Source organism: Artibeus jamaicensis, unplaced genomic scaffold, assembly GCF_021234435.1.
Source record: "Artibeus jamaicensis isolate MK-2021 breed Jamaican fruit bat unplaced genomic scaffold, CSHL_Jam_final contig_471, whole genome shotgun sequence".
In the NCBI taxonomy this organism is placed as follows: Eukaryota; Metazoa; Chordata; class Mammalia; order Chiroptera; family Phyllostomidae; genus Artibeus; species Artibeus jamaicensis.
In genome coordinates, this window is record NW_026521850.1 from 2,525,508 (window position 1) to 2,592,039 (window position 66,532).

Below are 66,532 nucleotides of genomic sequence, written 5' to 3' on the forward strand. Positions count from 1 at the left end.
TTCTTGTGTCCTCGGGCCAAGCTGTGGGACCCTCCTGGGCTTCTGACTTTCTTCTGGGCAGGGCTTCCTACTGGCCTGCTGCCCGGTGCTGGAGCCTCCACTGGCAGGGAAGCCCCTCGTGGCCTGACCGTGGCCCAGACCTTGACAGTCCTGTGACCAAGACCAGCTGGGACCCACAGAGCGGAGAACACAGGGTTGTGGGTGAGCCCTGAGGCCTAGACGTGGACACGCAGGCTGGGTGTGCGTGGTGCCATGTGGCGCAGCTCCCCTGTCCAGTGACCCGGGTGTGTCTCCGGCCCCGGCTTGCGTGTCTGCACCCAGCCGCCTGGTCACACGTTGCGATACGTTTGTGTAGACACGGATCGTGTAGCTTGGTAAAAACAGGTTAAAAAAGGCTGCGCCGTGCGAGGTCTCCTCTCTCGGTCACGGTTGGGAGCAGCCTCAGGTGGCGGCGGGCTGTGGGCAGGTCCCCACATGCTCATGCATGGCTCGGCAGGCCGGCCGGGCGGCCGTGTGGGGCGGCTCACAGCTGCGTCTCGCCACGCGTCTCGGGGTTGCAGGAGGACAGCTTGTTGCTGCAGCTGCTCTTGCGGCTCTGGGAGCTGCTGGCCACATGGGCCAGAGGGTCACAGCGGATGAGGTACCTGTGGGCGGGGGGGGGGGGGGGATCCTGGGGTCAACGCCACCCCTGTGCAGGGTAGCCGGCACGTGTGTGGCCACATGCCCGGCGTGGGGGTGCAGGGCGGTGTTCATGCTGCTCAGGATGCGGCACTTACACGATGTCGTGGGGCTCCAGCCTGGTGTCAGGCGGGGGGTTGATGAGGACGTAGGACAGGGTGTTCTGGTGGTCATTCATCTCGTCTGCAAAGAGGTGGGCCCCCGCCAGCAGTCACCACTCAGCCCCCACCCACCTCCTCTCTCCCCAGCCCCCCCCTGGGAAGCCAGGAACCCTGGTCCAGCTGTGGAAGCTCCCCCCAAGTTTCTGGTCCTCCTGCCTGAGCCCCTTGCCTGGGCAACTCCCTGACGGACACCTGTCCCTGGCACTGGGGCCCCGGCCTGCAGAGGCGGGGTCCACCCTGAAGGGCAGGGGCCTTGGCTCCAGCCCACACGCCAGGGAGCGTGCTCAACCTGAACACCCGACATCTCACAGCTGTGGCTGCCCTGAACACGGGCACTGAGTGCACCGCACACACCTGCCACGGGCATAAACCAGTGGGCCCTGCACACGCCACCTGCGCAAATCTGTGGACACCCGTGACACCTGCAGTCAGCTACACACCCACACACAACTGCCTACGTGAATGGTGGACACCCACACCCACACACAACTGCCTACGTGAATGGTGGACACCGCACACACCACACGGATGCACACACCTGCGTACAGCCGCCCACCTACCATCTGCACATGCCTATGGATGCCTGCACACCTGCAAACACACACACCACACACCTCTGTACACCTGCACTCACACTTAGCCCAGCCCTCAGGCTGGTCCCACCCCCAGTGCCCTGTGTCCCTGGCCCGGGCAGGCCAACCCCACTCTGCTCACTCAACCACCTGCTGTGACTTGAGTCCTGTTTCCCAAAACCCACTCCTGTGACTGTCAGCTCAGAGGGACCCCTTTGGCACGTGCAGGGCCTGGGAAGGGGACAGCCTGGCATGCAGCTCCTGGGTCGCTGTGGCGCGTGACCCGCAGGGGTAAGAACAGGTTCGGGAGAAACAGTGGTCGCCTCAGGGCTGTCTCCCCGGCCACCACGCTGCCAGCGTCCTGGGCCCTCTGGCAGGGAGACAGGCTCGTGGCCTCAGTCTGCCCATCTAAGGAAGGGCAGCTCCTGACCAAGGACGGCCACCATGGAGACGGACAGCTCTCTAGAGAGGTCCTGCCCTGGGTGGTCTCTGTCCCCAGCTCCTCCTGGCGGGAGTGTGCAGGCCGGGGCCACTGACAAGGGGACAGAACTCTCTGCAAAGCTGGGCAGCTGCCGTGAGCCGGCCAGGTCAGGGGCTGCAGCTGGATTGGAGCGCTGAGGCCAAATGGGCCGCTGGTGACCTGATGCCACAGCACGGCAGGTGGGGTGCAGTGCGCTTGGGGGCAGGGGCGGGGGGCGGGGCACAGGGGGCCTGGGGCGGCCTCCCAGCTCTGGGGCCCTTTGGCGGGAGCTGCGGCTGCTGGCTCGTGCTGGAGGCTGTGTGGGGAGGCCCCTCCTGGCCCCTCGCACCCCGCATGCATTTCCAGGGGTGGACAGAGCACAGACAGGTGCCTGGAGTGTGCAGAAGCTGGGGACACAGGCAGGGTGGCGGGGAGGCAGCTCCTGGGGACCCTATACCGCGGACCACAGCCATCAGCTCCGGCCACACTGGCAGGTGCGCCCAGTCGGGGCGATGTGAATGGAGAGGCTGGGGTCCAGGCGGAGCCCTCTGCTGAGGGCTGGGAGCTCAGCCGCTCGCTCACACCTGCCTTGCTGGGCCCCCACCCTGGGCCTGCTTCTCCCTGGGCGGACGGGCCATGGCCTCCTGACCGCACGAGACTGGGCCAAGCCAGGCTGCAGGGTGGGGCCATGGGGGGTGGCTGCAGTGCCAGGGGGGTGTGGCCACTTAGGAGGACAGCCAGCTGTGCCCAGGGTGGTGTCAGGGGACTGGCCGGGCCTCACCCTACCTGCCTCCTCTCACCCCAACCCACGTTCCAGGCCTCCTCGGGGGATGCTGGCCCTGGGCGACCACCCTGTCCTCTCACATCTCCCCAGCTTCCTCCTCTATGAGTGGGGGGTGACTGCGGCACCCCGCTCTGAGCGGCAGTCAGAAGGGGTCAGGGCTGGGGCTCTGCAGGGCAGAGGGGCCTCATGACAACCCCCCTGGGGGGCTCCCTGCAGCCCTAGCTAATGGGGTCACCTCCCCCAAGATCACACCTCCCCTCTGGTTTTGCACTTTGGCCGGGGCGCCACTCAATGTCTACACCCTGTGGGGTGCTCGCTAAACGCCACCCCCTGCGTCCTGGTGACCCTGTTCAGGCGGCACCCCCATCGGGAGCACAGCAAGTGGCAGGCAGGGGGCGACAGAGCTGCCATTCGTGGAAGCCGCCAGACACCGCCAGGGGCAGGCTGTGGGTCTTCCAGGGACTGTGTCTCGGAAGGAAAAGCACGAGGAAAGGGGGACGGTGGATGCTGACGCCAGCCTTGCAGCCCCCAGACCATGGGGACACCATTCCTGTCCCACGGCTCCCCCAAACTAATGCCTCCCAGGCCCAGGAGGCCCGGTCACTCGGTGGTCTGAGCTCTTCCGGGGCCACACGGAGCCTCCCCTTAGGAAAGGAAGGGCTCTTGGCAGTGAGGCCTGTGGCCTGGACTCCGCTGGGTTCTCGGGGCAGGACATCGGCCGCCCGCCCGGCTGGGGCGGCCCAGGAAGTCTCAGGGTAGAGCGGGCCGTTCCCAGGCTGCACCACGCCCTGCCACAAGGGAGGACCCTGGTGTGGGGGCTCGGGGTCCCTGGGTGCCTAGGGGACAGCTGCAGGCCAGGCTGGCCCGCCTGCACGGTCAGGGCAGCCGTGATGCAGGGCTTAGCAAGCAGGAGAGGAAGCAAGGGGTAGCCTGGGGGCTGCCACGGGACCAGTGCCAACCATGGCCCTCCAGGCCAGCCCGTCACCAGCAGCCACGGCGGAGGAGGGGCAGCCAAGGTCCCTGCTGCAGCATCTGGAAGCACCGAGGCCCTGCCTGCAGGGACCCTCTCTGGTGTCCTGTCCGCCGGCCCGGCCAGGGTGGGGGGCGCACAGGGCTGCCCGTGGCCAGAGCAGAATTACCTTGCAAATATCCCAGGTTTACCCGATTCATGACATCACTGGCTGTTAAATTTGCTACATCCTCTACAGAACACACAGGAAGAGGGACAGACAGAAACAGAGAGAGAGAGAGAGGTCAGCAAGCAGCACGCGGCCGGCGCAGCAGGGCGGGGGCAGCCAGCTGCAGCGGGGCGAGGACCCCAGCGGCCGGCGCCGGCCGCCTGGGAAGCGGGTGTACACTGAGCGTCCGTTCCTTCTCTCCCAGAGGGGGGTCAGAGGGTCACGGCGGATGAGATACCTGTGGGCGGGGCGGGGGACCCTGGGGTCAACGCCACCCCTGTGCAGGGTAGCCGGCATGTGTGTGGCCACATGCCTGGTGTGGGGGTGCAGGGCGGTGTTCATGCTGCTCAGGGGCTACGGGTGGGATCTTGAGGACTCCGGGGGGGCGGTGAGCTGGAATCTCCACTTGCCCACACTTGCTGTGGGAACAGCAGACACCCGCTGGGAACCTCAGTGTCTGTTCCCCCTGGAAAGGGTGACTGCACCCACCCAGGCAGGGACACCGGAGGGGACAAAGGTAAACTGTGTAGTGGGGTGTGACGGGGACAGGGCTGGGCCGGGCGCTCGTGTGTTACCTGTCCCCCAAACCCTGAGTCCCACATGGGCTCAGGGCTGCACAGCCAATGGACAGTCTGGCCTGAGAGACCCCTGGGCAGCTCCAGGGTGAGCCTGGGGCCAGCCGGTCCCACTTGGAAGGGGGCTCACGGGCTCCAAGCCAGGGGATAGATGGCAGGAAGCATGTGGGGGGAGCGGGAGAGAGCCAGGCCCGAGTGATCGCAGAGGCCCCAAGAGGAACCCAGTGCAGGCCAGAGCCTCGGCACAGCCCAGGGTGTGGGCACGGCGGCGGCGGCAGCAGCAGCGGGCAGCTGGGGCCCTCGGCCCCCCTGGTCAGAGGCCACGTCCAGAGGGAGGGAGGGAGGGAGGGAGGGCTGACCCTCGAGGGCCAGCCCACCACCCAGACCTGTCCTCGGCTAAGCTGACAGACACCCCCCCCAAGCAAGCAAGAGACAGAAGGGGCAGCCTGGGCCTGCCGACGACAGTGACTGTCCCCTTGACGCAGCAGGAGTCGGGTGGCTGTGCCATGGGGACCAGGACTTCCTGAGGCCCACAGCGAAGTCTCCATGCTGTTCCCCCTCCCCTTGCCAGACACACCCCTGAGTGCCGACCGCTGGGAGGGCTGGCGAGGGAGGCTCCTGGGCTCTCCCTGCCCTTCCCTGTTCTCCACGGGCACACAGTGGCCCCTGGGCTCCTGATGACCAGCAGGTCTGGCCCGAGGTGGCCCCTCTGTCCCCAGCCAATGCTCATTGCTGTTTTCGGGGAGCCCAGCCTGGCCCTCCCCAGCCCACAGCCTCCTCCTCCTGCACCCCAGGCTCCGCCAGCTCCAGACAGGGAAACTGAGGTGCCAGAGTAGGGGGTGAGCCCTCCCTTAGGGGGCTTGGCACCAGTCCAGGAGGTCCCGCGTGCTCCCACACCGGAGGGCTCTGAGCAGCCGTGGCTGGTGTCTGCAGGCAGACCGACGGACAGCTGGGAGGTGGGGCCCATGGCGGGCGGTGGTCCGTCCTTACCGTAGCCGGTGGTGGGCAGCCCCAGGTGCTTCATGCGGTTCTTGACCAGCTCTGACAGCTCCTGCCGCTCAGAGCGCCGGTACAGGCTGAGCTGCTGCTGGCTGATCCACTCGGCCGCCGCCTTCCCCGTGTGCTTGGGGCTCTTGCGGCTCAGCTTCCGGGCCCACTGCAGGCTCTTACGCCGCAGCAGAGGGTGCTCGGCTGGGTCGCCGCCAACTGAATGCCGGCCGTGGGTGCTGCCGCTGCCACCACCACCGCTGCCGGTCCCTGCCCTTGCGCCCCAGGGTCCCTTCACTTCCCGCGTGTCCTCATAGTCCTCCACACTCACCGAAATCTGGGACTGGCCGAGGTAGGAGGGGTGAGGGACGGAGGCAGAGCAGCTGGGGGGCCGTTGGCAGAGGTGGGGAGGACAGTCCCTGCCTCCTGAGGGAGGACCCCCGGCCCAGAGACACGAGTGCCTCCCTTCTCCATCCGGAGGCGGGCCCGGCCAAGCCCCCCCTGAGCCCCGGACGCCCAGCTCGGGACCTGGCTGCAGGCCTGTCCTCGATGTGCTGGGGGGTGAGGGCAGCCCCCTCACCTCCAGGCCCTGCATGTCCCGATTTTGCCATGGAGGGTCACATGCCTCTCTGTGCCGCAGTTTCCCTACTTCTTGGGGCAGGAGCCAGAGTGCGGGATGTGGCGGGCTGGGACGCACAGGGCCTGTGCCCGGCCCCATGAGCACGTGGAAGCACGTGGAGAAAACCGCCCCCCACTCAGCACCTTAAGAAGCAGTGGGCTGGGGACATGGAGGTGGGGCCAGAGTGGTGGGGGAGGGCAGGAACCCGCCACCATGGGGCCACAGCATGACCTGCAGATGGCCCATGTGGCTGGGGAGCCTGGGGAGTCTGGGTGTCCCAACCCGGGCCTCAGTGTCCCCATCTGTACAGAGGCCGATGCCTCGAGCCTCTGAGCTGCTCCATGGCCAACACACGCCGGTGCCACCCCGCGCTCTGCACCCCTCCCAGGCTCAGGGTGGGGGTCTGGGCTCAGGCAGGCCTCTGCAGACACCTCGGTGTGAAGTGTGTGGGGTGGGGGCGGCTCACCTGGGCTCGAAGGTCGTGCGGCTGCAAAGGAAACGGGGGCTACTTGGGTGCCTGGGGCGCCTCTGCCTGCCCCCCAACATTGCCCGGAGCCCTTGTGGGGTCAGCGGGCCAGGCCGCCACTGCTCTTCTGGGAGGCCCAGGGGCCCCACCAGATGCCCCATGTGGACCGGACCCCAAATCTACAAATGGGGATGGCCCCTGTCACCCAGGGAAGTGGGGGGCTGCCCCGGAGCCCCGCCCGCCTGCCCGCCCTCCAACCTCCGAGCTGGAGAAGACGTGGCTCTGGGTGCGGTAGATGCCGATGGGGATCTCGGCGCTGGAGGAGCACAGCTTCTGGAAGAGGCGGCCGTAGGTGCCGATCCACAGGTCGTCCTCCGTGATCTTCATCTGGAAGGGTCGGGCGCCCTCAGCTGGGCCGCGCCGGAGGCTTTCGGTCCCCGCCCCAGCACGCCCGGCCCCACCCAGCCCCACTCTTGCTCACAGCACAGAGGTAGCCAGAGCCCGGCGTGGTGTCCAGCCCCAGCAGCAGCCTGGTGATGGAGATCATGTAGTCTTTCACGAAGGACTGCGGGCGGGGGCGGGGAGGAGGCGCAGTGAGGCCGCCCGCCTCCTCCCACAGACGCGCCACCAGGCACCCCCAGCCTCCCGAGCTGGCACGTAAACGCCCCCCGCCCCAGCCCCGCCTGGCCCGGGAAACAACTCAGCCAGCAGATGGGGCTGGGGGCCCGTGCCTGGCCTTGGTCCCTAATTCACCTGGTCAGTTAGGTCAGAAGGGACCCAGGCGTGTCGTCTGGGAGGAGGACTGGGGACATTTGGAGGTGAGTCCCTGCGGTGCTTGGGTCGGGACGGGGCCCAGAGACACCCAGTGTTGGTCCGCCTCCCCGGGGCCCGGGAGGGGGCACTCAGAGAGGGGCACGTCACTCGGACCGGGAACCCACACCAGCTGGGTTCCAATGGAACCCCCCACCCCCCGCGGACCTGGTACAGCAGTGTGTCCAGCATGCTGATGCTAAAGACGCGGCCGGCAGCGAAGGGCAGGCGGAACATGAAGGCCAGGTTGGAGCCGTTCTCCCGCTCCCTCTGTGGAGAGGGGGGCTCAGCCAGGCGGCGCCGCGGCCAGAGGGGCGCGCACGTGGGCAGGCGCGTGGGCCTGTGCACATGTGTGTGGCAATCACGTGGCATGCACTCGTGCACGTGAGCATGTGCACCGGCAGGGCTGAGCACAGGCCTGAGCGCCCAGCCGTGTGTCCCTGCCGACTGCACTGTGGCCTGAGCTGAGGGTGCAGGGCTCTGGTGACAAGTGGGGCCCAGGGGCACAGCCTGGGCAGCCACACGGGGCCCTGTGCTCGGTGGGGTGCTCTGCCGTGGCCACCCTGCCGTTCTGAGTGACCTTAGTGATTTTGTCCTGAACTGGTCCAAGGGGCTGCGGGAGCACTGGGTGGGACAGCAGAGGTGCCCACGAGCAGGGCTCAGCACCCCATGTGCGGACACAGCACCCCTGGCGCTCTGTGAGCACTGAATCTGTGGGCGTGCCGCCCACGGTGTCCAGCTGGGGCCTCCTCTGTGGCAACGCACCCGCTCCCTGGTCTCACCTGGGGCACCCTGAGCAAGGCCTTCACCCTAACACATGCCCCTGCCCTTTGCAGTGGACGGCGCTGCTGGCACTGGCCTGAACTGGGGCCCGGGGAGGGGCTGGGGTCAGTGAACATACCGGGTGACACCTCCAGAGCTGGGGCCTGTGTCCCTGGTGGCTGGTCCCGTGCCCCTGGACTCCACACCAGACCCACTGGAGACCCATCTCTGGTCTCTGAAGCCCCCGGCTGGAGGGGGGCAGGTGCCGGGCTTCCGTGGCCCCTTGGCCCAGTCTCCCCAGGCCCCGCACCTGACAGCTCAGACCGGGCACGCGGAGCATGCTCACCTTCTCCAGTTTGGACAGGGCCAGAGAGTAGCTGTCCTTGGCACGGAACTGCATGAACCGCATGTTGGAAGGGTGGGTGAGCTCCGTGGTGATGCTGAGGCTGGGGAAGAGCCTGTGGGGCAGTCACGGGGGAGGGGTGGTCAGGGGTCCTGGGCCGCAGCTGTGGGCAGGGGCTCAGGGGTCAGAGCAGCGCCCCGCGGCCTGCCCGCGGCGCCCACCGGAACATGGTCTGCACGTTGACGATGGTCTTGGCGTCGGCCATGTAGTCCTCCTCGGCGCTCATGGTGCTCTCCTTGTCCACCACCACCAGGTTGTCCGCGTAGATGATGCCACACTGCAGCAGGCTGTCCAGGCTGGCGGGAGAGCCACGTGGCCAGGGGCCCGGAGCCGCCCCAGGGTGTGACTGGCTCTCAGCCCCTCCCCCCCACCGGCCTCCCTGCACCCGGGGAACAGGAGGGCGAGGGCAGGGACCCCCACTCACAGGTGGGTGGCCTCCAGACACCAGCCTTACTTGTCCACGGAGCCCTCCATGTAGTACACCATGGGGAAGCAGCAGATGGCCTCCAGGAAGTGGGGGTCGGGCCTGTGGGGGCAGCAGGGCCTGTGGGCGACTGTCCTGCTCCGACATCCCCAGCCCGTCCTTGGGGAGCGGGGCAGGGCGGGACAGGGGCCCCGGGGCCAGGGGCACGTCAGACCCGGGGGCGCCTTTAGAGGCCAGGGGGCTATTCTTCGTTTCCCTCAGGGGGACCCGAGGCCCAGGAGGGAAAGTGGGGTCTGGACTTGTCCAGGCCACAGCCTGGGCTCTGGGCTGCCGCGCCTCCGAGGATGCCCCGGGGCTCACAGCCTCGCGGGCACGGGGGACACCAGAAGCCAGGAGGGAGGAAGACAGACAGAGGGGGCGCCTCACTTGTTGTCCAGCAGCAGGACGATGGGGTTCAGCTCCTTGCGGGACCGGTAGTAGGCCCGCAGCGGCACGATGAAGTTGTACAGCCCGTTCCCCGCCGTCTCGGCAGAGACGATGATGAGCTTGTTCTTGAAGCCGTAGGCCTTGGCGTCCTCGAAGCTGTTGTGCTTGCAGCCCTGCGGGGCGGGGGGACGGAGCCCGGGCCCCGGCGGTCAGCCCCTCGCCCCGTGGGGGCCTCCCACGCCGTCAGCCCCCCGTCCTCCCCTGCGCATGCTGCTCCACATCAGCCAGCCCCCACAGCCACATCAGAGAGGGGGGGCAGGGAGGTGTCTGTGTGGACACGAGCTCCCAGCAGACTTGGAAATGAACATGTGTGTGGGGGGCATGTTCCTGTGTGTCCACGTTTTCTAGCTCAGTCCAGCGAGAGGTCCAGACGCAATGACCCCCCAAAGTGTCCTTTCCCTTCCAGGGAGAGGGGGCTCCTTGGAGGAGAGGTTGGTTCCAGGGCTGATGGGCAACAGTGGCCAGGGGTCCACGTGACCCCCGCCGGGCGGGGTCTCCGCACAGCAGGCCGTCACAGGTGAGCACAGGTGGGTGTAGGTGAGCGTGGAGGGCTGTGGGTTAGTGGGCCAGCACCTGACACAGCCCCCCCGCTGGGGTCAGCTCTGGAGGAGCAGTGCGTCACCTAGCCCCACGTCTGTCCCCTCGGTGAGCCACACACCGAGAAGGCAGAGTGGGGGCTTTCTGCAGTGCAGGGGCCTGGCTGAGCCCCAGGGCCGTGTGGCTGAGCTGGCCTCACCAAAGAGGCCTCCAGAAGGACACACGTCACCTCGGGCATCCCCGCCCCGAGTGCACACCCTGTCTTCTCTGAACACATCTGCAAATCCGCCTGTGCCTTGAAAATCACCGAGAGACCCGAGGGAGGGCGAGGAGGCTCTGGATCCAGGGGACAGCTGCACACAGGGTGTGGTGGGGACAGTGTCACCACGCAGGACAGTGAGGGCTACCAGGACAACAGCCCACGTGGAGAATGGCCCGCAGGTCAGACACCTGTGTCCCAGGCTTGGTGAGCGACCTGGTACAAGAGGGACATCTGGGAAAACAGGCCTCTAACATGGAAATAGGCCAGGGGACAGGAGAGCAGCTGGCAAGAGAGCCAGGCCGTGAGTCAGCGTGTGGGTCAAGGACACCTGTCCTCGTCACTGCTCCCTCGAAGTCGTGTCAGAGTGCAGTCACCCGAAGCCGGCCGGGCTGCGACTCACCTTGTCCAGCCGCAGGCAGCAGAAGGGGGCCTTCACGGGCAGCAGGTGGCACAGCGTGGGGGAGCTGCCGATGTAGGGCGAGTTGGGGGGGTAGCCCTTCACGTACCTGGGGTGGGACAAGGAGCCTCAGAGCAGCCGGCGCCCCCAGGACTCCAGGCCACCAGCTTCATGGTGCCCTCTTGCCCAGTGGGAGTGACCACACAGGGGTGCCAGGCCCCAGTCACCCCCTCCCCGATGGCCCCAGCTCTGTCCTCACCCCCAGGCAGGTCTGTCCCCACACACTCCACCCCAGCGGCAAAGGCCAGGTGACGGATGGACACCTGGGCCAGCAGCAGGCCATCGCCCTGTCTGTCTTGCCCAAGGCCAAGTGGGGAAGAGTTGCTGGGGACAGACGGGACAGCGGGAAGGACAGCAGGAAGGACAGTGAGAAGATGTGGCCCAAACCCAGGGCAGGGTGACAGCTCCGGTGGGCCAGCGGCCCCCAGGACGGGAAGGCACATCACTGAGGGCTCCCTCTCTGGAACCTCCACAGGCCACGCTGAAGGCAGCCACCCCGGGGACCATGGTGTCTGGGTACAGGGGTCCCCAGAAGATTGCATCTGCCAAAAAAGGTCTCCCTTGACGCCGTTTGGAAGCCGAGTCAGAGCTCAGGCTGCCACCCATCGGGGCCCAGGGACTCGGCACGCTGGCCCTGCCTCTTCCAGGGCACCTTGCACTCACGGGGACACGTCCCTCCCCAGGTCCGCTCTGTCCCCACAGGCCACACTCACTCCACCACCGACAGCCCCTCGTCCTCCGAGGGCGTCATCTCGTCCTCCGACTGGTCGCTCAGCAGGTCGCAGGGCAGCAGGGCTGAGCTGTCCGCCAGCTCCAGGACAGGCGCGATGCTGGGCCGCCGGCTGCCAGAGCCGTTCTCCGTGGGCAGCGCCAGCTTGCCGCCCTCGCCACCCTGGGCTGATGGGCACTCTGTGTTCTGGAGGTCTATGGCCACCGTCCCTGGAACAGAGCAGTGACTTGGCTGGCAACCCTCCCTGGGGCTCTCCGCGGGGAAGCACTTTTAATGGGAGGTAGACACAGCATGCTCCCAAGACCGGGTCTTGTCCAGCTGCACCACCCCAGGGGAGTCTGGCACCCAAGCCTCAGTTTCTCCCGATGGCCCCGACGTAGGGCGGCCTCATCCCGGCAGGCACTTGGACATGGATGCAGACCGAGTGCCCACAGGAGGCGGGGTGGCCCCCCGGACAGACCAGCACGCTGAGGCCGGCAGAGCTGGGCCACGGGCAAGGTCGTCTGGCCCTCCCACCTAGCCCAGAGCAGGGTCGGTCCCAGGAGCACTGGCGGATGCCGGGCCCAGGCAAGGGCTCACCCACAGAGGCAATGATGCTGTGCACCGGCAAGTGAGAGGAACCCTGGCCACGCCCCGGCCCCACGAGGCCCCGCCGCCGAGTCTCCTCCTGCTTGAAGGTGAAGGCCGAGTTCTCCTCCTTGGTGATGTTGATGTAGAAGCAGGTGTCGGAGGCCGCTAGCGTGTGCCGTGGCCCTGGGTTCAGCAGGATGCTCTTGTTGTCCTCTCGCTTCAGCCCAATGAGGCACACTCCGTACCTGGGGGGAAGGGGCGTGGCTCGGCGGGGGCCCGCCCACGCCACTGGGAGGGCGTGACCCGCCAATACTGTTGGGGGGCGTGGCTCGGAGGTGACCCGCCCACACTGTTGGGAGGGCGTGGCTTGGGGGCCCCACCTACACCATTGGGAGGGCGTGCTCGGCTCGGCGGGGCTCCGCCCAGGGACACACTTACTCTGCTCTGCGGACCGGGTCCTGGGAGACCAGGGTTTGAGGGCCGTTTGGGGTGAGACCCTTGGCAGAGCCCTCCCTTCGGGTATGGGACGCCCCTCTGCACACTTGACCCGATGACCCGAGGTCAGAAAGGGGAAGCCACGTGGTAGGGCAAACTGGGGCTTATGCTCACTCTGACGTCCAACCCCCGAGGCCGCACCCTGACCTGGACCGAGTGGGGGTGGCCGAGCCCATGCCCCCAAGGACACCTACTTCTTGTGCGCGTGGAAGGCGGCGTAGGTGAAGCTCTTGCCCTGGTACTCGCGGAAGAACTTGCTGTCGCCCATGCGCACGTGGTATACCTCGTTGCCCGAGCAGCGCCCGTACATGCGTTGCCACTGCTCCGGGGACTCCTGGCCTTCCCTGGGCGGGCAGGGACATCACCATCGTGGCTGCCCCTCCACCCAGGTCAGCTGCTGACAGGGTGGGGGGAGGCCAGCGGGGCCAGCTCGACCCTGACCCCTCCCTGTCTAGCTGAACCTCAGGGGTGGCCTAAGGGGTCACTTGGCTAGTTTAAAAAGCCATAAACACCAGAGTCTGATTTTTAGGGGGTCACCACTTGGCCACTCAGAGTCCCCAAAACCCACTTCCTGACTGGGCCGAACGTCTCAGCTGGGCCCACACATTTGATTTCCCCCACCTCAACGTCTAGCTCCCTGGACCGGACCCTTGCCCACTGCACGCTCCCCTCTCTGCCACAGGTCTCCTTGTCCCCGCCCCTGCCGCGCCCCCGCCCTCCCAGAGAGGCTCGGGATGCGTGGACACTCACTGGCCGCGGGATGTGTGCACCAGCAGGGTGATGAGGGTGGACGTGGCGGGGCAGATGCAGTTCAGGGCCAGCATGGCGTACTTGCACTCCTCCTCACACACCACGTGGTCTGCGGGCAGGAAGGCCGGCACTGCCCCCACTGCTCACCTCGCTTACCCGTCCCCCAGGTGGCCAGCTCTGCAGATGCACCTGCCCTGCCCTGCCCTGCCCTTGGTTTCTGCCCTCACTGACCCCCGGCCCCCAGGGCAGAACCAGCGTCTCCACCCGCCCCTGGTGAGGGTGCCGAGCCTGCTGCCCCTGGCTGGTGCTGAGGCCCCCCAGCCTGGGAGGAGCGCCCTCACCTGTGTGCCCACGTGGCCCTGATCATACGTACCTGCGAACTTGACGTGAAACTTGTTCTCAGGCTTGAGGATCTGCACGTAGAGGGGGCAGTTGGGGGCAAAGTCCTTCACGGCCCAGGCTCGCAGGATGGTCTGGTGGTCCTGGGGGTGGGGAGGGCGTGGTCAGTGCTGGGGCACAGCAGTGTGGGCTCCGGGCCGGGCCGGCGGCACTCACCGCCGCTGTGCGGTCCACCTCGTTGCGGCTGCTGAGGATGAAGCAGGCCTCCCCATTGTCCATCCTGCAAAGCACAGAGCTGAGCGCCGTCTGGGCCCGGCCTCACCCCCACCCCGGCTGTCGGGGGCTCTGGGCAGAGGCTGGAAGGGGGGCGTCCCCTCGAGCCCCGGCCTTTCTGTGCTAATGACCTGCTGCCAGGGCAGTGTTCACCATGCGGGGTTCGTCCCTTGTCCCCACCGACCCAGTGGGGCCCAGGTGTGGCAGGAAGGGGACACTTGTCGGCAGAGATGCTGGGCCCTGACTGCCGGCCTGTCCCTCCTGGAATGGGCTGCCCAAGGTCTGGGGACCTGTGACCAGTTCCACTCCCCTCTCGTCTGAGGACCCCTGGCAGCCTGTCCCTGTAGGCCCAGGACAGGGGTTCTGGGGACCTGGCCCTCCCCACTGCATCACCCTGGGACCCGCCAGTCTCCGGCTTGTCCCTGCCTGGCAGCCCCTGCCTCTCTCCACCCCTTGGGACTAGAGCTGGGCAGTGGGTCACCAGAGAGGCTGTGTCCCTGGCCACCACCACCTGCAGGCAGAGGGCTTGACTCTTGTCTCCAGTTACACAGGTGAGACTTCAGGTGAGGGTTCCCGGGCCCGCCAAGCCCCAGCACAACCCAGGTTGCACCATGGAGACACATCCGTCTCCGGGAGCGAAACTGACGGGGCTCCCGGGTGTCCCAGAATGTGCGCGGGCACGTTCCGGAAAGTTCCACTTGAGAACTCAGTCTTCTTACCTCAAGTCACCCTGTCAGCCTGTCTTTAAAAGAAACCCACCCACATGCCTGTCGCCCCCTCAGGCACAGCGGTGACGGCCCCACCCTCTCCTAGAACCCGAGGGAGACCAGCCGGGACTCCGGTCCCGGGCCAGGCCGTCTGGCAGCAACGGACTGCCAGGCGGGCAGGGCTCACTTGGCGCGCATGAGGTCCTGGTCCTTGAGCGCGGAGCCCTGTAGGTAGATGACCCTCTGGGACCACAGTGGTATCTGCAGGACCCTCCGGACCTGGATGTCCATCTCCGTAGGGCACAGGATGACCACGTAATAGTCCTGCGGAGCAGGGGGCGGTGAGCCCACCCCTGTCCGAGTTGGGGACCCCAGACATACCCCCTGGTGTGAGGCCCACCCAGCAGGGCGGGCTACCAGCGGGGCCTCACCTGCAGCCGGGGGTGGGCATAGAACTCGTTCAGGAAGTCCATGAGCAGGTCGATCTTGAGGGAGCTGACACACAGGATCACGTGCTTCTCCGTCTGGGCCCGGTGGCGGCTATAGTTGCCCCCAGACTTCTGCCGCTCCATCCACAGGTACACCAGCTCCTCAAACTGTGGGCAGGAGGGAGCAGGTGAGGGCCAGGTGGCCTGGGCTCGGGGCTGCGAGGGCCCCGGTGAGGCATCTGGGATGCCCCGTGCGGCAGAGCTGGGCGCTGGCCCTCCAGGGCCTCTGTGGACGGACCCCTGACTCCGTGTCTGCAGTGGGAGGGGCGCTGTGAGGGGGAGTGGCCCTGGGCCGGAGGGTGGGCCGTGTGGAGGACAGGAGGGCAGAGCACAGGGCTTCCGGGGGAGGGAAGGGTGGCGAGGTGGCCTCGGCGCTCATCGGCTCAGGTGTCCTGTCATCTCTGGCACAAGCAGGCCTTCCTGCCATGAGGGCGGCTGTGCTCTGGACGAGGGGGAAGTGGTAGGACGTGGGAGGGCCGGGGCTAGGGTCCCCCCAACCCTGGGCAAGCTCAGAGTCAGCAGAGGACCCCCAATCTTCCACATCCTGGGAGTTGACCAGCTGGCCCCCTCCCCAGGCCTCCGGTTTTCATACCTAAGCACAGGTGGGGGCTAGGCTAGGTCCCTGCCCCCTTCCATCCCCCCAGTGGCTTAGCCAGCAGATTGGCCTTGGTGACAGGTGACAGGGAAGCAGTGGCTGGCAGCTGTGCCCGCTGTGGTCTGAGCACTGCTGCTGCTGGGGCTGAGGCTCCTGACTCCCAGCCCTCGGGGCACCCATCAGCCCCTCCGGCACCCTGCGCTCGGCGGGTCCCAGGAGGCAGCCCAGCCCCCGTTCCGGGCACTGATGGGTCTGCCAGGCAGGGGCAGCTGCCCCCCGCCCCCCACACACACCGCTTCTGGCCCCACAGGCCTCAGCCCGCTGCCCCAGGGCTCGCCTGCAAGGGGAGCACCACGAGGGCCACGCAGATCATGATGACCACCAGCAGCTGGGACGGCCAGATCTTGGGCGTCACGTCGCCGTAGCCCACGGTGGAGAAGGTGACGATGCAGAAGTAGAAGGACGTCAGGAGGGACAGGTTCTCGCCTGCGCGCTCCAGGTGCTGGATGCCGCAGGTCCTGCAAGCGCAGGCAGTCAGGGGCTGCAGCCCGGCCTCGGCTGCCTTGGAGCTCCTGGGCCTGAGCTCCGCCTGCCCACGGACTGCACGTCACTCAGAGACTCCTTGTATGTCACTGGGCCACCCAGGACACAGGGCTGAGCCCGGGAGCCCAGTCCCCAGCAGCCCCACCCCTGAGCCAGCTGGGCTGGGGTCTCCCGCCCGAGCCAAGGCCCTGTGTAATTCACCAGGAGTGTGGACACCGAGCTGCCTGAGGGTCAGTGGAGGCAGCGTGGCCCCCGGCTGGGAGCCCTGCAGGGCACCGCACCTCTCAAGGCCTCGTCCTCACTCAGGGGTCAGCCCCCATGTGGTTCAAGCTGGACAGCCCTTCCCATGTTCAATGGGAACTGGCTGTGCAGTGAACTGGCAGCTAGGAGGGGGTGGGCCAAATCCACCCTCTGGACGCCCCATCTGGCCCTGCTGAGGTCTGCATGTGTCAGGCATGTGGGGCCTGAGGAAGGGGAGGGAGGAAGTATGTGGCTTTCCAGGACCGTGGAGCTGGCCCATTGGCCCTGCTGGGGGATGGGAGCAGTGACCAGCACCGGCCAGGACGGGAACCCTGGCAGGAGCAGACATGAGCAGACATGAGGTGGCGGCTCCCCGCTGCCCTGTACTCCGGCTGATCCCAGACCTCACTGAGCCTCAGGCCAAAGGGCCCCTGTCTGGCTAGGGGCCGGGCCAGGCCACTATGCTGCTCCCCGGGCACTGTCCAGCAGGCCGGAGCGGGGTCTCCCTGGCCCCAGAGGAGCCGGGGGCTCCAAGCTGCCTTTCTGACCTCTCGGTTGGCTATGGGGCCCCGCCATGCCCGAGGAGGGCCTCCTGGGGGCGGCGGCCTCACCCCGTGAAGAGTAGGCACAGCAGGGTGCAGAAGAGGATCAGGACCTGGTTGAACATGGCCGACTGCGTCCGCAGGATGGCTCGGTGGAAGTCGTTCTGTGGGACCAGGCAGGGGAGGCAGCAGGGCTGGGACCCGCCCCAGAGCCTGGGGCCCGGGGTGGGGAGTGAGGTCAGGGGCCCAGGGGTGGAAAGCGCCCCCCCCAGGCCACAGTCCAGCTCAGAGTGCTGCACCGCCCTGCACAGTGAGTAAGGGGGACAGCCAGGGGCCCACGGGGCAGGGGAGAAGTCCCCACTGCCTGTTGACATCTCTGTGACAGGCACCTGCTCAGACTCTCCACAGAGGGTCTGCTGGGGCCCTAGTCTGTGGGGGCCCAGGACACATGGTCCTGGTTTGTGCCCCCCACCCGGCACCTCCCCTCATCCTTTTAGGGTTGGGAAGGGTGGGTTTCTTCAGGGTGACGGAGGTGCTGTGTTTTGGGGGCGGCGAGCGTGGGGGTGAGGGGTGGGGGTGCAGGGGCCCGGCAGCGCCAGGCGGGAGGATGGGGCTCACGATCATGTTCTCCAGCGAGTGCTTGGCCAGCCAGCAGTTCAGGAACACGGGGATGAACAGGTTCCGCAGGGGTGCCCAGAAAATCTGCGGGGGAGATGGGTCAGAGGCGGGGGGGACCAGGGCAGCCCGCTCCTCGGCCGGCGCTCACCCACCGTGATGATGAAGGGCAGCGTGTTGATCATCTCCAAGACGAAGGACACTCGGAAGATCTGCTCCCAGATGTTGCCCTGGGAGAGCCCAGCGGGCCCGGGTGGGGAGAGAGACCAGCTGGAGGTCAGGAGTGAACCGGAGGCCAGGGGCGCGTGGGGGTCAGAGGGAAGGGTGGGCAGGGTCAGAGGGGAGGACCGGCGGGCACTCACTTTGTAGCTGAGGTAGATGAGGAGCATGGTCTCCAGGAAGCTGATTATGGCCACGATGACCTGGGGGTGGGCAGGGACCTTAGAGGGGGCAGGGGGAGGGCCAGGGGGGCAGGGGGAGGCAGTGCCCCACCCACTCACCTGGATCGCCCACAGGGCCATCTTCCTCTCCACCCACAGGATCGGCGCCCTGGGGAGAGAGGGAGGTGAGCCCGGGCTCCCAGACAGGGGCCTCCAGGGCGGCGCCCGAGCTGCCCAGCGGGAGGCAGGGCTGCAGGCTCTGAGCTCCCAGGCGGCCCCTGAGGCCTCTCCCTCTGGCCCTGGGGACGGAGCTCCTACAGGTCCCTGAGGGGCGGCGCTGACCTCAGTTCCTGGCAGGGCTACTGTGGGGGTTGTCAGGACAGAAGGACCAGAGCCGTTCTGAAGGCTTGGGAGGGGGCGAGGGAGGGGCAGGAGGCGGAGGACGTGCCTGAGTGACAGGGAGACTCGCACCACTGGTCATGGCCAAGCCCCTGAGACATGTCCTTTCCTCTGGATCAGGGTCCCCAGTCCCTCGGGGTCACACTTCCACCTGACTGAGCGGGGCACCGCTCTCCTCGCTCTACGGTAGGCTCCTCGAATATCCGGCCCCGCCCTCCCCTCTCCACCACCTGCCAGCTCCTAAGTTGCCCATGGACTCGGGGTGCTCTGCAGGGACGCCCCGTGCTGCCCGCCACCGCTGGCCCAGAGTCAGCTCAACGTGTCCTCAGGGAGCTCACAGGCTCACCAGCTGAGGCTGGGCACCCATCCTGGCCCTCTGCCCCTCCCACTCCCACGCCCAGCCCCAGGCCCCCCAGAGAGCTGGCCGTGACCCTGGACTCACCAGTTGATCTCGGAGGCCGACTCATTGAAGGTGTACTTCTGCTTCGGGCAGCCCCAACTGCGGGGACAGAGCTGGCTTGGCCACGGCCCTCCCAGCACCACCCCCAGGGGGACTCTGCCCGGGGCTGCTGAGGGCTCAGGGGGGTTGGGGTGCCCCCTCTTCACCCAGGGCCAATGCCTTGAATCTTGGAAGGGAGTCTGAGGCAGCCGGGAGGGTCTGCAACGGGGCGGGCAGGTGAAACGTGGAGGACACCCCCCGCCCCCGGGAGGTGGGAGGTGCCCGGGAGAGAACTGGGATTCCACCCGCTCTCCCAGCAGCCTGCTGGGCGGACAGACCGCTGGGGGCGGAGGCGCTGGTGCCAAGGGGGCCTCCCTGAGCCACTCCGAGGATGGGCCTCCCCACCCAGGTGCTCGCTCAGGGGCAGGGGCACAGCGGACATGCTAGCTCTGTCCCAGCTCTAACCTACACTGGGCACTGACCAAGGGGGCAGGCGGCTCCCACCCTTTTCTCCCAGTGAGCTGAGCCTTACTGTGGCCACAGTGGATGGCCGCCCACCACCCACCACCCACCCTACTGCATCCGCCAGCCCCTCACCAGCCATCCACCCCCCGCCACCATGTGCCAGGGGCTGTGCAGTGACAACCGGACCCTGCAGCGATGTTGGACCGGGTACCCAGGGGCCTCTGGGAGTCGGGGAAGTGGAATGAACCCAGCAGAGTGGGATGAGTCAGTGTGAGCCCCCAGTTTTCCTCCCAAAACCGACTTGGCAGGACCTGCCCGCCCCACTGGGATGAAGACCCTGGTTCTCAGTGGAGGGCGAAAGGCCTCCTTCCCAGCTCCGCCCCGGGAGCCCAGGGGCCGGGCCCCCCTCCAGGGAAGAGCGCGCCCTGAGGAGCCGGCCGCAGAGGCGGCCCCCAGGTGACAGCGATGACCAGGCCACACGCCCTGACCGAGGGCCCTCGGCACCAGCGCTCACCCCTCCTGGAGGGCAGCGAGGGCCTCAGACATGGGAGAGAATGCTCTCCGTGTGAGCTCCAGACCAGCAGGGACTGAGCGGCCGAGGAGACCGTAAGAGGGAAAAAGGTGACCTGCCTCGCCCAGAGAAACGGCAGAGGGCCAGGCGTGTCCCCAGTAAGAACTGACGCCCGGACAGGAGGAAGTCCCGGCAATGGGGAGCATGACAGTGGACGTGAGGGACTCGGTGGAAGAGCTGAAGATAAAGCCAAGGAGACCCCCAGCAAGGGCGAAAGACGGAAGATCGGAGGGGACAGGAAACGCACAGGGCCATCCCCGAATCCCACGCCCGAATTTCAGGTTGTCCAGAGTGCCCGGGGACAGAGAGGCGACCTCCACAGACTTCATTCACGACAGGCTGGCCCTGCGTGGGCCCAGCTCAGTGCGCCCAGAACCGCGGAGGTGACCAGCGGAGCACACAGGGAGGGTCCACCCGCAACCAGGGAAGAGGCGGGCTTCCCGCCCGGATCCAGGTGGAAACTCGTTTCTGAACCACAGCTGTGGCAGCCGGGGGACGAGGCTGCAGGAGGGAAGGGGGCCTGAGGAGCACCTTCTATGGTGGGCGGGGGCGGCTACTCCGCCCACCTGCCCCTGGAAGTCTGGCAGCGTGTGCCCCGGGCAACGAAGGAGAGACGGAGGAGGAGGAGGAGGAGGAGCCGAGGGCCCGGGACGCCCAGGGGAGCCGGGCGGGAGGGCAGGGCCGGACCTGTGGCCTCTCTGTCTGCACCAGGCATCCATGGACAAGGGTGCCCTTTGCCCTGTGCAGAGCCGCTGGCCAGCGGGGACCCAGGATGTGGCTCCCTGGGGTGGGTACTGGGACAGGGACAGGAGTCCCGAGGGGATGTGACAGTGGCAGGGCCCCAGCAGAGGCCCGGCCCTACGGGTCACCCACCATCCGATGCCCAGCGCCGGGTCATCGAGCAGAACACGCACAATATATAGCAGGCAGGTGAGCAGCTTCAGGGAGAAGTTGAACAGCCGGATCCTCAGGCCTGCGGGGGGCCGAGTGGGGGTGTCAGGGTTCCTGGGCCACCTGGGGTCTCCAGCCAACAGCTCCCGGTGCCCTGGACACCCTGGGCGGGGCAGCCCCCGCAGGGCGTTCCCAAGCTGCTCCCTCCCCAACCCACGGGCTGGGATTCAGGGGCATGACCTCCACACCCCACCCTGCTCTCAAGGAAGGGTCTGACTACCCACGATCCCACTGGGAAGGCAGTGGACAGAGCCCGAACCGGAGGGGAGGGGAGGGCTATGCCGAGGGGCCAGGGAGTCCCCGGGGTGAGGGCAGAAGGGCAGGCAGGGCCACAGGAAGGAGGCCATGGCCCAACCAGTCTCCAGCAGGGCCCCACAGGGTCTGGTCCCACCTCCTGCTGGTGGAAGGTGGCACTGGCCACAGCCCCGCGCCTGCCTACAGAGCCCAGGCCTCCTCCCAGACAGAGCACAGCTGGACCCGCCCCCAGGGCAGCACCCCTCCCCCAAGGCCCTGCTCACTGGATCTTTGGTTTTTGATGAAGAACAGCTTGAGCCGCTCCTTGAAAGTGTTCTCGTTGACGTAGAACTCCACCTGGACCCTGGGGAGCAGGAGAGGGGCGTGGGGGCTCAGTCCCACAGGTTGGCGGGGGCCAGCCCACAGCGCCGACCCGGACTGGCTTATCCCAGCTGTAGGAGCCCAGGAGACAGACGGACAGACAGCAGCAGGGTCAGAGCCCCCACCTTGGATGTGAGGCCGTCAGCGTCCGAGGCACCTCCATGCCCGCAGCAGACCCGTCTGCCAGACCTTCCAAAAGCACCAGGCACACCTGGGTGCCCCCCAGGCTCCCTGAGGCCTGGACTCCTGGGCGCCCAGCCTCGGCGGCCACAGCTGCCCCAGGATTGTACACTCCCCATGTGGCCCTTGGCCCGGGGCTCCAAACCGGCCGTGTCATCTCTACAGGGTGTCCCAGAAGCCAGTGGTCTGTTGCTTTGTCTGATGGCCCCTGGTGGCCGTGCCTGAAGGCTCACTATCCCTGCAGGAGTGTTGGGGATGTGGCCCCCACCCCTCAGGCTGTCCTGCACACACTGGCCAACTCCCAGACACCTTGAACCCTGCCAGCCCCCCAGTGACCTGGGGCCAGACCCCAGGGGCCCCAGCAGGAGCCTGTCATGTGTGTGGGGGCAGCTCAGCATGGAGGGCCACCTGGTCTCACACTGTCTCCCTCCAGGGTCGGGGGAACACACAACCCTCCTGAGGGGCCAATGGCTTGGGGTGCTGGGTGGATGCCTCGGTCTGGGTTGGCACTGGCCACCCACCCCCCATGCGTGACCTCTTCTGTCCCAGGCTGCATCTGGGGGGACGGTCTTAGGAATTCCATAAGGCCATTCGTGGGTGTCACTGAGGGCCAGATGTCCCACAAAACAGGCACTGGCAACCTTGGGGTTTAGGGTGAGGCGGGTCTGAAAGACCCTGCCCTGGGCCTCAGCTGACCCAGCACTGGGCCATTCGGGGGTGCTGTGGGGGTGCGGTCGGCTGGCCAGCCCATCCATCACACTCAGGATGCAGGTGCGGAGGGACCGAGCGCTCCCAGGGCCCAGCCAGGCTGCCCGGAGGGACCCTGGAGGCCAAGCCGGGGCCGCTGTGTCCTCTGCTGGTCCAGGGCTCAAGAAGGGCCTGGGAGGACATGGGGTGGCCCTTCCCCATGCTCAGGCCCTAGGCAGACTCGGTCGGCTCCTCCTGCCTTTGCTAGACCCTCCCAGTCCTTCCCCAGGTGCCCCCAGCCCCCCATTGGAACCTCGCACCCCGCCTGTGCCACATCAGTGGCAGGCCCGATCAGGGCAGGGCTGCTGAGCCGGGACTGGGCAGGCCCAGATGGGTTTGCTCTCAGACCCCCTGGCTCCTCCCCATGCCCAGAACTGGAACCCCGAGTTCCCCCAAGCAGGGCAAGTGCTGGCCAACCCTTGGCCCCTCACCCGGGGGCTGCAGACCCCCGTCCGGGTGGCACCCAGGCCTCAGCAGCAGTGCCTGCCTGTGGAGGGAGGTGCTCCCCACGCGGGAGGAGAGAAGGGAGAGGCTGCGGGTGCGGACCGGGCCGGGAGGTCGAGCCTACAGGGCCAGCGACGGGCACGAAGCCGCCTCCTTTCAATATTTCATGAGCTGTGGCTGCCTACTTCCTGCAGCGGCACCACAGCGGGTGGGTTACAGACCGCCCTTCCCCGGAAGCAGGCCTACGGCCAAGGGATCACACAGGCCAGTTCCGGCCAGTGCTGGCAGGCCCGCTGCCCCAGAGAAGCCCCCTCGGGAGCTGCCAGACCCCAGTCCTGCCTCACCGCCCAGACTGGCCTGGCCGAGGGCGGGCTCTTGGCTCAGCGGTGTTGGCCTCGGGTCACAAGGCCAGATGGGGCATCCCGCCACCTGAGTCTCAGCCTCCTCGCCTGGGGACAGGCAGTGACAGGGACAGACCTTCCCCATGTGGTGGTGGTGGTGGGGTCAGGCCGCAGGTGCTATGACTGGAGAAGGTCCCTCTCTCCTCCCCTGTGGGGTCCGGCTCGCTGTTCGATTTCGGGTGGAGGGTTAGATGAGAGACCACACGGGCGCTTGGCTGGCGCCCACACCCCTTCCACTCCGATGGTGCCGGCAATCAGGGCCACCCTGTCCATGTGTCCCGACACTGGCCGGCACCCATCACCCCCGTCACCCCGAAAAGATGGCCCCAGAGTCATAAACCCACACATGGGGCTAAGGAACACATGCAGCTGACGCCCACCATGGGCTGTGGGCAGAGGAGTGACCCTCTGCGGGGACCCTCTCCCCTCGGTGGTCCAGTGGTGACTTGAGGACCCGTGGGGGAGCTGGTGACCAAGCTCACAGAGAGCTGCTCTCAGGAGCCACGGAGCCCGAGCCCAGAGAAGCCCCAGGGCAGCGGCCCTGGAGCTGGACTCGGAGTGGCCTGCGAATCGGCGGGGGCTTCGGGTGGGGGTGGAGCTGAGCCGGCCCATTCCCAGGTGTCTGCTCTCTCTCACTCATTTACTCTCTCGTGCATTCACTCAGCAGGAGATGGGGGTGGGGGGGGGGGGCGCTGGGTACGCTGGAGGGGCTGCTGTTGCCTGCTGCCCACAGCCGGGGTACGGGAAGGTGGACAGCAGGTGCACCACCCACAGGCCTGGTCTTGGGGCCGGAGGCCGCAGGGAGCCTGGCCTCATGGGCCCTGTCCCAGGACAGTCCTCGGCCCTGGCGTCTCCTGTTCTCTGAGACGAGCAGCTCTCTGGCTGGTGAGGACAGGCCTGGGGCTGGGCAGACTGGGGAGCCACCTCCCTGAGCCCTGCCACAGGTGGGGCCCTGCAGAGGGCTCCGGCCAGCCCATCCCTACAAGCACGAGCGGCTCACCCACGGGGCCTGGGCTTCCTGCCTGTTCAGAGGCCCAGGGGTCAGCTCTTACGCAGGCCCACACAGCTCGAGTCCGGGCAGGTAGGCTGCCCACCTGTGTCTAGGACCTTGCCCGCACCGGGGGGACCTGAGGAGGCCCCCTTCTGCACCCACCCCCCACCGGGACGGGACCTGCAGCTCTCCCACCCACAGGCCGGGGGCAGGCCGTCCACAGGGACTCCTGGCAGGGGCTGCGGCACAGAAGGCCTGTGCCGGTGGTAAGCTCCAAACACAGGCCAGGCAGCGGGCACATGGTGAGGGCGCCCCCCCAGCAGGCCACAGCAGTGAGCACTCACGGGGGGCCGAGGTCAGACCGCCTCCCTCCCTGGGCCTGTCCCTGCAGCAGCACAGCAGCGGGGCCACTGGCAGGTGCTGGGAGCTCTGCCCACCGGGCCGTGGGGCCCGCGGGTGAGAGGTGGCAGGGCCCAGGCCCAGCCACCAACCCAGGCCAGCTATTCTGAAACTGGGCAGAGCCTGTGATCAGCCCAGGGGGACAAGGACAGACTCGTGGAGTGATCTGCCCACCCCGCACAGCCCGAGTCCTACAGGTGGGTGGCAGAGCTGGTGCTGGGGGCCCAGAGGGCGGGGGGACCTGTGGGGTGGGGGGCACTGAGGCCAGTGGGGGGCATGAAGGCTGCTTCACCTGACCACACTCAGCCCAAGCCTGCAGGCTTTCCTGTGAGGGGCTGGGGGGTGTCAGCAGAGACCCCTGCTTGGGACCTTCCTCTTTCCCCGTGTCCCCCCAGGACCTCCACAGTGTGGGGGGTCTGGGTCCATCTCGAAGGGTAGGTGAGTGGAAAGGGCATAGTGAGATTGTTCCCCAGCCCTGGCCAATGGCCACGGGACACCTCCCTCAGCCACTCAGCTCCAGGGTAGCCCCCCTGCCCCCCGCCACAGACAACCGCCCCCACCATGGGTCACCCTCCTCAGCACCTGGGAGGCCAAGGATGGAGGGCTCAAGGGGGCTGGGCAGGGCGGCCGAGACTTCTCAGAACAAAAGACAGCCCTGGCCTGGGGCCTGTGGACACGGTCGGAGCAGGTCCTTGTTCAGGCACCCTGGGCTGGGGAGCCTCCGCGGCTCCGTGGGCCTTGGAACCACTGCTCTACCTGTGACCAGAGGGGACAACAGGGACCCAAGTCTGGCCCCTCGGGCAGCTGCAGACCCTCCATTTCCTGCCCCACTAACCAACCCACTGCTGGGGAGGCTCTGACCCACTGCCGGGAGGTGCCTTTCCCGTCAGCCACTATGCCCCACGGCATGGGGACTGGGCTGGACAGACCTGGGCTCAGGGTGTGGCCCAGCCTCCGAGTCCCCAGCTGCAGGGAGGCCCGTGGTGGCGGCTGGAGGCACTGGTGCCGCTAACTGGTGAAACTAACAATCAGGCCCCACTTGGTGGCCACAGTGAACGCCAAACTCGGGGACCTGGCTGCTCCGAGAGGCTCCGGTCCCCCAGGCTGACGCCTGCCCTGGGCGTGACCTGGCACCAAAATTAGGAAAACCCGGGGGCGGGGCAGCATGGGGCTGCCCCGCCTACACTCAAGGGCCTGGACCTGCACCACCTGCCCAGGAGGGCAGAGGCTGGGGGTCCCAGAAGTCATCCGCCTGCCTGTCCCCACATAGGCCCCAGGGTGCAGGCCGGTCCCCGCCCATGGCCACTACTAATGGGGGGCCTGGGGCACCTGCCTTGGGTCAACCCCATCTCCTACTCCTGGGCTGCTCCCCAGGGGACCACCTGCCTGAGTCCCCACCCCTCACAGCCAGCAACACCGGCAGAGGTGCTGGCGGGCCACACCCTGCCCTTGCCAGCTGCAGGGGTCCCAGTGGGGCCCCCACCAGGGCCTCCGTGGGCCTGAGCTGCCCTCCTCCCAGAGGGCTGGTGGGAGGACACTCGTCTGTCCCCGCTGCAGATCCCTCCCCTGCAGGACACTTACTGAGACAGGGAAGAGTCCAGGCTGAAATCTTCCACAGGAGGCCTGGGGGCAGACACCGAGTGGACGGGTCAACGTGAAAGACGGACAGATGGACAGAGGGCCGGACTCCTGGGCCCCGCAAGGGCTCAGACAAGCAGGCTCTGGGCGGTGGGGGTGCCCACGCGCACAGCCCAGAGAGAAGCAGCAGCGCACCGGGGCCCAGCACATGCACCCCTGCCAGGCCGACGGGGTCAGGGACGCCGAGATGACCCACCTCCAGCCAAGTGAGCAGGTGTGAGCAGGTGTGAGCAGGCACCGACCAGCAGGTCTGGCCATGCTCTGCACCCGCCCCCTCAGCCTGCCCAGGCACCGAGGGGCCCCAGTGATCAGGAAAGCGCACCATTTCCCCCACTCCACACCCAGGGAGCTGACGGTAGCCAGGGCAGTCCCGGAGAGGGCCCCCCCAACCAGATGCCACAACAGGGCTCAGGGCTGCCTGGCCTGGCCGGGGCTCCTCTCCTCAAGCCTGAAGACTCCCCTACTCCCCTGCCCCGAGGAACAGGCCGAGGCCGAAAGTCGACTCCAGCGTGGCCTGCGGGAGGCTGGTGGGAGCCCGGGGTGGGGGCTGGGCAGGGTCTGCTCTTCCCCAGGACTCCAGGGCCCTCTCAGCATCCTCAAAGCTACCACTTCCCAGAAGCGGAAACCAAGGCTCACAGAGGACCACTGCCTTCCTGAGGGGGCTGAAGCAAAGAGGAGGGGCCGGCCTGCCAGGAGGGGTCACAGGCGCATGCCCACCACAGAGCCCCCCAAATCCTGGTGCCTAGGTAGGTGAGGTCGTGGTGGGGTGCGGTGCAGGGCTCGGTGCAGGGCAGGGAGCCTGGCCACAGCCCGGGGTCCCTGGGAGCTTCTGGCCCATTCTGGGTGTCTGTCCAACTCAGGTTTCCTCTCACTGGCCCGGGCACTGCCCTGGCTCTGAGTTGGGGCGACAGCTGCACCAAAGGGTGTCAGGCGCCAGGCAGAGCCCCAGCCTGTGGCAGTGGGACCAGGGGCTCTCACCCAGGGTCGGTGAGGGGAGCTGGCAGGGGGGGAGACTCAGGGAGCGGAGCCTGTCCAGGTGAGGAATGTCCACCTGGTGGCGTGGGCGGGGTGAGGCGGTCCCAGCGCCATTTCTTGAACGCAGGATGGAGACGCTCTGGGGCTTTGTCTGCTGCCACTGAACTCTGACAGGCCTGAGGTCATGGCTCACGTGTGACGCTGAACACAGGGGTCCTGGAGAGGCCCTCGGCCCTATGCTCACGCGCACGAGGTCCCCGTTACCAGGTCTGGGTCCTGCCTCTGGGGCTTGTCCCCTGCTGTGCCTCTGGACCCCAAACTCATCCCCCCCGGCCACAACCCCCGGTGCCCAGACCCCAACTCCACACCCCAGCTCTTTCTGCACCCCCTTCTTCTCTCTGAGGCCACCACCATGCCTCCCAGCCTCCTCCAGGGGTCCCCTCCCACAATATATGAGGGAGCCCCTCACTTGGGGCCGAGCCCAGGCCCAGGAGAGCGGTGGAGAAAACGCTGTTCCTCTCCAGCCGCACAGCTCCTCCGGCACCGAGTCCTTCCTTCCAGGTCAGTGCACCTGGCATGGGGCCCCGGCAGGTGTGAGCTTGTGGGGCAGCCCACGGAGGAGCAAGACCACCAGCTCCAGGTTGTTGGGGACATGAAGGGGCCCGGCCCAGCCCTAGCCCACCCAGGTGCTCAGTACATGGCCCGCCGCCCCTGACCCCCCACCCCCACTGGCTCTTTGGCTCAAAAGCTCTCGGATGATGGTTTTTCTTACCCCTATGCTGGGCCATGCTTTCTAACCAGCCCCCTGCCCACCCCATACCGTGGGGCCCAGGCACTCCCAGCCCGGGGAGTCCAGGCTGGGAGGCAAGGAAGGACCGATGCTGGCCCCCAGCATCCAGGAGGCGGGGTGCCTCCCTGCAGCTCAGTTCCTCTGCTCACTGTCCCCTCGGTGGTGCTGAGGCCTGGAGGCTCTAGGCTGCTCTGAGGACCTTGGGCCCGATGAGCCGTGACTCTGGCTGGCTCCGGAAGACAGCGGGGCATGCGGGACAGGAGCAGCTGCAGGAGCTGTGGCTGCCAGCTCCTGTGACAGAGGGCACCCATCTCCCTACTTGGGTCACGCTGGAAGCCCCATCAGACCTGAGTTCCTAAAATGCAAACCCTGCAAGTCTCTTTCTGCTCAGGAACCTGTTGTGGCTCCCAACTGCTCCATCTACAACAGGCCTCCAGCCCCTGGGGAGAGCAGGCCGCAGGGCCCCAGGCGGCAGGAGGCTGTGGGCAGCTCTTGCCCCTCTGCTCTGTAAGAGGAGGCTGACCAGGGGCTGCGGGAGGACTGAGCAAGTGAGGCTGCCCAGGCAAAGGGCCAGGGGCATGGGGGAGGGCTTCCTGGAGGAGGTGGCCCTGCAGCTGCAGCTGCAGCTCCCACACTGCACTGCGGGCTCAGATGCAGCCGGGGCAGCACCTGCTATCCCTGCAGGAGCAGGGATAGTGCAGGAAGCCGAACCCTTAAGGGGCCAGGCTGGCTGTAACCAGAGCCTCTCGAGTCTCTGCCCCAGAGGGCCCAGGAAGAAGATGGAGAGGAGTCTGGTCCCCAAGGCCTATGAGAAGCACTCACTGTCCAGCCTTAGTCTCCTGGGCCAATGGGAACATGCTGGACACCAGCTCTCTTTCCACAGAGGGCTCGGAGGAGCAGGAAACAGGGTGCGAGGGTGGCCAGGTGGTAGGGGCAGGGGAGAGATGCCATCAGTCCTGCCATCTGCCTGGCCAAGAACCCGCCCAAGAGCCTGCCGGGCACAGGTGTCCGGGCCCACAGCAGGGCAGCCCTGGTCCCGGGCTCCGGGCACAGCAGAGGCGCCGGCTGCTGTGAGCGCCTCAGCCTGAGCCCCAGAGCCCTCATCTGCGCCATGAAGGTGCTGGTCCTGCCTGCCCGTCTTCACTCAAGTCGCCGGGCCTGGCCCAGTGGGCTCTCTCCAGAGGGACCTGGCTCCCTGCACCCTGGCTGAGTGGGGAGCCTGAGCCCTGGCCCAGCTCCAGTCTGCTGGGCAGGCTTCCGCCAGCCTCCTGGCCTCACTGGGCCACCTCTGAGTGGGGACACAGATACCGGCCCTGCCTCTTCCGTTCAGCTTCTGTGGGACCCTGTGAGTGTGGTCTCCAGGGGGACGCCGCTCCTGCCGGGGTCACTGAGCCACCGGGACCAGCGCCCAGGTCCGGCTTCACTTCTCCCCTCCTGCCTTACTGCCTGGCCCACTGCGCTAGCCCCTAAGAGCAGGTGAAAGCGAGACCCACAAGGTCCCCAAGGCAGGCTGGAGACACACTGGGGGAACAGAGAGCGTAAGTGGGGGATCCAGGGAAAACTCGGCTGTCCGCCCCCGCCCGTTCCCCAGGCTGCAGGCGACGTGCAGTCCAGCGGAGCGCGTGCAAGATGAAAGCGGCAGCGATGCAAAGCCCCTCCCAGCGGCGGTTGTGGTGGCGCGCGGGGTCCCAGGCCCGCGCCCCTACCTCTGGCCCACGTCGCTGCCCACGGAGCCCCCGCCACGGGCCGGCAGCAGCGGGCTGAGCCCGTGCGGCTCCTCAGGGGCCGAGGCCCCGGCCAGGGGGGCGCCCCCGGGGCCAGCCTTGCCCTCGGACGGCGAGCGCGGCAGCTTGGCCCGAGCCATCCTGCGGGAGCGCACGGCGGCGGCGGCGGCGGCAGCAGGAGGCGGGAGCTACCATTGCAGCACCACCCCGCGCCCTCCCCGCGCCGCTGCCGCAGTGGAACTGCCCGGGGTGGGGGGTGCTGGAAAGCTGGGGGAGGCGCCCCCTTTGCAGGGAGGGGGGCCCGGGGGCGACCTGGAAGGCCCAGGCTCATTACCCTGCTCCACCCCAGGAGGCCCGGTGCGCCAAGGACGCCCCTGCAGGAGGGGGTCTCAGCGCCCTGCCGCTGCCAGGGGCCGCCCTATAACGGAAGTAGTAGCAATAATCCCGACACTCAGGGCGCTGGAGGGGAGGGAGGGAGAGTGATGCGGTGACAGCTGGTGACTCTTGGCCACTCACCTCCGCAGGCAGGACTGCTGGAGAGGGGAGAGAGCCCTTGGGGCCGAGCCACATGCCCAACTTACAGCCGCCTGTGGGTCCTGGGGACTCAGGTGGTGCCCAGGGTGGCTGCCCAGAGCCCTGCTCACTGCCCAGCCCCGACCAGGCTGGGTGGGTCCACCCCTCCTACCCAGTGGGACACTGCTGTCCGTGGGCCCTCACCCCCGACAGACACTCAGGGTCCCACCTTCCCTCCATTTTCTACCCTCAAAGCTGCGAGGGAGTCCATGGGAGCAGTCACTTGTCCGTGTCCGTCCAGAACCCAGGCTCGGTGTCAGCGTGAGGTCCCAGCCTCCGACCCTGCTTTGAGGATGTGGGGTGCCCTGCGGGACGCACCCTGACCAGCTCACTGCACCCAAACTCCAGCCCACAGTGCAGATTTCTGTTTGTTTTGCAAAATGGGGAAACTGAGGCCCTGCTGCCTGAGAGAGATAGCTGCCCCAGGAGCTGGAGACAGGAAGGGGAGGAATAAGGACTCCAGCCGCGCGCAGAAGCCTCGGCTCTGCTGCCTGGTTCCTTCCATTTCCCAGATGAGGCCCGAGGCCAGGGAGGTGAGGGGATGCACCCAGGGAGCAGCCGGCGGGTGCGAGCAGCCGAGGAGCAGACTCGGGGTGCCCGCCCCGGAGCCCAGCCGGTTGGGGGAGCTCCCCAGCAGCAGCCCTCCTGACCCCAGACAGCTAAGCGGAGGCTGCAGCCGACAGTTTCTTCACCTGACCTGTGACCCTGCCCGCCACCCCACCGGGGACTGGGGCTTGTGGAGGGTTGTGGGAGGAGGGCGGCCCCCTGCCCAGCCCCTGCCCAGACGTGGCTGAGTAAGGAACGTGGTCGTGGATGCCACTGGTGGTCTCAGCAAATGCAAACCTGTGCACCTCCCCGCCTGGGGCTCATGTCCGTTCCTGCCCTAGAGGGAGGAGGTGTTCGCATGGGCTGGGCCCCTGCCTGCCCCTGGGGAGAGGGGCCTAGCACATGTTGCCCTTCGCTCTTTGCCCTTTGCTCCTCGCCCTTCCAGTGGGAAGAGGTGGCGTGGCGGCTGAAGAGACAGAGAGCGGAAAGTGCCGGGACACGCCCTGTGGTGAGCTCAAAACACTGGGCCGGCGGGGCTGCAGCTGCAGGCTGCGCCCTGCATGGCCGGGTTGGGGGAGGGGGCACTGCCCGCCGCCTGCGCGGCTGTCAACACCCAGGAGAAGGGCTGGGTGGCAGGGGTGCTCGCCGTGCAGCCCGGGAGGTGCAGGAAGCTGTGAGAGGCTCCCCAGGTGCACCAAGAGGGCAAGGGCAGTGGGCTGCAGCCAGCCTGGGGTGCCCAGGCAGGACACCCTGAGCACGTGAGAGCACAGGGGCCCGCGGGTCCCCACCAGGCTCAGGAAGGCCCAGCGTCCAGCCTGTCCACCACGAGGGTGGTGTCTTTCCCGACCCTGGTTTGAGAGAGTGCTGTCCGTCCTCAGGTACCGATGGCGTCCGAGGTCCACCGTGACAGTCCGGTCACAAAGTAGGCCGTCCCACGCTTCGTGGGGAGGGCTCTCACGAATGCTGTGGGTGACGCGAGTGGAGGGAGGAGCAGCGGGCACCTGCCAGCGCAGGCTGCGCGGGGCGGAGCTGTTCAGGGGAGGAGAGGCAGCCCCCCAGCAGGGACAGAGGCCGTGGCGTCTGGTGATGGGCCACCGTGAAGCTGGTCCTGCAGGGCCCCGGGTGACGCAGCACTCCTCCCACCGCAACCTGCAGCTCCAAGGCCGCGCTCAGGGCGGGGCAGGTAGAAAGCACCTCCGGCCCCCCTGTCAGCAGTGCGGCCTCAGTCCCTGCGCCAGCCGGGCGGGCCGGGGGAGGGGTCTGCTCGGAGTGGGACTGCCAACACCCTGCTGAGGAGGGGAGGGTGGAGGGGGCGGGGAGGGGCCGGGGTGAGGAGGTGGGTGGGCAGTGACAACCTCAAATTGAGATGCAGACAGGAAGGGGGGCCAGTGGGGGTGGGACACGTTCTCAAAGTGCCCGGCAGACTGGGAGTGGGAACAGAGTGTGACTCAGCCTCAGGAAGGAGCAAGGACTGACACCGGCTGCCACCCTGACGGCCCTGCAGGACGTCGTGCTGAGTGAAAGGACACCGGAGGACGTGTATCTATGGCCCCGCTCACACGCGGTCCCTGCAGGAAGCAGACCCACAGAGACAGGGAGTCCACGGTGGGGCCGGGGCTGGGGTGGGGTGGGAGTGGGGGTTTCCTGGGGACCGAGTGTCCGTGTGGGAAAACAGACAGTTCTGGAGAGGACGGTGGTGGCAGTATGACTGTCCCTGCTGCCGCTGAGCCGTGCGTGCCCGGAGGCGGGGTGGAGGGCCAGTGTTATGTGTACTTGTCCACAATAAAACAGTTGGGAAGAAAGGGAACCCAGCATCCAGCGGGAAGGGCTGGCTCCCGACAGCAGAGGACCAGAGGGACGATGAAGCCAACTAGGTGGGTGAGCTTCCTGCGGCTACGCTAACAAGGCACCACGAACTGGGCAGCTCGCACACACAGGCGCCTCACCTCCCGTCCTGGAGGGGGCCCCCCCGAAGGCTGAGCAAGCGCAGGGGATCCGGGGAGGCTGGTTCCCGTCCTTCCGGCTTCTGGACGGGGCCTCGCTCCTTGCTCTGGTCTGCCTCCCTCTCTGAGGACCCCCAGGACTCCGGGGGGCCCACCCCGATGATCCAGGACCACATTCCATCTGAAGACTCTTTGTCCCATCTGTAAGTCCAGAGGTCGAGTTCAAGACGTGCGCCTCTTTGGGGGACACGGTGAGCCTGCGCAGTCCCGCGGGTCAGTGCAGGAGACCCGGAGAGAGGGACCCAGGAAGAAAACACCTTCACTGGCACCAGCCGTGGCTTCCTCGCCGAGAAAACTGGGCGTCGGGGAGAATGCACAGGGCGTGCGCTGCCTGTCAGTGGGGCGGTGCTCCAGCGCACGCCAGTTCCTGGGACTGGGATGGCAGTGCCGGCAGAAGCACCGGGCTAACACTCATGCAGGGGGCGGGGGGACAAGGGCCGGAGAGGCGGACGTCCGCGAGTGTGGGGCTCAGTGAGGCTGCTCCGTGGGTGGGGCTGATGTTCACAGTGACGGGTCCCTGTGAGGTGGCAAGGGGGAGCGTCACTGCTCAGTGGAGGGCTGGTCTGCTGTCACGACCCCGGCGGACCCTCTGGCCATCTCACGGAGGGACAAGCCGGACGTAAGGAACTCGGGGCCTGGTGGCACTTTCAACGCTCTCTGGCCCAAGTCACTCAGGCTCCGCCCTCCAGGCCCTCGGGCCCAGTTCCCAGGATAACTGGGGGCAGATAAGGAGCAGGCCCCCGGCCCAGTGGAGGCGGCGGAACCCTCTGTGGGACAGGAGGCCTGCTCCTGCGCGTCTCTGCTGTGTGGCCCTCCACCCCCAACTTCGCAGCCGCTCCTGCACCGCCTCTCGGTGCTGCCGGTGAGAGGCCGGCACAGCCCGGCTGGGTCTCTGGCTCTGGGTTTCACGGGGCCCAGGTTGGCAGCGTTGCAGGGCGAGCTCTTGAGGCTCCAAGAGAGGTGGGCCCCGAGCTCACCAGTTGGCGGCAGGGTTCAGCTCCTGGTGACTGGGGCCTGAGGTCCACCCTTCCTCTCGGTCTGCTCAGTCCCTAAGGGCAGGTGGCCCCTCTGTCCTTAAGGCTGGCTCTGGTGTGTCACCTCCCTGTGCCAGCCAGAGCAAGGGCTCTGCACCAAGGGCCCTGATTAGCCTGCGCCCTGCGGGCAGTCTCCTCCGGGCAGGCTCAGAGTCGACTGGTCGGCCGCCTGAACTGCAACGCCCAGCCCCTCCTGCCCCGGGGTGGGGGGGGGGGTGAGCTTCGAGGCTCTAACCACAGACCTGGGTGGTCTCGCAGACCGGATGCCGTGCAGACCAGAGGCTTGGCGCCGAGGTCCCGGTGTGGGCAGCGCCGGCTGTCCTGGCCTTCTCTCCGTGCCTGTGCCAGATTTCTTCCTCTCGAGGACACCAGGCACACTGGAGGAGGCCCACCTTAGCAGCCCCCACTCGCTTCATACCCGGAAAGAGCCTATTTCCAAATTGGGCCACATTCGAGGTACAGGGGTTGGGGGTCCAACATATGAACTCCCGAGGGGTGCAGCCCAGCCCCAACTCCTGTGAGTGCGTAATCCTGGGGACCGCATCGTCCCGTTTGGTCCTGGGGCCACAGCAGGCAGGAGCCAGCCCAGGTTAAAGGAGTGAGTGGCTGCTGCTCACCAGACAGCTCGATGCCTGGACCGAACAAGCCGGAAGGCCCCGCCGGAGGCCATGGGCGGGTCTGCCCCAGCCAGGTCTGTGCTGTGCCCCGTGGAACGCCCAGCCCCAGCCCCCACACCCAGGGCTCTCACCGGGCACCACCTGGGGCTTCCTAAGCTCTGGGGGGTCACCCCCTCCCCTCCCCAGTGCAGGGCGTGTGTGTGGGGACAGCTGGCCTGGCCACCAGCCCCAAATTTCTCCCTGATGTTTGCTGTCCCCAAACAGCCGTGAGGTTTCCTGGCATGTGCTCGTCCTGACCCCGATGGAGTGGCCTCGGTGACAGAGACGTACTCTGCCATGGTCCAGAGACCCGAAGTCCAAAATCAGCATCGCTGGGCTGAGACCCAGGTGCGGCGAGGCCGGCCGTGCCGGCCCCCCCCAGGCTCTGGGGAGGCCCCCCACCTCCATCAGTTTCCGGGGCCGCCTCTGTGTTAGGTCTCCCTTTGCTTCTCTCTGTTCTTTTTTTTAAAGTTGTGGCAAAACATCCGTAAGAAAATCGACCACTTCAACCTTTCCTGCCTCCCTCTTGGAAGGACACACGGGATGGCCTTTCGGACACCAGGACACCCTGCAAGGTCAGAATCCCCGACGTGGCCCAGGCTGGTTGGACAGCGTCTTGCAAAGTGAGAGGCCATCAGTTCGATTCCCGGTCCGTGGGTTTGGTCCCCAGTCGGGGCGCAGACGAGAGGCAAGCGGTTGATGTTTCTCTCTCTCCCCTCCCCTCTCTCTAAAAATAAGTAAAAAACTTAAACTGCTTCACTTGGCCACCTCTGCAAAGTCTCTGCCACGTAAGGCCACATGCACGGGCTCCACGGGTTAGGACCATGACAGCTTTGGGGGCTGTTGTCAGAGGCCCGGGGAGGGCCCTGCCTGGCGGCCTCGGGTGCCCTGGGCACCCCTCCTCCTGCCCAGAGAATCCAAAGTGAGGAGACCGGGCCGGCGCGGGGGCGCCGGTGCGGGGTGTCACAGCCTCCCAGGCATTCCGGCCACCGCCGGGCCCCAGCGGAGTCCTTGGCCACCTGTCCCTCTGAAAGGGCACACAGGCCACCTGTCCCTCTGAAAGGGCACACGGGCCACCTGTCCCTCTGAAAGGGCACACGGGCCTGGGGTCCCTCTCCCTGCTCCCAGGCAGCCCCCCTGTCTGGGCCCGGGTGAGTCACTGTGGCAGGGCCCCCAGAACAATGGCAGAACTTGTGGGGCACGAAGGGGTGAGCGCCCAGTTAGCCAGGCAGGGGGTCTGGTGCTCTCCAGGAGGCGGGTGGGCAGGCGAGATGACGCCCCCCCTGGCCTGTCAGCAGCCCCGCGATGGGCACGGACCGGATGCTGGGGGTGGTCAGGAGGGAAGGGGGCCACTCGGTCAAGGCTGCGATTGATGGTGGTCTTGCCACTACACTGCACGCCTGAAACTAATACAAAGGAATACCGAATGTCAACTGTAATTGAAAAATAAAATTAAAAAAGAGCGGGGAACCAGGACACGAGCACCCCATGGGCTTGGGGTGAGGGTGCAGCCAGAAGGGACCTCTGGGCCTGGAAGGATCGAGACATGGAGGCCTGGCTAGGGCCCCTCCGGGCTGGGGGTCTGTCCCTGCCAGCACAGGGCCATGGAGGGGAGCTGGGGTTCCATGTCTGTCTCCTCACCTGCCCCCCCAAACCCCGAGCAGCCTGCACTGGGCCTGGGCCTCCGCCTGCTCCAGGTGCCCTCGGCTCCTCCTGTGCCCCCGACCTGCGTCCCCCATCCTCACCGCCCCTGGGGGGCTCACTGGGAGTGACCCCACTGGGGCTGTGTCCCTTGCCTGCCCAGTGGCCTCATTCCTGGGCTGCCACGGGGTCAAGGTCATGGAGGCTGCAGGCAGGCCCCGCCCCTTCCTCCACTGTGGGCGGGGGACTGGCCTGGGAAGGTGCCGATGGCTGGGTGGGAGCGGGGCCTCTGTTCTGGGATTTCACTTTCAAGCACATTTGCTTTCTTTATTTTTTAAGAGATTTTATTTATTCATTTTTAGAGAGAAGGGAAGGGAGGGAGAAAGGGAGAGAAATGTGTGGTTGCCTCTCACACGCCCCCAACTGGGGACCTGGCCCACAACCCAGGCATGTGCCCTGACCGGGGATTGAACCCTCGACCTTTCAACCCCCACGCCAGTCAGGGCTGGAGCACATTTTCAGCCAATTTAGGGCCGGTCCAGAGAGCAGCCCAGCAGGAGGACAGGCTGTTATTCAAAGATGATCCCAGCTGGCCGGGGGTGGGGGGGGGCCCACTGACGGGGCGGTGCCCACCCTGCAGCCCCACGCCGGGGTCTCCCCCAGCAACCCGACAAGGGTCAGGCCCTGCATTGCTGGGACCCCAGCTTCGGGGGCCTCCGCACCGCACCTGTGCCCTCTGGTGGGGGTGTCTGTGCCCTGCGGCTGGTGTAACAGACTGCCACAAACTGGGGCCTTCCCACAACAGAAATTTACTTTCATCTCTGAGGCCGGAATTCAGAAGCCAATATCCCAGGGCCTCGCTCCCCCTGGAGTCTCCTGGGGAGGGTCCTGCCCGCCCCACCCCAGCTCCTGGCCACATCACTCCAGTCTCTGCTGCCTTCCTGTGGCTTCTCCTGTATGTGGTCCCTTCTCTTCTTACGAGGACACCAGCCCTTGGAAGGAGGGCCCACCCTAATCCAGGATCATCTCATCTCCAGAGCTTTACCCTAAGAACGTCCACAAAGACCCTATTTCTAAAACACCACAGACCCCCTCCTACTAGCTGTGCCACCCCGAAGGGGGCCCTTTCCTGGGGGATCTGCCCCTGTCGGCCAGGTGACAAGCCCGGTCTGAAGCGGAGGGGACGCTCCCTGCTGGCCCCCAGACTGACATTGGAGCACAGCTTGGTCCCAACTAAGTTCCCTGCCGTCCAGTGACAGTGTCACTGCCGCACCCCAGCCCGTGGACTGAACGTCCAGGCCCCTCAAACCCATGATGGCGAGAGGGGGTGGGGCCTGAGGAGGGGCTTAGGGTCAGGTGAAGTCACGAGGGTGAGCACCTTGTGGGATTCCTGTCCTTACAGGGACTGGAGCTCTCTCTGCCCCTCCCGGCTCCCACGCATGCGCCTTACGAGGGCACAGCCAGAGAGCGTCCCAAACCCAGAGTGGGGTCCTGCCCAGCACCACCGGCCAGGCTGCCGGCGCCCTGACCTCAGTGGCCAGCCTCCAGGCCGTGGGCCTGCTGTCTGTGGTGTAGGCCCTGGATTGTGGGGCCGGGAGACTCAGCCGAACACTGTTGCCTCCCCCTGGCGTTGCAGGGGCCAGGCTGCGAGCCCAGGACACCACACTGGCAGGTCCCTGGCCCATTGGGGGGGGGGGCAGATCCGCTGTCGATGTGAGCACAAAGCTGCTGGTAATTTTCGTGATGCTGGAGGGCGCCGGCCGCCCCCTCACTGCGTGGCGGGTTTTGCTGTACACTAACTCAGGAGGACTTTGCTTTGGCATCATGCACTCAAGTCCCCCCCTCCCTCCCCCCCCCAGGCAGGTTCAGAAGCAGTGAGGTGCCTGAGACACACAGGCCCCGGCCACAGGGGGACGCCTGCCTCGCCATCCCTGGGTCTGGGGGTAGGAGGGGGGTGGACGTGGGTGGTGCCAGGACAGGAAGGACAAACCCAGGCAGGCCCTGAGGTTGGCTGCTGGCTGGGCGGGAAGGAGGGGGCAGCCCCCAGCCCTTCAGAATGGGCCGAGGGCCTCCGTGTTCAGCCCCCACCAACCACTCCAGGGCGGGCAGCGCTGCTCTCCAGCCCAGCTCAGCGACGCTGTTTTCAACAATCGCAGGTGAGTGGCTCCGAGTACAGGCTGTTCCTGGAAATGCCACTCCCTCCCGCAGGGCCTTCATCCCATGGGAAGAGCCTGGCTCTGTCCCCAGCCACCTGGGACCCGGGCAGCCTGATCCACTTCTGCTCAGAGGTGGGGGTGGGCAGCCTCTGGTGGAGCCCCCAGCCTCTCTGGGCCCAGGCTGGAGGGGCCAAGGTCAGGAGCAGGCCCTGCCCAAGCTGCTGCTTCGGACAGTGCTCCCGCTGGGCCAGGCAGGGGTCTGTGCTCACGGCCCCCACGCTCCTGGCACAGCGGGCCTGCCTGTCCTCCCGCCTCCCGGCTTGCTGTGTGAAACAATATCAGTGTTGCTCAACTCCAGAGAAGCATGTCCACCCACCCTTTGCTGTCAGAGGGGCTCAGGGACAAAGGTCGTGGGGGCCTGGGGAGCTGCTGGACCGTTGGCCTCCCCATCCTCCCTGCTGCAGGGCTCCCCACACTGAGCCCCCCAGTGCCTGTAGCCTTGGCCCCTGATGGTGCTTACAGCCGGTCCACCCACCTGGCCTGGGAGGGGGGGTGGACGCAGACCCTGGCGTGGCCCCTGCCTATTATTCTGGGAGCTTCAGGACAGCTGGGCTGCCTGCAGGCTGGGAAGGCAGCAGTTCCCAGGATGCTGGCCAGGGGGCGCCAGTGGGCAGGCCTCTGCCCCCTACCTGGGGCTTGCCCACCCCAGCCTTTTGGTCATTGTCTCCTTGTGGGGGACAAGCCCGTGGGTGGCTGCCATGTCCTGCACCTCATGGCCCCTTCCTGAGCCGGAGGGGGTGGGGCTGAAGCCTCTGTCCGTGTCACAGACTAAGGGTCAGTGGTGACCAAAGCCCTTTCTCTCCCCTCTGTCCCTGCTGCGTCAGAGCCACCCTTTTGGGGGTTGGGGGTTGTTATCCGCCCCCTCGAAGAAGGTTTCACAGCCTGGCTGGGGGCTGCAGCCCCTGAGCCATGGAGGAGGCCCTCGGACCCCGAAGCATGTCCCCGGGATCACGGGCTCAGGTTTCCAGGCGCACGGGAGGGTCAGTGCTGACCAGAGGGGCCAGGGCCTCCCGAGCTGCTCCTGGGCGAAGGGGCAGCGAGCTGTCCAGACAGGACGCCCCGGACCTGGCCCGCAGGCAGTGGGGAGGTTGCCCCAGGCCCTCTGCTGCCCTGGGAGGCTCTGCCCCACTCCCCACCTGGCTCCCTGGAGAGGCGGAGCAGCCTCCTTCGCCCACGTGCGCCTGGTCCTCCCCACCCAAGGCCACAGGCGTGAAGCTGTGGCGGCTGGAGGCTGTGGTGACTCATGGCTGTGGCTTTATTTCCCTGGAGAACAGCAAGCCCACAGCCCTGCCCACCGGCTGGCTACCCAAGGAGCCAAGGTCAGGGCGATAATCCCCCGCCCCACGGAGCCTGCCCTGGGCTGTGGGGGGGGTGGGCAGAGCAGGGTAGGGAGGGATTCTGGGCCGGAACTGAGAGAAGGCTGTGGGGGGAGGGGGGGAGCAGGGTCTGCCCCGTGTGGGAGGGGAGGGAGCCGGCTTAGTCTCTGCCCCAGATGCCCCCTCAGCGTGGCTTCACCCACCCACACAGACCCAGCCACTGCAGCCAGACCCCCATCCCGGGCCCTCCAGGGCTCCCGTAGGACTGTCCCAGGGCCCATCCAAGCCCGTGTGAGCTCCCCGAGCACCTCCTGAGTGGGCCCAGGACCGGCCGGGGGCCTAGGCAGGTCTCGGAGCCTGTCCCTCCCAGCACCTCCTCCCCCGGGGCTGGGGTAGCAGCTCAGAGCCCAGCTGCAGCCCTCACATGTGTGTCCTATGAACGGGGGCCAGCCCCCCCCAGAAGCCCCATCCTGGTCCCCTGCACTGCCCACCCTGTGAGACCTGGGGGAACAGCCCGTGAGCACAGGGTTCACAGCAGAGCTGGGCCGGCCCTGACACCCCAGCAGCTGCCCCGGGCAGAGAAAGTTTGGGGAACGAGACACATCTCCGTGCAGTGAGTGAAGGAGTGGCCCCCGCCCGGCCCCACAGCCCCTTTGAGGTTCCCTAGCCCCTGCCAGGCCCCATGGCCCCCAGTGAAGCCCTGAAACCCCTTCCCGACGCCACAGTACCCACCAGGCCCCAGAACCCTGTCGAGCCTGGGCCAGGGGAAGGGGAGTGAACACTAGTGGGCATGGGGTTTCCTGCTGGGGTGATGGAATACTCTAGAACCGGACAGTGCACAATGTTGAAAGTGTGCTAAATGTCCCCTGTGGTACATTTCATGTTTTGTGTAGTTCACCGCAATAAAACCTCAGGCCACAGGGTCCAGGGCATCGTGGCAGGTTCGGTGCCTGCCAGGCTCCCTTTCCCCAGGGTTGGGGGGGCCCCCCAGGCAGACACGCGCCACCCACTCCTGAAAACAGAGGGCTGTGTCACTCTGATTGCATCAACCTGGTCACTGGCCTTTGTCAAGGCACCCTGAGCCCGAGGGGGTGGGGGGGCAGAGGCGGCCGCCATTCCCGGACCAACCGCAGCAGTCTCTGGGCTGCTGTTTCCAGGAATTGACCCGGTCACAGCAGAACAGGCACCGAGGGGCTAGTGCCAACGCGGAAGATGCTGAACACGGCGCTTGGCTCAGGGAAGCCCCAGCCCTGCCCGGGGTCCCAGGAGGGCAGGACAGCCTGCAGCCCCATCCACCTGTCCCCACATAGGGAGTCGAACGAACTCTCCCCTGGGTCTCATGTTCCCGGGTGGGTCTATTTATGGCTGTAGCACTCAGCCCAACAAGATGAAACAACCTCTCGCTCAGAGAGCCCCTTGCTGGACCTGAGCCCCTTGATCCCGAGTGGTGAGGGCGCCGGCCTCCAGCGCCCCTGGTGCACTACGTGGAGAACCGGACTGCGGGTCGTGTGGGGTCTGCCAGGCGGCCTCGTGTGCACTGGCCTCGCAGGCTGACCTTCCCGACTGACGCGCTCTCCCAGGGGCACTGTCACCGGACTCCTCGCAGTCCTCACAGTTGCAAACCTCAGCGCCCTGTGCTTTGGCTGGACACCCGCATTGTTAGGGAAACCGGGGGCTCACCGGCCCAGCCCCCCAACACGCTGCCAGGAAAGCGCTCCCCCCAAGCCTGCGGGCTCCAGCCCCAGGAGTCCTTGGCGCTGCCGTCCCTGGCAGGCGACACAGCACCTCCCCCGAGGCTGACAGCGGGAAGGTGCTTCGCCGAGACAGCTATTTGGGGAAAAGGCAGAGGGAAGCAACATTTCTCCCAGCCTCCTGCCAGCCCTCTCCGCACAGGACTTATTCCCAAGGGCTCCTTCCGGGTCCTTTACAGAAAGGCGTAGGTGCATTTTGCTTGTGTCTCCCCAGGAGAATTTGAGGCGAGGGAACATTGCCACCCTCAATTAAGTGACCACAAAATGAGCTTGAAGGACACGATCGCTTCATTAATAATAAATGACCACCAGCCCTCCGCCAGACTGGGAGCCTCAGCCACTAGGGTGCCCACAGCCCTGGTTTGTCCCCCAAAGAACAGAGCTGCGAGCAGGGCCGAGGTGCTGGGAGAAGACCCGGGGAGACGGCTCAGCACGGAGCACCCCGTCCCATCCCCAAGGCGCCCCCGCCCACCCCACCGCACCTGAAACTTCTCGGGTCCCAGAAGCCGGAAAGTTGAAGGGCCCCGCCGCTTCAGCACCGCGGACAGCGCCGGACACACTGCGCAGACCCCGGCCCGCCCTACCTGTCGTCGTTCTGGAAGTACTGGTCGCCTAGCAGCAAGTCCCGGAAGCGGTACCGCGGCGGCAAAGGCAGCACCTCCGAGTCCAGGTCGCTCATCTTGAGGCTGGCAGTGTCCGGGGGCCCGCCGTTCCCGCGGCTGCCGTCCCCAGCGCCGGGCTGCCTGCGGGCACACGCCGGCGCTCCCTCAGCTCCTGGCGCGCCCGGCGGGCCTGCTGCGCCCCACTGCCCCGCGCACCCCTGCTAGACCCGGCCCCGCCGCGCGGCGCGCCAGCCCCGCAGCCTCCCTGCCTGCTCCCCTGGCCCCAGACCCAGGCACCCTCCCTCCCCCGCACAGAACCTCCCCCTTCCTGCGCGCAGAACCGGCCCCCTGCCCGCGCTGACCTGCCCCTGCCAGCGCTGAGGCCACCGTGCCCACCACACCCGCTGGGCTCACTCCGAGGCACCTCCAGGGCACAGGTGAGTTTTGTGGCCACCAAACTCAGGGGCAGGCAGGTGCCCACACCACCTCTGAGCCCTCCCAGAGCCGCCCCCCACCTGCCAAGGCTACCTGCTCTGCCTTCCCCAGAGTCAGAAACGCCCACCTCCACCCGGCCGCCTCCTCTCAGACCCGGGGCTGCGGTGTTGGGGAGGGGCCAGGAAGTGGGAGGCACTCCTCTGTGGCCTCCCTGGGGCCTGGCAGCCTAAGTCGCATCAGAACCTGGGAGTGGGCGTCAGTGGGGGAGGGTCGAACCCTCTGGGCCAATGTCTCCAGCCCCCAGAGCTGAGACCTGGCTGTGCTGGGGCTGAGGGCTGGGGCCAGACCAGGTCCCAGGAGGGTCCTTCTGGTCTGCTGCCTTTCCGGGTCCGAGCCTCTTGTCTTCTCGGGCTATTGCGCTTTCCCTGGCCCGTCCCCACGCCAAAGTGAGTTTTGGCTACTGTTACCCACATGCGGCAGAGGGGATGGGGGCCAGCAGGCCACCAAGCTCCTAACTTCTGGCCTCCCAGTGCAGCAGCGCTCAAAGCCCTCGGGACATCTGCACCAGGACCTCTGCCCACCGCCCCCCATCAGGAGGGCCACTGCGCAGCCATGAACCGGAGCCCGGGTGGGGACTCAGGGCAGACCCCAGGGCTCCGACCCCAACCAGCACCCTGGACTCCTGGTCCTTTGGCATCAGCTGACCACCCAGGCGAGCGCACGTGGCTACGGCTGTTCAGTGTGGGGGACCCTGGAGGGCCCTTCTCAGCCCCCCAGGGGGGCAGAACCGGCTGGGGGAGAGGGGGTTCTCCACCCCATTGGAGGTTGCTGACCACACACTGAGGAATGGTTAGGGCAGGAATGGTAAGGGCAGGCTGTGCCCAGAGGCCGGAGTGAGGGCCACTCACCTGGAGCAGGTGGGTGGGCACCTGGCTACCCTCCTCTCTCTGCTCAGGCCGGGACGGCAGGCACATCCCCTGAGCCCCACCCCCAGGGCCCGTCCCTGGCCCCCACCCCCAGCGTGACAGCACCCCCTTCCCACAGACCCTCGGTAGAGGCTCAACAACCGTCCCCGCCCGTCCGCCCGAAGCTGCTTTCCTGGGTCACAGGTCCAACCCCAAGGAGCTGGCAGCGTTTGAAAAATAACATTTTCCTAATTGCATCAGCGTGGCTTGTGTTTGTCCTCAGTCACAAGCTGGCTGGGCCACAGGGGGCCTCACAGCTGGGGGTAGGGGCCGTGTTTTCCTGGCTTTGCCCCTTTCTTGCTGAAAACCCCTTTCCAAGGCAGAGCCCGCGGGCCCGGCCCCCCGGGCACGGCAGTCGTCCCCACCGCAGGTCGGGTTTCCTCCTGGCCTCCAGGCCCCGACGTGGAAGTGCTGGTGGCAGACCCCAGAGAACGGGAACTCCATGTGCTGGGGGCACACAGGGAAGGGGGCGTCTGGGAGTCAGAGCCCTGCACCCCTCTCTGGATGCGGCCGGGGGAGGTAAGTGGAGCACGTGCCCCTCCACCCTGCTTTCTGTGTGGCCGCGACACTGAGCACCACCATGAGTGTGGCGGGGAGCAGACGCCCTGCCCACGTGGGCACATCTGTGAACACAGGAGGACCCTGTCCATGGATCCTGTGGATGTGAAACACCCAGCACAACCCTGCTCCGAAGGGAGGCCACGTGGGGAGGTTCCTCTGGGCCCCCAGCAGGCAGATGAGGCACAGATTGTCCCTACTGCTCGGTGACCTCAGTTCAGGGGATGGAGGGGCGGTTAAAGGCCATGTCTCATCCACAGGGCCACACAGGAAACTGACCATGTGTCACTTGTTACTGGATGTGGGAACTGCCAAGGGACCACCTGCCTAGTGTCAGCGGTCCCTGGGCGGGCAGGCCACAGGGAAGAGGGCCTGTTCCTCAGCCTGGCACGTGACATCCTGAGAAAGTGGTCCCCTTACCCTCGAGGCTCCTTCTAGGAGTCCGGACGGGTGCTGTTCAGACTGACCATCTGGGGCCCAGGGTGTGGCAGGAACTTGGCCCCTCTCCTGAGACGCACTGTTTAGTGGTTCATACTCAGACCACAGTTTCCAAAGAGCCCGGAAAGCAACAGCAGCAGAGACTGGGGGTGCACATCTGTGCGCACACACGTGTGGGTGAGCACTGTGTGGCGTGCCCATTCCCACCCAGGGTCCAGGTGAGCCCCTTGGACACAGCGGTGTCACTGGGGCGGGGCAGTCGGGCACTGGGCTTGGTGCCCAGGAGAGTGGACAGCTGCCGGATGTCCCTCTGACCACGACAGAGCGTGGTGTGTCCTTTCCATAGTAATTAAACAGCCGCAGTGGGGCCAGGGGGCATCCCTGGGGAATGGGTTTGGCACTCATCGCGCCTTGGAGACGCAACAGGACCCGGGGGAGAGCTCGGATGCCTCACCAAGCCAGGTTCAAACTGGAGTCGTCAAAACCGATGCTTCTAGCGGCTTCCGCACACACCAGGCAAGCCCGGTGGGCAGGGAAGGGCTGGTGGTGCTGTGGAGCCTTGTCATCTTCCTGGACCATCCTTAAGCCCTCGGGCCTGACCCCACCCCTGCCCCTGTAAGCCAGCCTGAGAAGGGAGCGGTGTGCCCGGGTCACTCAGTGGCAGGTGGTAGGTTCACGTCCAGATCACAGGGCCCAGCCCGCAACCCCGGGGTGCCCAGGAGCACCCCGTCTTCTGGCTGCACCCTGTCCTCTGGCTGAAGCTGCCTGAGTGGCCACCCCTCTGGCCAGACACAGGGTGCTCACTCGCTCAGAGGTGCCTGGTGACCAAACCCAGGCTGGAGCTGAGCTGCTGGGGTGGTGCTGACCCCAGAGCTGGGGCCCATGTTCTGGGGAGCTCCCCGAGAGCCTGCCGGAGTGGAGGGCATGGAGTTTGCTCTGCCACAGCAGGGCCTGGGGGTTGCCCCTGGGGAAGGAACGCTGTCCCATTCACAGGAGGCCTGGCCCTGCTGAAGGGCAGAAGCTGCTGCGTTCCGTGACCCGAGGACTGCCATCTCCGCCTCAGATAGGCACTCCGTCCCCAAGGTGGGGGGCTCCTGTGGAGGGAGAGGGTTTGGAGCAGGGCACAGCACCATCTCCCTGGGGTCCAGGCCATGGCCACAGCGCCCAGATGGCCCCGCAAGGGCTCCCCGCCAGGCTGCTGGCCCCTCTGGGGCCCCGGCCAGGGCTTGTCTGGGGCCACTGCAGCTGCTGTGGACCCTCAGCTGTGGCCGGAGTGCCCACCAGGCGATCAGGGGAATGGGGACCAGCCTGGCTCTGCAATGAGTTCCTTTGCCCTCCCAGGGCCATGCCGCCCCCACAACACACGGGTCGGAGGGTCAGGGGCCCAAGGCTGTGCAGGGAAGAGCCAGATCCACTCAGCCCCCCGGGTCACCTCGGGTCCCCAGCTGCCCGCCCTGAGAGCTGTGACCACATGTGGCCACACCCACTTCCTCCTGTGCAGTCAGTGCGGATGCTGCCCAGAGCCGGGCCTGGCTTCCTGCCCAGTACGAGCCTGACTCCGTGCCGTATTCAAGCCCTGTCCCCTGTGAGCATGACAGGGGCCTGTGGGCAGGGGGGCGCCAACAGGAGGGTCCTGCACCTGCCCGCATGGAGAGCCCCTGCAGGGCTCGCCCACGGCCACAGGCGCCAGGTAGGTCCCGGCTGCAGCTCCTTCCTCCTGGAGCCTCCACGGGCCCGGAGGCGATGCCACGGCTGCCCTTCCGGGGAGGAGGCAGCTGGCTGAGAGACCGGTGCCAGCAAGGTCCTCGTGTGGAGCCCCTGGCTGTCTCACTGTCATCGTGCATGACAGTATGGTCAGCCAGCAAGGGCCGGTGCTGGGCAAGCCTCAGGGAGGCTGCCACCTTGGGGTGGTCACCACGCCCTACTGCTCAGGGCTTCGCTGCCCCACACAGGATGGGCTGGCTGCAAGGAACCCCAGTGGGAGGTCCCGACCACGAGTGGCCCCCTTGGGAGAGGCCTTGCCAGGCCCCCTCTCCCACCTGTGTCCTCCAGGGTCTAGTACGAGCCCCACCTCCGGGGCCAGGCCCGGCCCACTCTCAAACTCCACAGGAAGAAGAGGTTGGGGGTGAACACGGGTGCCCCCCACACGGTCTCAGCCTGGAGGGCTCCCGGGACACCCGTAACCACGCCCGTGTCCACGGGTGCTGTTCCCAGCCACACCCGCCTTGGGGCTCCACCGGGGGCCATGCGCACTGCTCCCCACCCCCCGCCAGGCAGGGGCAGCCCCCGGCTCCAGGTCTCCCACGGAGAAAGGGCGTGTGCACAGCTGTGCCTACCCAGCCACGTGTGTTTGGGGGCCAAGGCCCACGGACACGGGGTGTGTGCATTCCCTGCCCATCACCACTCCCCACCCACGTAGGTCTGTCCACAGAGGACCTGCTGGCACAGAGGAGCCCTGGCTCTCGTGGAAGCCAGCACAGAGGCAGGTGTCCCCGAGGGCAGCACGCCAGGGGCGCAGGCTGCAGGTTGGGGCGGGGAGGCGGGAGGAGAAACCTCAGGGGAAATGCTCCCAGGAGAGGGGGCCTCTGTCACTCCGGGCCCCTGACGCACTGACAGGCTGAGACACCCACGTGGCCGGTGGACAGGCCAGTGCACTCAGAGGCGGCGGTGGACCTGGGCCAGAGGACGCAGCTGACACCCAAGGACCCCCCTTGGATGGAAGCAGAGCTCTGGGCCGGTACCCCCTCACCATGACCTCTTCTCACTCACCTCACCACCCCCCTGAGCTGCTGCTGGGGGCACCTCTGGATGAAGGCAGAGCCCTGCGCTCCCTCCAGTCCCCCGACCAAGGAGCCTGCAGCCGAGAACCTTTCCCATGGGGCCCGGCCACTTCCTGCTGCCCTGTAGGCACTGCTCCCTAATATGGGCCTGGAGGGCCAGCGGGGACCTCCCAGGCATGTACCCTGGCAGGACGCCAGTTCGTGTCTGTGCCCTCTGCCCTCAGGGTCCAGAGGGTCCCACACTGGCCTGGAGGGCAGGGGTGCTGGGAACCGAGTTTGGGGAAAGGCCAGGCCAGGGGTTTCTGATGGGAAGGCGCCGGGCAGGAGGCAGCTCGGTGGGCCCTGGGACGCTGAGGTCTGCCCCCACATTGTCTTCTTCCCAGACAACGGCTGTCACCGCCAGGCAGAGGTCTCTGGACCTGGCGGTGGCAAGGGGTGTGCCCACTGACCGTTGGGGTGGCTGGGGCCTGGAGCCCCACATATAGTGGGAAGGCATGAGGTCCAGACTGAAGCCAAGCCCTGGGCCAAGCCTCCCGGGGCCCCCACTGCCTGGCTTCACAGCCCCCCAGTGGCCAAAGCAGACACTCGGGGTGAAGTGGCGCCCCCCCCCCCCCACTGGAACCACCACACGATGGCTAACACCATCCACCACCTTCCAGGACAGAGGCCTGCCTGAGACCAGACCACTGGATGCCAAGATTGACCCCGCTGTGAGGCCCGGAGCAGGAGGCCGCCCCAAAGGGCTCCCCCCACCTGGACCCCCACTTCGCCAAGAAGGGTCTTCCCTCTCTAGCTGAAACCACATTCCCTGAGCCACCTGGCCTTACCTGGGAGGTTGGGGGTGGAATCCTCGCCCAGCCGGCCCTTCAGGGGGAGGGGGTCCTGGCCTGGCCTGCCTGCCATCCCCATGGCCCCGGCACTGCCTCCGCACCAGCCCACCGCCCGGCAGTGGGTGTGTGCAGCGACAGAGGCCGGCTCTGACCTGGGAGGGGGAGGGGCTGTCCCCACTGGTGCCAGGAGGAGAGGGAGGTGTCTGAGGGGACTGAGCCCATCAGGCCCAGACCCTGAGGACACAGAGCTCAAGTCTCAAGTGGACCAGGCGGTCAAGCCGGGCAGGTGAACTGGGAGATGGGTCACCAGGAAAGGCGACACCTGGCGCGGAGGAGGGAGACGGGCAGAAGGGCAGCCGGACTACAAAGACCACAGAATTCGCAAGAGCACTCCCGGGACCACGCCATGCCTGACCGAGGTGACCTGGCTGGCCCCTCAGAGTGGCCCCGGGCGAGGTCCAGGCCACACTCACCTCACAGGGTTCCTCAGCTCTTCTTCCCAAGGACACCACAGGGACAGCCAGTTCTCGGGCACACGCTCCTCCCCCCAGCTGTACCCCCAGTGCCCCCACCGGGGCCAGGCCACTGCCGTCCTGCAGAGGGGCCACCCTGACCCTTGACACATGACTGGCAACTCCCCTGCCCAGCCTGGTCCCCGCCATAGATGACCCTCAGAGACCAGCCGCCCCGCCCCTCACTTTCCATCCAGGAGGCTGAGTCCTGCAGGAGAGGGGTTGGTGGCACCACCGGGCCTCAGGCCCAGGCTGCCCGCCTTTTGGGTCCCCTTGTGCACCCTCCAGCCTCAGAACAGCCTGATGGTGCAGGGCGCAGAGGACGGGGCTCTGCCCAGCTGGGGATGGTCACACAGGCAGGTGCGGGCTGTGGGTCACCTCGAGTCTGGGTCCTGGCACAAGATGAGGGGCAGACTCGTGAGTCTGTCCTCTGGGGCTGGTGGGACAGGGAGAGAGGCAACCCCCGCCGGGACTGTCACTCCTCTTCCAGAACCCTCCAGAGTGCTGTGCTCTCTGGGCCTGTAGCCTGGATGGGCAGGGTCCCGGTGACATCCCAGGACACTGACAGGGAGGGAGGGCCGAGCTCCCCGTCTCCCAGGCCACCCGAAGCCCTTGCCAGTTGCCCTGCTCCTCACACGACAGACAGTCGAGCAAATGGAACCCCGGGAAAGGGAAGTCAGCGGATGAAGGTCAGCAGCTGGAGACCAGGGCCCCTGCCCTTCCCTCCCTGAGAGCATGCCCACACCTCAATCTGGGCTCCTCCTGTGAAGAGAGGCCCTTGAAAACCCACTTCTATGTGGGGTCCCCTTGCCCCTCGCGCACAGCCCTGTCGTCCACACGCGGCAGCACCCCAGATGGCCCTCCCAGGCTCTGCCGAAGGGGCGGGGAGGCCTACGGGCGCAGCACCGCTCCGGCCCCCGGGGCCACACCTGCCCACACCACGGAGACGCTCAGCCCCGCATGCAAACATGGCCGCGCTCCGGCCACCTTCGCGTTAAGGACGCAAATGGACGGACGCTGCCGGGGCACCTGCTGGTCAGATGTAAGTGCCCGCCGCCTCGCCCGGGCCGGTCCTGAGGGGCGCCCGTTCCCCAGGGTGGTCAGGAAGGGCGCTCGCGGGTCCTGGCCCTGGAAGTGGGGATCTTGGGGATGAGGGGTCCTGGGGGTGGGAGGGCTCTGGGACTGGCGCTAACCTGGACCGGGGACCCTCCGCGCGGGGAAGGGCGCAGCCGACTGTACCTGGGGGCGCATCGGCCGTCATCGAACACGAAGGTCCGGTTGGTGTGGCCCCCGCCGCGCGCCCCCGCCCGCGCCCCCCTGTGGATACCCCCTGGGCTGCGCGCGCTGTCCGGGAGCGGCATGCGGGCCGGCGGCGGCTCGGACCCGGAGCCGAGGGAGAAGTGAGTCGGGAGCGACAGGCGACTTCTTTGCTCGCTTGGCCCCGAAAAAGAACACTTTTCTCTCTCGGATTAAGGGGTGGGGGAGAGCGAGTTCCGGGGTCGGGGTTGCGGCGCCTGGTCGGGCGCGCCCCCTGCCGGTCTCTCCGGGAATCGCGCTGGCGTCGGGCCGGGCGGGGATGAGGCAGAGTCCGTCCTAAACTGGCCCTTGTGTCCCATAGAGCTTGGTCAAACAGTTATCAGACCAGCCTCCCCACTCCCTTCCACCTGCCCTACAAGGTTCTGGAAACCTTCATCTCCCCCTCCCATTAGTTAAGACCAATTCCTTTCCCCGAAGACCTCCCACGTGCCCACCTCTGGGCCCCTGGACACCAGGCCCACGTGCCAGTGCAGGGCTGGCCGGGGCTCCCGGTGGACTCCAATTTGGCTTGCTGCCCAGCTGTGTCCTGGAAGTTACCATTTCACCCAGAGGATGCCCCCTTCCTGCCCCCTCCCTCCACGGGCTGGGAACTCCTTGAGGTCAGAATTCATGCTTCCAAATAACCAGTGCCCAACTCGAGGCTGTCACCAGCGGCACCCATGGGCCAGGAGGGGAAACCACACGCAAGTGGGAGCTGGGCTGACCCCCAGGAAGTGGGGCGAGAGGGCAGCGCTGGGGGATCGGAGTGCAGGCACCCAGGCGCCCTTCTCCCGCAACTTCTGCATGGGAAGCACTTGGCTTCCCGCAGGTTGCTCTGGTCCGGGGTAGAGGGCTGTGTGCAGGGGCCACGTGAGGGCAGCGGGCCAGGTGCAGGCTGACTGGGAAGCACGTGGGGGCGGGTAGCGTGCACGTGAGTGGGTGGGGCTGGCGGACGCGCAGGCGTGTGTGCGGTGGTCTCAGGCTTAGTTACTGCCTCCGCAGCTGTGTGCTCATGGCGTCGCAAGGTCCCCAGCCCAGTGCTGGGGTTCCCCAAGTACCCGTCTCAGGGGGCTGCAGGTGAGGAATTGGGGATTGAGGGCGCCAGAGGAGGTGAGGTGAAAGGCCTCTGCCCAGGGGTGCTCGCGGTTTCCCGCCCCTCCCCTCCCCCTCAACGCACCTCCGCCCAATTCTAATGGATGGAGTCCCAGTCACCCACCCAGCATGGCTCACCCAGGGCAGAGCTCCCCCGCAACCCCAAACCGGGTGGGAAAGGCGGGAAGGGCGGAGGAGGGAGGAGGGGCCCAGGCTGTGTTCCTGGGCCACCCAAGCCCTGCCCTGCACCCGTCCGCAGATGCGCTCCCCTTCCGCCAAAGATACCCTTGACCGCATCTGGGCTCTGGTGGTTCTCGGGGTTCACGGAGCCTGGTGCTGTTGACTCTTCTTAGCAGCAGCTCGTCCCCGACTGGTGCCCAGTTCCACTGCAGGGACCCCGCTGGGGGATGCGCCCCAGTCAAGACCCCCGCAGTGGTGGAGGGTCCCACCTCCTGCCTCCCTCGGAACGTGCTCAGCGAGAGGGAGCGCAGGTGGGTGCCGATGGTGTGCTGGGTGGACAGGTTTCTAAAAGAGTGGGGTGGGAGTGGGTGGTAGAGGAGGCCAGATTTGTGGGCACAACCAACCTTCGGGCAACTTGGACTGCCGCGTGGCATCTGTTCACTAAGGGGACAGTTGGCCTATCCCCAAGGTAGATAAGAAAACCCATGGGGGTCAGGAGCCACTGCTGCAGCCCCCTCTTTGACCTGAAGCCCTGGGCTTCTTGAGGGTGTGCGTTTGGGTCCTCTGGACCCCGGACTCTGCCGGCGCCCACACCCTCCCCACACCCCAGGGCAGTGATGGTCCAGGCCTGGGCTGGCTGTGGCAGGGGCTGTGCCAGGACCTCAGTCTCTGTAGGACTCGTGCTGCTCAGAGAGCCGACCGTGGCCTTGGCCTGTGGCCCTTCTACCAGAGTGGCCCCCAGAGCTGCCCCAAGGGGGCTCTGGTGGCTGCAGTCCTTTCTCCCGGCCAGGGCCAGGCAGGCTCATGGGCGTTTGTCACTTGTCTGGAAGCAGGAAGCGGATCTCGGCGAGCTGCGAGCGCCTTCGGGCTCTTCTGCCGCAGTTCGAGGGCCGGCGGGAGGACATGGCCTCCGTCCTGGAGATGTCGGTGCAGTTCCTGCAGTTCGCAGGCCCCGCGGTGCCCGGCGGGGAGCAGCAGGCTGTGAGTGTGCACGGGCTGCGTCCTCTCCAGCACCTCCATGCTGGCGCAGGCTCTGCAGCCGACGCGCCTCCTGCGTCAGCGGCACTGTGGCCTCCACCTCCAGCCCTCAAGTCCCCCACCCACGGTGCCAGCATGGGGTCAAAGTCCCGTTGCCAGGAGGCCCAGGGCAGGCTGGGCCTTCGCCCTCCCGGCCCCCAGTCCTGAGGACCCCGGGTCCCCGGGCAGGGCGGCCGACCACGCACCACGGCCCGCTTTTCCTGTGGGCTCCCTGGAGACTGGGCCCGATTGCTGTGTGTGTTCTGATTTCAGGCTGTCACTCCCTCCGAGGAGGTGTGGTGGCACAAGTGGCAGGAGGACGTTCTGAAGCTGGCCCTGGCGCGTCAGAGCCCCACAGGCACACCGGGCCCTGGGAAGGGAGCACCCGTGACCATGTCCGTGTCCCCTGCGGGCGGGGTGCGTGGGGGCTGCGGATGCAAGCCCCTCAGGGCCCCTTTTGTCTCTGCCCCACCCAGGCAGCAGGACCCTCCAAGCCGTGTGACCACGGGCGTAGACCAGGGCAAGGCCCCCACGGCGGGGGCCGAGGTGCGGGACAGGCCAGCAGCACCCCCTGGTGAGCACGACTGGGTACCAGTATAGTCCTAGGCCCCCAGGAAGTGCAGGACCCTAGAGGGACTTGCTCCGCCCTCCTTGCCCCTGTGGCCGCTGCTGTGTCCAGCTCCCTGAGAGCGGCCCCCGTGCTGCAGCAGCTCTCTCTGCCTGTTCCTTGGTGGCACTGAGGCCAAGGTGTGAGTCATAGACCCAAGGCTGTCCCTTCCCCTTTGCTCCCTGACACCGCCCCCAGCCAAGCCCACAGGGCGCCTCGCATGCTGGACCCCTGCTCGGCTTGTTTGTCCCTCTCTGGACTGTGGCTGCTGGTGATGGCAGTTAAGCCGCCTGCACATGTTTGCCTGTGCTGTTGTCCCCGAGAGCCACAGGAGGCAGTACTGCCTTCCCACTCCCCCGTGTGCCCACCAAGGAGGGGCAGGTCTCGCCTGGATGGGGCTGTCAGCAGACCGGGGCACCAGGGACCTCGAGGACCTGCTCACAGGGCATGAGGCCACTAAGGTCACTCAGCGGGGAGCTGGGCTGAGCGTGGTGCCCCAGGTCAGGGGTTACAGGCATGTGGAGAGGGGAAGAGGGGCCTTGCAGCAGCGTGAGGCTCTCCAGGTCTGAGCCCCTGTTGACCAGAGGTCAAGGGGGCACCACCTCCAGGAAGCCTTCCTGGCCCCAGGTATCAGATGCCTCGCTGTTGGGCATTCACTTTCTCCTAGTCATTGTCTGCCTCTGCGCATCCTGTCCCATGTCCCATCGGGGCTCAGTGGGGAGGGGCTGAGGTCTTCAGGGGAGGACCGTTGCCCGGGCTGGAAGGCTGACCCATACCTCACTTCTCCCATAGGGCTGTCTGGCCTGGCACCATGGACCCCAGCCCAGAATCCCTCCAAGGTCCCGAGGGCACCCCCAGCCTGGCCTCCCTGCTCTCGGCAGCCAGCCTCCATGCTGGTGAGCGAAGAGGCTCAGAGCTGCCTGGGCCAGGCTGGGCCCCTGGCCGAGGGCACTGACCAGGCTGTGCCACCGGGCACCAGGTGGGTCCCTGGCCGGCGCATGCACCTGTGGGCACCGTCCACCCTGCCCTCCTGGGAAGGTCCTGCCCCTCACTCCCTCACCACGTGTGTGCACCGACCGCCAAGGCCCAGGCCAGGCAGACTCTGCTCTTCCTAACAAGTGTTTTTGAAAACATTTTCATCTTTCTAATGGTCCTGCGTTGACTGATAGTGAAGGGGCTGGGGCTTGGTGCACTGCCTGGGCCCAGGGAGGGAGCTGGGGCAGCGGGGCGGGAACCCACAGCCAGGTGCGCTCCGGGCCTCAGGCCAGAGTGGGGAGCTGTGGATCTGTGGGAGCCTGAAGCTGCCTCTTAGGGCCACACCTCGTCCTTGAGGACCCAGGCCGAGGTTTACCTGGGATCACCATGGCCGGTCTCTGCCCGTCCAGGTACGTGTCAGGGTGTGACGCGGAAGATGGGCTGTCCTTCCTGCCGACTGCCAGTCCTGACTGGTGGCTGGGTGAGTAGGGGACGCTGGTCTGGGCCCCCTGCTCCCTTCATCGGGGCAGGGGTTGCGGGAAGGTGCGGCTGGGTCCCCCTTGCGGTGTGACACCCAGGTCCCAGTGTCTGTCTCCGAGCTCTCATTTCTCCTTGCTGCTGTGTCACTGGGAGGAAGTTTCTCCGAGCTTGAGTGTGGCGCCAGAGCTGGCTCTCAGTGCCTCTGTCTGGGCTGAGTCCCCACCAGGGCACCTGGGCGTGTGATGGGCCGAGCATCTGTAGGGCTCCGGGGGGTGGGGGGAGCCTCCTCGGTCCTGAGCAGGGCCGGCAGGTGTGAGCCCCACCCCAGTCCTGGCACCTCAGGGCCCCATGCCACGGATGAGCAAAGGGCTTCTGAGTGCGGGGGGCGCAGATGGGCAGGGACGGGTGTCTCCCGCACACTGACCCACCTTCCGGCCCCCAGGGACCTGCCTGCTCTGCTCATGCGTCATATCTACTTCCAGGGTCCCTGGAGGGCAGAGGCAGCAGTGCCCTCGCTCAGGCCCCAGCCAGGAGCAACCCACTGGACAGGACGGAGCTGGGCTTCCTGGCAGACCCTGAGCTCAGCTCCCAGGAGCTCCCTGACTGCGCCCTGGAGACTTGGGGCTGGGACTTGGGCTGCACCAGCCTGGTCCTTCGGGATGAGGGGGACAGCATCTTCCCCGACTTCTTGGCCTACTAGGCAGCCAGGGACGGGCCTCGGGAGCGGCGCATGCGCGGGGTTGGGGGGGCATTTTACAGTGGGCCCGGGCTGCACCTGCGCTGTGGTACAGCGAGGCTGAGCATTAAAGGGAAGAACTGTTCCCAGAGGAAGCAAACTTCTCCGGTGTAATTAACGCCATTCGCTGTGCGGGCGGCTTGGCTTCCGCTCCCAGGGCTTTTGTTCCTGCCCCGACTTGGCCCCGTGGCTCCCGGAATAACCCAGCCTGGAGCTCTGGGTGGGGGGCCCCACAACCGAGTGTTCTGTGTCCCCGCCTGCTCCCCAGAGAGGTGGGCATGGGACCCCTTCCTCCTGCCCGTGAGACGGGTCTGGGGTCCCAGAGGGTCCATCAGGGTGGCCCTGATTCCCTCTCTCCAGGCTGGGTGGCCCAAGGAAAGGGTCTTCTCAACCCAAGGAGTGCTGGGAAGGCACAGGGAAGGGAGCACGGGGAGGAGGCCACCTGGCTTCAGTTTCGAACCCCCACTCCCCCGTGGGCACGGCTGCAGTCCCAGCTGCATCTGACCCCCAGGATCAGGGCGGGGGGATGCGTTATTGCGAGGGAGGCCCAAGCCTGTGTCTGGCCAGACCCACTCCGTTCCGTGTCCCACTGCCTTCCAGGCACAACAAGGCCGGTCTCCGGTCTCCAGACAGGCCAGCCAGGGGCTCGCCTGCTCTTCCCACATGTGTAGACACTGGGTCCTGGCTTCCGGGGGCCCCCGGGCCGGTCAGGGCTCCCGGACAGAGGATGACCTCAGAGCCCCTTGCCCGAGCAGCCCACCCCCTGCCCACATGCCCTCCACTTTCAGAGCGGAAAATTCCACTCATTCCCTCTGTGAGTCAGACAAAGGTGAGCAGTGACTAGTGTGGGAGGAGGCACTGCCCCAGAGGCCGTCGTCACAAACCCTGCCCTGGGGGCGGCTGCAGGGACCTGGGGAGGGGTCCAGGTGGGTGCCTGGGGTGGCTCTCACTGCTAGAGACCCCACATCAGGACCCCTGCAGGACCCCACATCCCCATGGGCTTCCGGAAGACCCTTGGGCAGAGCTGTGGCCCGTGAGCAGCAGCCCTAACTCTGGAAGGGCCTCCGTGGGCCTGGCAGCCGGTGTCCAGAGACGTCCCAACCCTGGAGCCTGAGGGGCTGGGCCTGGCTCAGGTCAGGCCGCCCTTGCCGCCCACTCCCACAGACTCACTTGAAGGGTGTGACCTGAAAGATCGCGCGTGTGCTTGAACACATGTGTGCCTAACATGCACTCCTGTGGACTCATACATACATGTGCCCCATATAGGCTGGTGCCTCCCCAGTGCGTGGGACACCCCAGGCCCCCTGACTCGGGCCTGGCACTGTGAACTGGGCGGAAGGTGGCTGAGTGCGTAGCATGGGTGACCCGGCTGGCCAGGGCTGCAGTAGGCAAAGCTGCTCCAGGCCCAGTGCTGAGCGTTTGGGTCCCGTGAGCTGGGAGGGGACCTGGGAGGGGACCGGGGACACTAGGGAGCTGTCGGGGCCACGCCCATGTGGGGTTGGGTGCAGGGCCCTGACGCCGAAGCCCCTGGGTCTCTGGCCAGGCGGCCCTGGGGGTCTGCTCGTGCCCCTGCACACTGACCTGTCCCCAGCACTCCACAAAGAAGGTCAGGGAGCTGGGACTGCAGCTTGCTCAGAGCTCTGACCGAGGCCCCAAAGGGCCGAAGATGGGACACCCCCCACCCCATGGGCGGTGAGGAAAATCCTGCCTCAGGGGGCAGGTAGAACTCACCTGTGCCGCCTCCGCCCACCAGGGGGGCACCGAGGCAGTGTTAGAAGGACCCTGAGTGGCACCCTCTGCCCCCTGGAACTGCAGGGCCCACCTAGGTGTGGGGCCAGGCATCCTTCTGGGGGCGGTGACAGTGGAGGGGGACAGGAGTGGTGGCCACTCCTCTGAAGCTGGAGCCTCCAGGTGAGCTGGGGGAGAAAGGGCTGGTGGGGGGCTCTGCTGCTGGGCTGGAGCTGAAAGGAGCTGTGGGGGCGCTCAGAACAGCTTTCTTCCCACCCCCTCCTCTCCCGGGGCCCTTTGTGAAGCAAATTACAGCTCTTGGCTACAAATGCTAGGAGTTCAGCGCTCAGAGGCGGGTTTAGAAAGCCGGATGCTGGGGGCTGCTGGCCTATTCTGGGAGTCCGGTTGGAGTGGGGGCTTCAGCACCCCCCAGCTTCTGGGTGATCTGTTTCCCTGCCCCCTGCCCCTGCCCCACCAGGGAGGCCTGGCTGCCTAGAAGCAAGACATAGGGACACAGGGCCCAGGAGGACCCCAGACACTGTCAGGCCACACCCTCTCTGGGTTCACCTGCCCCTCAGCTAGGACATCCTGGTGGGACAGTGCCTTTGGCTGGGCCTTGGTGACAGCCAGTCCCCCACGTCCACCTGGCTCCATGCTCCTCATGGCCACCATGAGTCTGTGCTGGTGGAGGCGTTTGGAGAGCTGCTCGGTGTCCTTGGCAACCCTCTGGCCACAGAGACTCGGTCCTGAAGCTGAGATGCTGGACCAGTGAGGAGTGGGTGGCAGGTAGGGGGCAGTAGTGGGGCCCCTCCCCTCCCACCAGGGACACGCCCACCCACTCATCTCCCAGCCCAGGTGCCTAGGGAGAGGAGACCCTCCCCAGCCCCTCACCTGTCCAGCCAGGCCCCACTGCACCCCCCATGTGCCAGCACCCACCCTGCAGGGACCCCTGAGAATGGCCCCACTTGCCCGGGAAGCTGGGTTCTCCTCCATTACAGGCCAGCCCCCAGCAGGTGCCCAGCTGGCACCTGAGCACAGTGAGACACCCCGGCATAGAGGTGACCCAGGGCAGCCATGCCCAGGCCTGCCCTTGGCATGCATGATGGGGCTGCCTTGTTCCACAGGGTTTTTTTCAGGGTCATACCTGGTACCAGGGGAGGGCAGAGGCCTCAGCTGCAGCCTCGCCCTCCCCTGGAGAGGTCAGCGCTAGGTGCACGCCTCATCCGGAAGCCAGTGTGCCCTGGGGGGTTCGGGGCTGGGGCCCCCTCCAGGGCCTGCCGTGAACACCTGCCACTTTTCCTCTCCAGGGACCCTCGGTGGGGCAGGAGGACTCTGAGGTAGGGTGGTCCAGACCTGCAGTGTCCCACCCCCCAGGCAGGGCCGCTCCAGGGGACCTGGCCAGCAGTGTCACCAGCTGGCATCTGACCCCAGGGCGGTTTGGAAACATCCCCCCTTGCCCTCACGCCCGGGAAGGAGGCTGGGAGGTGGGAAGGGGACAGGCCTGTGTGCCAGACATACTTCCTGTGGAGGCAGAGTGACAGGCTCTGAGGGTGCCCCTGGGTGACGTGTATTGACAGCCCTGTGTACCCCTCACCCCCTAGGATCTTTGTGTCACTGGAGGCCAGTGACATTGGGAGCCAGCGGCCCTGGGTCCACGGAGCAGAGGTCCGTGAGCTGGAGCAGGCGAGGGCACAGCTGTGGTCAGGGCACCGTCCTGTCCCTGCTGCCCGAGCCCCAGCCACCTTCTTCCACCCCTAACACCCACTGCCAGCCTCCGACAGCCCTCCCCCCACCCTGACCTCGGGGCTAGTCCCTGTCTCTCCTGTCACTCGCACCCTTGCCTACTGTCCGTCCTCATCGCAGAGGTCATGCCTGAGAAGGACAGTCACAGGAAAGACAGACTACCATGATGGCAGGAGTCCAGCAGCGAAGGAAGGAGGAGATGTCACAACTGGGTGGGTTTAACCCGGAAATGCAAGGCTGGCTCAGCTGCTGGGAGCCATCAAAGGCTTCATCACAATAAGCAGGGAGAAAATCCCACAGTCGTCACCATGGCTGCAGACGAGGCCTCCAATAAAATTCAACATCTGTCCACGAAGGAAACTCACACCATTGCAGAAGTCAAAGGGTGTGTGCTCCACCTGACTCTGAAGCTTCCCTTCCAGGGTCCAGACCAAGGTGCCCACTGTCCCCTCTGCCATCAAGGGTGTCCCTGGTCCTTCCAGGAAGGGACGCACGGGAGGTGAGAGGCAGAGAGATTCGCCGGGCAGTGTGAGCCTGACCTGTTCACAGACGAGGGCTTGTGTATGGAGAAGACCCAGAGTCGCCTGCAGACTCATCATTCGGATTGCTGAGTTCACGGGATCTGCGCACACACACACACACACACACACACACTGCTTCTATTTATGTATGTGAGCTCTGTGATTAGGGATGAATTCCAGGGGATGTTATGTGCAATTCAGTGAAAAAAGACTGAGTGACCAGGAATAAATCCAGCAGAGCCGTGAGCCTCTGCGGCGGCAGCTGTCAGCTGGCGTTCGGGAAGCACCTCGATTTCCAGTTGCACATGCGCACTGGGGCTGGGGGCGGGGCCGACAGCCTAGCTCCTCGGTGCTCTTAGTCCTGAGACCCGGCTACTCCGAACTTGGCTGGTCCCAAGGCAGAGGAAGGCAAGGGCGCCACGCCCCTGGCCCCTCGACTTCTGCGTGGTAGTTCCTGTGCTGTTACTGTACCGGCCAGTGGGAGTTACAAGGTGGCCCCGGGGACGCCTGGGACCGAGAACTAGAGATGGTGGGGGTGGGGCGCTTGCCATGGAAACAGGGCAGTGGGTCATCAATGAGGTGGGACCAGGGACACGGGGTCTGGATTTCAAGACGCTCCCCCTCGGGGAGTGAGCACTCAGTCCGGGGCCTCGGGTTCTGTATTTCAATGGGAAAAGCATTTTTAGGGGCCTGTTCTTGTAAGATCCTCTGGTGCCTCCAGGACCGTCGCTTCTTGGGGTCCTGATGCCCAGGGTCTCTGGGCCCCCTGGTAATCCATCTCCCTCCCACTTCCCCAAGCACCTGGCAGAGGTGGGCGGGGCCCCCACGTGGTCATTCTCCCCACATACCTGGCGCAGGCTGGGTCCCAGGCCACCTGCAACTCCAGAAGCGAGAGCAGGTGCAGGGCCCAGGGAGGGCTGCATGCTGGTGACGGCAAGAGTCCCTTGCTGGACCCTTGGCTCCGGTGCACAGTTTCTGAGCTGTGGACGCTGGCCTTTCCTGCTGCCTCCACGGGCGTGCTCACCATTTCCCTGTGGTGTGGGCCGAGAGGTGTCCCCCAGAATTCACGTCTACCCTGAACCTCTGAGTGTGACCTTATTCGGTATACGGGTCTTTGCAGATCTAGTTAGGGAAGATGGGGCCATGCTGGATTAGGGTGGGCCCTGAATCCAGTGACGGACATCCTCATGGGACAAAAGGAGACAGAGGCGTGGGACCAGGGAAGCAGGGGTTGGAGTGATGTGGTGCTGGCTGAGCTCCCCGCCCCTGCATCCTCCCCCTCCTTCTGGCCTGAGGCTTCCTGGGGCTCAGCCGGCCTGCTTCCTGTTTGTTCGTGAGCAGGCCCTCGCCCTGGCCACTTCTATGTCCTGGCCCCTGAGAAGAGGGTGGGCATCTGACCCCTTTGCGGAAGAGGCACGGTGCAGCCCTGACACCCAGTTGCCTGAGTCTGTCCATGGTGTCCTCCTCATGGGGGGACCTGATGGTGAGCGCTCTACCCGGAAGAAGGTTCTTCCTCAGAGACTTCCCAGCAAGGACCACCACCCACGGCCCAGGTGGTGGCAGCAGCATAGTTCACTGAGGGGCTCCTGCTATGCTGACTTTCAGGGACAAAGGCTGTGGCCCCGCCCCCCCACGGCCAGCCCCCAGGGCCTCTGGCCTGGGGTCAGCAGCCTCTCACCAACTGACATCTCCTTCCTCGTCCCAGGGCCCAGATGACCTCGGTCAACTGCAGACATTTGCTGTGAGTTATACGTTGACAGGTTCCACTTGCTTCATTACCTTCCAGCCTCCCCAGGGCTCAGGGGTGCGAGGGCAGGACCGAAAACACAGGGCAGCTGGGCACATAGCACAGCTCTGCCCAAGCCAGGGGCCACGCCTGGGCCGGGCCGCACCTGGCCTGGTGGTCAGGTCGAGGCTGGCCCGGCGTCACCGGTGGGCCCGGATGACCTTTACCTCCCTCACAGCCCCCCCCCCCCAGACATAACCTTTACCCTCAATTACCAGGAGCACCTTCTTGCTTTTCTTTACATTTCAGCACTTCATTTCCATTCTGACCACCATACTTTCATTTCATTTGTGTCTGAAATTTATAAAAGTGGGATCGTAGAGGGCGTATTCTTTTGTGTCTAGCTTTTTTGTGCAACATTGTGTTTGTAAGATTCATCTGTTACTTTTTAAATTAATTTATTTTTATAGTGATAAAACATACATAACACAATGTAACAGTGACCGTCCCCACCCCGTCTCAGGGCACAGCTCAGTGGCATTAGGGACAGTCACACTGCTGTGCAACTGCCACCACCGTCCTCTCTAGGACGGCCCTACTCCCCACAGGGATGCTCGGTCCCCGTGAGACCCCACTCCCACCCCATCCCGGCCCCGGCCCCACTGTGGACTCCCTGTCTCTGTGGGTCTGCCTCCCGCAGGGACCACGTGTGAGCGGGGCCGTAGATACATGTCCTCCAGGCCCGTCCACGTTGTCACAGGAGTCAGGACTTCCTTCCTAGAGCTCAACGCTATTGCCCTGTGTGTGCGGCCACGTCTGCTTGACCCGCCCACCTGTGCACGGACACTGGGCCGCTCCCACCCTCAGCTGTTGTCAACGTGGGACTTCCGGTTCTTTACACCCCAAAGTGGAACCGCTGGGTCAAGTAGGAATTCTGCGTTCGGTACTGTAGCCACAGCGGCCGCACCACCTCCCGTCCCTGACAGCAGCGGGTGGAACAGGGCTCCGACGTCCCGCATTCTCAGCAATGCTTGTTTTCTTGGGGGGGGGGTATGTTTAGGGGAGAGCCATCCTAATGGGTGTGAGGTCATAGCTTATGGTTTTGACTTGCGTTTCCCTGATGGTTAGTGATGTCGAGCACCTGTTCACGGGATTATGAGCCGTTTGTATGTCTTTGGAGAAACATCTGCTGAAACCCTTTGCCCATTTTTGATGCTTTTTTGTTATTGAGCTATAACAGTTATTGGTACGGATATTCTGAATGTTGACCCATGATCAAATACAGGATTTGCCAACATTTTCTCCCATTCTACAGGTTCCATTTTTTGTCTGTTGATGCTGAAAAGTTTCTGATTTCGCTCTAGTCCGATGATCTATTTTGTCTTTGCTTTTGGTGTTGTAGCCAAGAATTCATCACCAAATCTCAACGCTCTTCTCTCCATTTTCTATGAAGAGTTGTGTAGTTTTAGCTTTCACAATTGGTCCACTTTGCGTTCACCTTTGTATATGGGGCCAGGTATGAGTCCAGCTTCATTCTTCTGCCATTGGATGTCCAGCGGAAGGCCTGCCCTTCCCCCGTGGAGTGGTCATCGACATACACAAGGAAAGTCATCGATGTGCTGGAGGTCTGTCCCGCTCACCGTCCCACTCTGGGGCCCACAGGTCCAACCTCAGCCAGACTGTCATGGTGCAGCTTTGTGGCAAGTCTGCAGGCCAGGAAGTCAGTGTCCTTAGCCTCGTTCTGTCTCAAGGTTGTTTGGGCGATTCAGGGTCCCCGAGACCCACCTGAATCTCAGGAGTGCACTGCCATGTCTGGGAGAAACATAATGGGGTGCCCCTGGGACAGTGCTGGTGCTGCTGGTCGCTCTGGGTGTCCCGACGTCTCAGCGACACCATGTCTTCCGGCCTGGGAGCATGGACGCGCTCCCAGGGTCTTTCATGCCCTCCGGCAGCATTGCCTGCACAGAGTTCGGGGTGAGGCTTTCACCTCCTGGGTCAAGTTTGTTCCTAAGTATTTTTCTGTCTTTGCTGCTCTTATAAATACATTCTTTTCATAATTCCCTTTCAAGTTGTCATTGATCCACTGTGGGCTTGGTGACAGTGACAGAAAGAGGCCACTGCAAAAACACTGACTTTAAAAATGCCCGAGAGTAGGGAGCCTGGCTGCCAGCAGAAAGCAGCTGAATGAACAGGGACCAGCCTGTCACAGGGCGGAGAGGGCAGAGAACTTCCAGCTCGGCATCATGCGGTGCTTGCGTCCAGGCCCTTGTGGCCGCTCCCGGGATGCTGAGCTTCCTCTGCCCTGGAGTTCATTGTGCTGAGTGAGGGGTCCATGCTGGCCCCCCCAGAGGGGCTCCTGAGTCCACGTGTCCTTGGCTGGGAGCCTGGGCTGGGTGGGCACAGGAAGTAGCTCACCCGGGTGCCCGCTGGCCGTCTTCCCAGGCAGGGCTGCCTGACCCCAGGCAGGCCACCCTGGCGAGCTCCAACTTCGGACAACAAGCAATCGCTTAGAACAGCATGGCCGGCACCGTGGGAATCCTGTGGTTTTGTTTGCTGAGTCTGGCAATCCCGTGCCAGGGCCTCGGCTCTACAATCCATCCTGCCCCTGCCCCCACCACTGGTCGTCCCCCATTCTAAGGGACCTTCTATGCAATGTCCCTGCATCTGTCTGTCTGTCTTCCCTTCAGGTCCCAGCTCTGGTCCCCACTGTGTAACCCTGGGGGTGACCCCAGAATGTTGAGCTCAGCACCTCTTACAAAGCAGCCTTCAGGGAGTGCAGATCGAGCTCAGGGAACAAGAGACAGGGGACGATGGGCCTGGGGCTCAAGGGCCTGTGGTGCCTGTGAGCTCACTGACATGGACCTGACGGCGTGGCTGTCCCTGCCTCCAAGAGAGCGACTCCACCCACCCCCACCCTGGGCACAGCCAAGGTCACCCTCCATCCCAGCAACAGGACGCTGGCTTTGAAATGTCAGTCTGCCCACCCTGGACTCAGAGTGCAGCCCTGATGTCCTGACCTTGAAGCAGGACAGAATGTGTTCTTGCTCCTGGCTCAGCACACAGGTGTGGCCAGGACAATGTCACTGAGGTGTTTGTGTGCCAGACTCCTTGTCGGCGCTAAGAGCTGGTGACGGCTAGGCGGGCGCAGACCCACGGGTGGGCTGGTGGGGCTCATTCTCCACCATCATGATGGCGGGGACAGTCCTGAGCCAACACTGGTGATACGTGCCCTGAGTAGCGTCCACGCCTTCGTTCCCTGTGATGATAACCTTGTGGTACAGGTGCGCTTCTCCACATGGCAGGTGTGGAGCTCGAGGCCAGAGAGGCCAAGAGCCATGATCAATGTCCTGGCTGGTGTGGCTCGGTGGGTTGGGTGGCATCCCGCAGACCAAAGTGTCACCGGTTCCATTCCCTGTGCGAGCCAGGTCCCCAGTAGGGGGTGTGAGAGAGGCAACCACACACTGATGTTTCTTTCTGTCCTTTTCTCCCTCCCTTCCCCTCTCTCTAAACACAAATAAAAAATAAAATCTTGAAAACATGACCAAGGTCACGCAGCTGGTTGGTGGCAGAGTCAGCAGAGCCCTGCAGACGCCTGGGACGGGAGGGGAGGTGCAGGCGCTGGAGAGCCAGGGGCCCGGGAGAGTGAGGGTTTTTTCTGAATGGGAGCTCGGAGACGGGGGACTGGACGGTGTCTGCCCCTCGGAGGAGGGGGTGCAACCGACGTGCAGCGGGAGATGCGGCAAGGGAAACAAACACGACCTGAAAAATGGGCAAAGGGTCTGGAGGGACAGTCCGCAGGGGAGGAGACACAGGGACTCGGCCATGTCAGAGCCAGGTGGGTGCAGGTGTGCACAGGGGTGGGCGTGCACAGGTGCAGGTGCATGGGCCGCACTGCCCAAGGCCAGGCTCTAAGGGGCCTGCAGGGCTGCACCTGCCCCCCAGGGTGTGGACGTGCACTCAAGCTACCCCAGACCTTGAACCCGATTGACTGCCTGCCTTGTGCAGGGACAGTGGCAGGCCCTGCGGTGGCACCGCGGTACAGGATGGGATGTCCTTGCCCAGCCCTCTCCCGTCCCCCAGATCAGCCCTCAGTGCCGCCCTCCTGGTGTAGCTGGACAGAACCGGCCCGTGCTGCGCACTGTGGGTTTGAGACCTTGCGAGGCCCGTTTTCCTGGCGCCCCTGGTTCTGAGACCCACTTCCTCCTGAGTGTGCCTGTGGGCCCCTGGGGTCTGCGGCCAGGCCCACGCTTCCCTCCTTTTTGGCCGTTTCCTAGCAACCAGCACCTGGGCAGACGTGGTGCAGCAGGATTGGCCACAGGCACCCGGCCTGAGCTTCTCGGGCAGCGCTGGGCTGTCCCCATCCAGGGCTTTGTGCCCAAAGGGAAGAGACTCGTGACTGGTGGGCAGACGGTGGCCAGCCTGGATCGTCCTCTGCTCTCAGACCCCCCCCAAGCAGAACCTGTGTCCGTCGGGCATCCTGGCAGAGAAGGGAAAGTGTCCACCAGTGGGTCCTCCCCCATGTCAGTGTTCCAGATAAAACACACTGGGGGACCGTCCTCCTGCCCTCTGTCACCACGGCCAAGAGAGAAGGACACGCCTCCTGGAAGGAAACCGGTCGCTCACAGGGCTGCCTCCAGGCATCTCCCCCTGTTGCCCAGCGGGGCTTCCCACACTCTGGCTGGACTGCCGGAGACTGGCCCGTCCGGAATCCATGCCACCAAGGTGGGGGCCCAGGGCCCCGGCGCAGCCCCTCCCTAGGTCAGCCAGGAAATTCAGTACCTCCGAGCCCCCACCCCTGCCGACGTAGCCTCCAAAAATGCTGCCGGCATCCGCGCCAGAGCCCCCCCAGTGGCAGCGGGCTGCCCGCAGCCGGGAACCCCACAGCCTGTCCCCTCATGTGCTTTGATCGAAGAACTGGCGGGCGGGGTGTGCTGCGTCCTCTGTCACTGGAAAGAAACTCGTCTTCAGTTGTAGCTGGGGGGCGAGTTCGGGCAGCGAGGGGAACTCGCCGGTGTCCGCGCCTCTGGCCCCTGCGGTGACCGGGGTCTCTTCCACTCCTTGTCCTGGCCTGGCCTGCTCGCTCTGGAAGGTGCACGCTCTCCGCTCTCGTCGGAGTCGTTCACCGAGGTGTGACCTCCGCTGCCCCAGTGTTGTCTCCGTGGCGCCCTCACGCCCCACCGGAGTCTGCTCTGCCCTGGACCCTGCAGCCCGGCCCCCTGCCCACAGCACTGTTTCCCATCCGTGCGGGTCGGGTTGGGCCGCAGGAGCCCACAGGACGGCCCCGGCCCCACACCGTGCGCCACAGCCGGGCTCACACAGCCAGAGCCTGGGGCCCCACGGATCTGGGGTCAGCCTCTGGGGACCCTCTCCACAGGCAGGGGCGACGCAGCTCCGTGGTCCCAGGGTGCCCTCACACACTGCCAGCAGCCACCTCCTAGTGTCCTTCTGGGCAGACCTACCAAATGCCAGCTGCCTGCAACAGCAGGCCACGGCCGAGTGGGCAGCGGCCGACGCGTCCCCTGCCACAGCCCAGCAGGCAGGACCAAGGTTCCGGAGAGGGAGTCGCCTGTCCGGAACCTTGATCACCACCCGCCCCAGCTCACCACCCGCCCACAGGAAGCTGCTCTGTCTGGGAGTCTGGCACCTTGGAAGAGAGCTCTCCACCCCTCACCCCAGCCTGGAAGAGGACTGGTGCCTGCAGCCCCGGTCCTGTGGCAGCCAGACTCAGCTATGACAAGCAGACCCCGGGGCTGGGCGGGGTGCGCTCTCCCAGCACCCTAGAGTGTGAATCGTGATGGGGGATCCCCTGGAATTTGGGGCTGACCCCAGCCATGACTGTCCGGACCATGTCCTGTTCCTGGGGATTTCTGGGCCAGCGGGGCGTGGGGAGGGTCTCAGGCCGTGCTCACCTGAGGAGGGAGGCCGCCCCTCAGACGGGGGGTGCCCAGCACCAGTGGG

General features: G+C 65.9%; 3 protein-coding genes across 6 annotated transcripts in view; 1 reads left to right on the forward strand and 2 right to left on the reverse strand.

The window, feature by feature from the left end:
• Nucleotides 1-523: 523 nt before the first annotated feature.
• KCNT1 (potassium sodium-activated channel subfamily T member 1) lies at nucleotides 524-49,834 on the reverse strand. Of its 4 annotated transcripts, none has more exons than XM_037127741.2 (31): nucleotides 49,713-49,834; nucleotides 21,232-21,311; nucleotides 20,636-20,735; nucleotides 18,730-18,786; nucleotides 18,009-18,057; nucleotides 17,871-17,930; nucleotides 17,664-17,738; nucleotides 17,512-17,595; nucleotides 16,964-17,057; nucleotides 15,906-16,096; nucleotides 14,917-15,081; nucleotides 14,673-14,809; nucleotides 13,722-13,785; nucleotides 13,540-13,648; nucleotides 13,167-13,275; nucleotides 12,611-12,760; nucleotides 11,931-12,166; nucleotides 11,335-11,560; nucleotides 10,565-10,670; nucleotides 9,306-9,478; nucleotides 8,910-8,981; nucleotides 8,617-8,751; nucleotides 8,399-8,510; nucleotides 7,459-7,560; nucleotides 6,962-7,045; nucleotides 6,739-6,867; nucleotides 6,481-6,501; nucleotides 5,399-5,738; nucleotides 3,795-3,857; nucleotides 777-861; nucleotides 524-644 (listed from the first exon to the last, which is right to left on the reverse strand). In XM_037127741.2, exons 1-31 carry the CDS (start codon nucleotides 49,832-49,834, stop codon nucleotides 524-526), a joined length of 3,651 nt encoding a protein of 1,216 aa, XP_036983636.2. The 4 variants fall into 4 exon arrangements, with proteins under 4 accessions (XP_036983636.2, XP_036983635.2, XP_053523754.1 ...); XM_037127740.2 differs by lacking the exon at nucleotides 3,795-3,857 and adding an exon at nucleotides 41,938-42,096 and having other exon boundaries at nucleotides 15,906-16,086; nucleotides 16,963-17,057; XM_053667779.1 differs by lacking the exons at nucleotides 3,795-3,857; nucleotides 6,481-6,501; nucleotides 18,730-18,786; nucleotides 49,713-49,834 and adding an exon at nucleotides 41,938-42,032 and having other exon boundaries at nucleotides 15,906-16,086; nucleotides 16,963-17,057.
• On the forward strand, nucleotides 49,833-54,820 carry SOHLH1 (spermatogenesis and oogenesis specific basic helix-loop-helix 1). The gene is made up of 8 exons (XM_053667642.1): nucleotides 49,833-49,873; nucleotides 51,215-51,352; nucleotides 51,875-52,022; nucleotides 52,332-52,453; nucleotides 52,535-52,632; nucleotides 53,458-53,644; nucleotides 54,051-54,121; nucleotides 54,603-54,820. The coding sequence occupies exons 1-8, from the start codon at nucleotides 49,833-49,835 to the stop codon at nucleotides 54,818-54,820; spliced, it is 1,023 nt and encodes a 340-aa protein (XP_053523617.1).
• Nucleotides 54,821-63,708: 8,888 nt separating this feature from the next.
• The window catches only part of LCN9 (lipocalin 9), a 5,166-nt gene continuing 2,342 nt past the window's right edge, over nucleotides 63,709-66,532 (reverse strand). Inside the window, exon 6 of the mRNA XM_053667643.1 lies at nucleotides 63,709-63,860. Coding sequence (XP_053523618.1) covers nucleotides 63,709-63,860 — 152 coding nt within the window. The remainder of the gene's footprint in view (nucleotides 63,861-66,532) is intronic.

Bases quoted from the DNA above. Each gene is read 5' to 3' on its own strand.
- KCNT1 (XM_037127740.2), bottom strand. From the start codon at position 49,834: ATGCCGCTCCCGGACAGCGCGCGCAGCCCAGGGGGTATCCACAGGGGG. The intron at 11,561-11,930 runs GTGAGCCCTTGC...GCTCTGTTCCAG, and splicing joins CAGCATCATTGCCTCTGTGG to GGACGGTGGCCATAGACCTC. The intron at 6,502-6,738 runs GTTGGAGGGCGG...TTTCCTTTGCAG, and splicing joins ACGTCTTCTCCAGCTCGGAG to CCGCACGACCTTCGAGCCCA.
- SOHLH1 (XM_053667642.1), top strand. From the start codon at position 49,833: ATGCGGGCCGGCGGCGGCTCGGACCCGGAGCCGAGGGAGAA. The intron at 49,874-51,214 runs GTGAGTCGGGAG...GACTCTTCTTAG, and splicing joins GACCCGGAGCCGAGGGAGAA to CAGCAGCTCGTCCCCGACTG. The intron at 51,353-51,874 runs GTGGGTGCCGAT...GTCTGGAAGCAG, and splicing joins CTCAGCGAGAGGGAGCGCAG to GAAGCGGATCTCGGCGAGCT.